This window comes from Oncorhynchus mykiss, chromosome 10, assembly GCF_057628025.1.
Source record: "Oncorhynchus mykiss isolate SJ-2025 chromosome 10, ASM5762802v1, whole genome shotgun sequence".
Lineage (NCBI taxonomy): Eukaryota > Metazoa > Chordata > Actinopteri > Salmoniformes > Salmonidae > Oncorhynchus > Oncorhynchus mykiss.
In genome coordinates this window covers 12,433,232-12,505,320 of record NC_143031.1, presented here as the reverse complement: position 1 = coordinate 12,505,320, position 72,089 = coordinate 12,433,232, and the positions used below count along the sequence as shown (strand labels likewise).

General features: G+C 43.7%; 1 protein-coding gene across 2 annotated transcripts; it reads right to left on the bottom strand.

Moving 5' to 3' along the window:
- Nucleotides 1-41,247: 41,247 nt before the first annotated feature.
- On the bottom strand, nucleotides 41,248-48,543 carry LOC110533351 (protein sprouty homolog 4). Of its 2 annotated transcripts, none has more exons than XM_021617462.3 (2): nucleotides 48,355-48,543; nucleotides 41,248-45,580 (listed from the first exon to the last, which is right to left on the bottom strand). In XM_021617462.3, exon 2 carries the CDS (start codon nucleotides 45,546-45,548, stop codon nucleotides 44,589-44,591), a length of 960 nt encoding a protein of 319 aa, XP_021473137.1. In that variant the 5' UTR covers nucleotides 45,549-45,580; nucleotides 48,355-48,543; the 3' UTR covers nucleotides 41,248-44,588. The 2 variants fall into 2 exon arrangements, with proteins under 2 accessions (XP_021473137.1, XP_090045100.1); XM_090188974.1 differs by lacking the exon at nucleotides 48,355-48,543 and adding an exon at nucleotides 47,470-47,586.
- Between the last annotated feature and the right edge of the window lie 23,546 nt (nucleotides 48,544-72,089).

Genomic DNA, 72,089 nt, shown 5'->3' with positions numbered 1-72,089 from the left:
TTTCAGACCCATCTCTTTGATGTTGTGGTTTAATACCTTAGACATGATAGGAAGAGGATATAGTTAAGTTGATGACCTGCATTCAGCACACAGTTAAAATATCCCCCCATATAATGTTCCCATTACATTGCTATAGTTTTAGTATAAGGTCATTAATGAACTCTGGGTTGTCTTCATTTGGTCATTAACATTTCAGTAAAATGACTTTTATTGTGCCAGGTTTCCTTTTCCCATTATAAAACTTACATTTGGGTCTTTAGTAATTTCTTTAGACTTAAATGGGACATTTTTTTAAATCAATGAGAATTGATACTCCTCTAGACATTCCATGTCACACATGTTAATGTATTCAAATCTTAAGCATTATCCACAACAAGTGATATTGAGTCCATATCAGTGGAAGCTGCTGAAGGGAGGACGGCTCATAGTAATGGCTGGAATGGAGTCAATGGAATGGTATCAAACACATCAATCACATGGTTTCCATACCATTCCATTGACTCCATTCCAGCCATTACTATGAGCCGTCCTCCCCTCAGCAGCCTCCACTGGTCCATACATTATGTATGGTGTTGATACAATACATAAACAGCTACAATGAAAATAGTGTTGATCAACCCTCAAGCTTCCTAGTTGTCATGTATTCACAAGACATAGAACACACAAAAATAAATCCCTCATGTTCCTCTTTCACCTCCCCTTTCCCCATTGATCTGGCCTGTATTGTTGCACAGGTGAGAGAGCAACCTTATTGGTCGCTCTGTAGTGGTCATTCCCTTTTATTTTATTTTTATTTGACCAGGTACTGTAGGCACTGAGAACACGTTCTTATTTACAGCAACAACCTGGGGAACAGTTACAAGGCAGAGGGTTATTTGTTTATCGGTCAGTGACTATGTCTCTATACAATACAAAGAAGAAGAAAATAAATAAGTCTTTGCCAGACTTAAATGCGCTTTAGTGAACCACAAATGTCCTATTTTAAGTAAGGTGCGCTACGATTATATATATATATATATATATATATATATATATATATATATATATATATATATATATATATATATATATATATATATATATATTTTTTTTTTTAACCCCTTTTCGTGGTATCCAATTGTTTTTAGTAGCTACTATCTTGTCTCATCGCTACAACTCCCATACGGGCTCGGGAGAGACGAAGGTTGAAAGTCATGCGTCCTCCGATACACAACCCAACCAAGCCGCACTGCTTCTTAACACAAGGAGGAAACCGTGCACCTGGCAACCTTGGTTAGTGCGCACTGCGCCCGGCCCGCCACAGGAGTCGCTGGTGCGAGATGAGACAAGGATATCCCTACCGGCCAAGCCCTCCCTAAGCCGGACAACGCTGGGCCAATTGTGCTTCGCCCCACGGACCTCCCGGTCGTGGCAGGTTAAGACAGAGCCTGGGCACAAACCCAGGCTCTCTGGCGCTGCAGTACAGCACCCTTAACCACTGCGCCACCCGGGAGGCCCTTATATTTTAATAATAAGAATAAGACTTACAGTATGATTAAATTGGTAAGTACATTGCCCAAGTAGGACAAAATGAGACACTTGTTTTTTTAAATGTCTTATTTTATTTTTATTTTTTTTGTCTGCGTTGCTGTGTGATCAGCTACCTTACACATTCCCAACCACTTCCGCGTGAGTGTCAGTACTAAGTCTCCATGCTATGTGCGGTGAATTAGTATAATTTGTTTTTTATGAAGTAAATATAGTGATTATTATTGAGGAGTCCTGTCTAGGGCTGGTTCTGCATTCTGAGATACAGTAGATGAGACACTTCTAAAGTACGCATTGATACTGTAGTGTAATTTGTCCAGGCCAGCGTGATAGGCCTGCCTCTGTTTTTAGTTTTAAGCCAAAGGAAAGGAATAGGTTATTCCTCTCAATGTCAATAACAATAGAAAAACACTTGCCAACACTAAAAAGTACTTGCCAACACTGTGTTAATTGAGATCATAATTAATTAGATTATTTAGGCATTAGGCATCACTATAGTATATTAAAGAGATCAATTATTTGGTGTAGCCTATAGTTCCGTTCTGTACTGCACAACCATGATGTGGGGTGCACTTGTTTTGGCCCACCGAGGGACAGAGCAGCGGATCACTAAGCACTGGGTGGTATAATGACTTGTAACATCAATGCAATATCTGTCCACTCTGGGAACCTGTAGAGCCAATGTATGGAGTCATATCCGATTCAAACGTTGAACTGGAACAAAATGGTCTATCCAATTCTAAATTCAGTCACTGCTTGACTGCTCTCTAACCAAAAGTTTAACCACAGAAGATGAAAGGGGATGTTGAAAGGTGAATGATGGCTGACAGTGAAGAGGGTGAATCGTTTTTCAGTAGAGAAGCTTACCAACCAACTAGCTAGCTAGCCAACTATGATCTCAATATTGAAATTGAAGTAGGCAGTTATTTAGCCTAGCAGGGTATTGATGAGGCAAGCTAGGTTAACGCCAGCAAGCTAGGAAGCTAACTAGTTAACGTTAGCTAACCAGCTAGCTTACTAACGTTTGACCCTGTGATTTAACCAAATGTGATTTTGTTCTTTACCATCTCTGGTTTAACAAAGAGCATTGTAGCTAAGTCGAAAAGGGATTTAGTAGAGGAGGAGGACTTGGAAGGTGTTAGGAAAGTGGAAGAGGCCGGGTGAGAACAGACAGGGAAGACCCTCACTTGGGAAGAGGGCTGTGATTGAGGAGGAAGAGGAGCCAAGAGCCAAGTAAGTAGCCAATATTGTAGCTAAACCGCTAACTGCATACTTTGAGATAGTCTGATTGAAATACACATTTGATCACTTTTACTCTATCAATTTTTGTGCAGTTACAATACATTAGAATGACCTCTGACCATAATTATATCCTCTTGATTCCTGCTTACAAGCTCAAATTAAAGTAGGAAGCACCAGTAACACTGAAACATGCATGAGAGCATCAGCTGTTCCGGACAACTGTGTGATCACACTCTCCGCAGGTGATGTGAGTAAGACCTTAAACAGGTCATCATTCACAAGGCCGCAGGGTCAGATGGATTACCAGGATGTGTACTCCGAGCATGCGCTGACCAACTGGCAAGTGTCTTCACTGATATTTTCAACCTCTCTCTGTCTGAGTCTGTAATACCAACATGTTTCAAGCAGACAACCATAGTCCCTGTGCCCAAGAACACTAAGGTAACCTGCCTAAATGACTACCGACCCGTAGCACTCACGTCCGTAGCCATGGAATGCTTTGAAAGTCTGGTCATGGCTCACATAAACACCATTATCCCAGAAACCCTAGACCCACTCCAATTTGCATACCGCCCCAACAGATCCACAGATGATGCAATCTCAATTGCACTCCACACTGCCCTTTCCCACCTGGAAAAAAGGAATACCTATGTGAGAATGCTATTCATTGACTACAGCTTAGCGTTCAACACTATAGGCCCTCAAAGCTCATCACTAAGCTAAGGACCCTGGGACTAAACACCTCCCTCTGCAACTGATTCCTGGACTACCTGACGGACTGCCCTCAGATGGTAAGGGTAGATAACAACACATCCGCCATGCTGATCCTCAACACAGGGGCCCTCTCAGGGGTGGGTGCTCAGCCCCCTCTTGTACTCTCTGTTCACTCATGATTGCACGGCCAGGCATGACTCCAACACCATCATGAAGTTTGCCGATGACACAACAGTGGTAGGCCTGATCACCGACAACGATGAGACAGCTGATAGGGAGGAGGTCAGAGACCTGACCGTATGGTGCAAGGACAACAACCTCTCCCTCAACGTGATCAAGACAAAGGAGATGATTGTGGACTACAGGAAAAGAAGGACCGAGCACACCCTCATTCTCACCGACGGGGCTGTAGTGGAGCAGGTTGAGAGTTTCAAGTTCCTTGGCGTCCACATCACCAACAAACCAACATGGTCCAAGCACACCAAGACAATCGTGAAGAGGGCACAACAAAACCTATTCCCTCTCAGGAGATTGAAAAGATTTAGCATGGGTCCTCAGATCCTCAAAAGGTTTTACAGTTGCACCATCGAGAGCATCCCGACAAGTTGCATAACTGCCTGGTATGGCAACTGCTTAGCCTCCGACAAGGCACTACAGAGGGTAGTGCGTACGGCCCAGAACATCACCGGCCAAGCTTCCTTCCATCCAGGTCCTCTATACCAGGCGGTGTCAGAGGATGGCACTAAAAATTGTTAAAGACTCCAGCCACCCTATTCATAGACTGTTTTTTCTGCTGCCGCACGGCAAGAGGTACCGGAACGCCAAGTCTAGGTCCAAGAGGCTCCTAAATAGCTTCTACCCCCAATCCATAAGACTCCTGAACAGCTAATCAAATGGCTACCCAGACTATTTCCATTTCTCTCCATCCCTTTTTCCATGCAAGTCCGCTGTCACTAATATGTGGTGGTGAAGTTGTCCTGTGCTCAGTTGACAGAGACAGGAGCAACAGGAGTCCATTCTGTTCCAAGTTGGATGTCTTGTCTCTCCTCTATGCACAGCACTCTGGGGACTTCCTGCGGGTAACCATGACATCCACCAATCACTCCCGTAACTTAACCATTAGTGGTACTGAGAGTTCCTCTAATTTATTTGACGCTGTATGAAGGCATTGTGCATAGGACATTTGTCACTTTGACAGGATGATGACCAGCTGCTGTCTATTACTGGTTAGGAAGATGATTCTCGACTGAATGCATGTGATAGTAATTTATTAAGCAATAAGGCTTGAGGGGGTGTGATAACTGCGTTGCGCCTAAGAACAGCCCTTAGCAGTGGTATATTGGCCATATACCACAAACCCCCAAGGTGCCTTATTGCTATTATAAACTGTAATTAGAGCCGTATAATTTTTTTTTTGTCATACCCCTGGTATACGATCTGATATACCATGGCTGTCAGCCAATCATCATTCAGGGCTCGAACCACCCAGTTTATAATGCTAAACAATATGACTAGTGTAGGTAATGGATGAAGTGAAAACCTATAGGAGGATGGCTCTCCACGAGGTCAGTTGGGCATTAGATGAAAGCAGGCTGTTCAATATTGAGCCATACTGACTGACATTTGGCATGGATTGGTACAAGGCAATTCCATGGTAACAGATTTTTCACTTTAAAATGTATTTCAAACAAAAACCAATGATTGCAAAGTTAAACAAGCCATACAACTTTATGCACAAGGACTAATTTGAACAATTTACACTTTTTTTACCGAAACACATTTACTTGAAGAACAGTGCAGATGCAAAGTTTGGTACAGAATGACTGTTTGTGCTGTTTGTACTGTCATTTGTTACCAAATTTTGCATCTGCACTGTCCTCAGATGGGCTCAGTCCCACATTGTGTGTTATCACTTATTTGGCTAAATTATTATCCATAGTTGCCTCTTTTGATACAGCCACAGCAGTCTTAAAATGGACTCTTACCTTCAATGCAACATTAAGATGTTAAAACATTGAAACTTTATTGAACTTTGTCTGTGACATTCCCTGACAGGAGACAGGTCAGTGTGTGTAGAGAGAGCAGGTTGGATCAGGTGGAGTCAAGCTTCTACATCATCGCCCTGGACCACTACACCAACGAGGCAGACGATGCCAAGTTTGGACCAGTGAGTCACCAACTCATCTTATGCCTTACACAACTCTGAACATATGTATCGCTCCACCTTCCTTAAACTCCAGTGGTGTACTTTTTACCTTTATTTGTACTTTTTTTTTATACCAATGTCTATGGATTGTACACTGATTCTATTCTATTGTACAACGACTCTATACTAAATCTAATTCCATCTCTTGTATAGGCCTGCCCTCTACGTAAATAATGCTGATGCCCCACTGTGAGAACCTAGAGATCTGGTTCTGAGGGAGGTGATGTGGCCACTAACAGTACCTGGGATACTTTCCAACGCTACCGCTGACTGGAGAACAGCCAGAGAGGGTGGTCAAGACATCTGACTGGAGAACAGCCAGAGAGGGTGGTCAAGACATCTGACTGGATGACAACCAGAGGGTGGTCAAGACATCTGACTGGAGAACAGCCAGAGAGGGTGGTCAAGACATCTGACTGGAGAACAGCCAGAGGGTGGTCAAGACATCTGACTGGATGACAACCAGAGGGTGGTCAAGACATCTGACTGGAGAACAGCCAGAGAGGGTGGTCAAGACATCTGACTGGAGAACAGCCAGAGGGTGGTCAAGACATCTGACTGGATGACAGCCAGAGGGTGGTCAAGACATCTGACTGGATGACAACCAGAGGGTGGTCAAGACATCTGACTGGAGAACAGCCAGAGGGTGGTCAAGACCTCTGATGCAACTCCCTCTTTAGAGTGTCAGCTCTGCTGCACCTGGGAGCTGAAGGTAAGGCACCGAACTCCCAACAGTCATATATGCTTAAACATACTTGTATTCTCATGTATGTGTTTCTTAAAGACTCAAAAAAGAAATATAACCACTCTCAAATTAATAGACAGAGCTATGGGTACAAGGACTGACCATCGCACCTCCTTCTAAAACCCCACTTGAGGAGACGACCCAATGTTCCTCACTTCAGACCTCCTCCAATGAGTTTTTCAGAAGGGATGCGAGTAGAGAGGAAGTGAGGAGTTGAGCAGAGATTAATTGGGACAGAGCTCATGTCATTGTTTTAGGTGGAATCTTATGTTGAATGTTTGCACATATCTTCGTTCTACTTGGGTTCTTTCCACAGATGGCTCTAGCTTGCTGAAAACATCTGATCTGATGAGACTCCCTATGCGATTTCACTCCTGTATAACTGACTGTATTACATAAAACTTCCAATGCCAAATTGAAATGTTTTGGGGTTCTGTAATTGATAAACAAGGCTAGTTCCCAATCCGACAATTACGATAAATCTAATTTTGTTATCCATAGCGCAATGTTTGGTGAATGTCTGTTGTTTTGCCTCAGTCCTCCTTTGAATACTTTATGTACTGATTCAGTTCTAAACGACCATTATCGAGTCCATTCTCACCTGCTCCATCAATGGAACTGATTGTCCAGTCTGCTGAGAGGGTCATTGGCTGCCAGCTGCCCTCTGTCCAGGTCCTGCAGGACTCCTGGGCCAGGAAGAGTGTAGGACAGATCATCGCCGACACCTTCCACCCCCTCTTCCACACTACCCTTTGGCAAATGGTTCAGGTCAGTCACAACCAAAACCTCACGCCACCTGAACAGTTTCTTCCCATGCTCCGTGGCCCTCACCAACCGACTACCTGGTCCACGGTGATCCTCTCATCCATGGACTTTGCACTCTGCACTATTTATCCACGGACTATGCACACTGCACTATTTATCCACAGACTATGCACACTGCACTATTTATCCACAGACTATGCACACTGCACTATTTATCCACAGACTATGCACACTGCACTATTTATCCACAGACTTATGCACACTGCACTATTTATCCACAGACTATGCACACTGCACTATTTATCCACAGACTATGCACACTGCACTATTTACCCACAGACTATGGACACTGCACTATTTATCCACAGACTATGCACACTGCACTATTTATCCACAGACTATGCACACTGCACTAACACAGAACTGCAAATGGCTCTTTTTGCCACATCTCTTACATGCATCATTAGTAATGTAGCTTACAGTGTTCATAGTGTACATATTGTATGTGGAAATTCTGCGTCTATATATTTTGTCTGTATATCCTGTTTATCGTCTGTCTGTATATTCTGTTTATGGTGGCAGAACCATTTCACAGAGTCAAATTCCTGTACATGCAAATGTATTTGGCTAATAAAGCTGATTCTGACATGTTAAACTGAGTTTAGCTGGTTTATCAGCTTCATGTCCGTTTATATTGTATTATATGGGACTGGTTATGTACTGGATGAACTGTAGCAGGTAGCAGGTTCTCCCTTTCCTCTTCATTTTATTCAAGATGCCCATGTGCTGTGTGTGTGTCCTTGCGTTTAATACCCTGAATATTGGATCCTGCCTGCAATTAGTGAACTCATTTTATGGTGTTTGCTAGAGCTGACTGTCTGCTTTTCGTTTTACATACTTATTTTGCTGTCTGACAAGTAATTAATTAGCTAACTTAAGCAAGTAGATTCCACTCGACTGAATGTATAGCCTATAGCTATATGAATTTAATTCCCAATTAATTTGGCTATCAATATTCTTGGTTTCCCAAGTCTTCTGGTGCTTACTGCTTAGCCAGCATGCTAGCTAAACAGACAGCTCTGCAGTGCACCTGTTTGAAGACACGCAAACAAGGGTTGTAATAGCCAATCACAACACTGAAATGGCCAAGTGCAGAAATTAGTTAGGTCACTTTCACTGGCGTGATGGATGAACTATCTGAGGTTTCTAGATGCACCAGCCTTTAAGCCCGCCCCCCATCCGCTTGAAATCAAACCCAAAGGTTCCGAGACTTGAAAGAGAGTGATTTAAGAAATTGAGAGTGAAAACTTGACAATGACAAGAGACTATTGCTGGTGGACAATTGAATGCATTACAATGTATTATTTTTTTTACACATTTGAATCACGTTTAATTGCTTACAGTTGTATGTTTATTTAAGAAATATTTATTTTTGATCTGTGACAATGACGTTCGCCTCACTCAAAGGCACACTTGCAAGTGCTGAAGTTTAATTTGCTCTCTCAACTGGCCTGTGCACTCGCTGGAGCTGTCCCCTGTTCGCTCGAGCCATAGACATTAAAACCAGTGGATTATGATAGTGCTCTCCTCATCCATGTATTCCTATGGAAAACCGCTGAGCTATAATAAGAACTAGAGGCAGCCTCCAAGATGGCCGACTGTTTTCAAAGTCATCTATTCGTGGGGGCTGACATCTTGCTAGTTCCAGTTTCAGGAGGCCCTTTAGTACATGCACACTAGTACTGGAGCACAGCCTGAGGCCCCCTGAGCCCTGCGCATGCAAGAGCGGGGACGTGCATTCCAGCACAAGCTAGAGCTGGGTCGTGAATCTTGATTAGTGGGGGAGGGGAAATCTGCAGGCATGATGCACCACCACACAACCCTGACACAACCACTGAAAACATGAAGAATATGTTGTGTATTCAAGTAAGTTATTCAGGACTTCTAACACTTAACACTTAAGTGTTAACACCAACACTTAACACTTAAGTGTTAACACTAACACTTAACGCAGCCATAGCTTGGTAACATCAGGTGTACTGTAGTCCTGTACTTTAGTTCTGTGCTGTAGTCCTGTGCTGTAGTTCTGTGCTCTAATCCTGTGCTCTAGTCCTGTACTGTAGTCCTGTACTGTAGTCCTGTACTGTAGTCCTGTACTGTAGTCCTCTACTGTAGTCCTGTACTGTAGTCCTGTCCCGTAGTCTTGTACTGTAGCCCTCTACCGTAGTCCTCTACCGTAGTCTTATACCGTAGTCTTGTACTGTAGTCTTGTACTGTAGTCTTGTACTATAGCCCTCTACTGTAGCCCTCTACTGTAGTCCTGTACCGTAGTCCTCTACTGTAGTCCTCTACTGTAGCCCTCTACTGTAGTCCTGTACCGTAGTCCTGTACTGTAGTCCTCTACTGTAGACCTCTACTGTAGCCCTCTACTGTTGTCCTCTACTGTAGTCCTGTACTGTAGTCCTGTACCGTAGTCCTGTACCGTAGTCGTCTTAATTCAGCAATTCACAAAGGTGTTTTGGATTTTGCAAAATGTTTTGTTGTTGTTGAAGATTGATCACACCAAGTCGACGGTTCATCAGACTTTGGTATCGGCTACAGTAGGTTCTGTTGGTCATAGCCCAAGATGTACTCTTAAGGAGCCTAACGTTGCTGTTACTCCTTAAGGTCCAAGGACCTTATGTTATTTTCAGAGGTAGACTGGCTCATGCAGCCAAAATAGCCAAATACTCCATCTAAACATGAATCGATTCTCAATTACGATATGGATCTAGAAACATAAAGCACTTTACTTTCATATCACATCAAAATAATTTCAAAAATTTCCGTGACAGCACGTTTCAGATGGACTTCTTCCATCACACACAGGTGTTCGGAGCATGCTAATTAGTATAGGTGGTCCCTCCATCTGCAGTCTGTCTTCTGTAAACAAGTGCTGTAACATGGAGATGTGGCCATGTGGGAACACCAACCCTAACACTATTAAAGGTGTGTATCCATTTAATGTTTTGTTTTAAGGTTTTTTTTTTTGCTGATATGAAAGATACGCTCCTTATGCTTCTGGAACCATATCGCAATTCAGAACCGATTCACGTTTAGATGGAATTTTTGTCTGTTTCGTGTTACTGTTCAGACCGAGCATAGGGGATCTTGACAAAACTCCCCTGTACAGAAGTCGCCTTCGTTCAATGACTCTTATGTGTAATGTAAATGGAACTGAGAAGCATGATCAAGGGCTAGGAAAGTCAATGCTGTCTCAGTCTGCCTTGCAAGATGGTCTGGGGTATTAATACACACATAATTGTGTTATTCAAAGGCTGTCACATTCCTAGGATATCCGGGCAGCAACGTTATCCAAACAATAGCATTACTTGTTGAGTCAGATGAGCATCAGCATAATTTTATTTAGATCTTTATTCTTATAAATATATGGGTTGATCACATCAGACCCAAAGCAAATTAGCAGTTACTGGAATTATCACTAGAAGATAAAGTGAATAACAAATATTAAACATGGGAGACATACAAGACATGAAATAATACATTTTCTTTCATTCACACCAAATGAAAAAAGGGTAACTCTTGTGATTGCCATAGCAACAGAGTTTATTGGGATTTGTTTCAATACAGCTCACGCAAACAAACAGTAAAAACAGTATCTCAAAATAAGAAACAAAACAACCATAAAAGCATTCATATTTGATCATTACTCTAGATCTCGAGGCCCATCTGCTAACCAGAATAGTATTGCTAACTGAAGTGCCTGTGAAAGGAAGCTACTAGACTTTGAGACACAGCCACAGTGTGTGTCTTCGATGTGAAGAGGTGTTTAAGGTGCCCCCCGGGGGTCGGCGGAAGGCAAAGTAATCCTTGCGGGCGTACATGATGATGTCGCTCGGTTTTCGTAGGAACTGCAAGATGCCAGCCATAATGGCGAGGAGATCCAGGTGCTGCCGCAGGTATGAGGCATGCTCCGCTTTCAACTCCTCCTGTAACACTACGTGTAACACACACAAGTCAGGTCACGTTGGAAACTTAGGGGTTAGTAGTTTGAGAGTAAGGGGCTAGGCCAGGGTGACAGTAGGGGGTAATGGGTAGGGTGTAGGGAAAGACAGGAAATTGGAATGCCTCTGCATGTCCTACTAACACACCAGACGGCTCTTATCAAAAACTGGCTTATCATCCCTCACCTCTGACACACATACGCCCAAACATGTAAACAGGGGAACACGCCTAATAGTGTGTGTGTGTGTGTACAGTGCCTTGCAAAAGTATTCATCCCCCTTGGCATTTTTCCTATTTTGTTGCATTACAACCTGTAATTTAAATTGATTTATTGGGGATTTCATGTAATGGACATACACAAAATAGTCCAAATTGGTGAAGTGAAATGAAAAAAAAAAAACAACAACTGAAAAGTGGTGTGTGCATATGTATTCACCCCCTTTGCTATGAAGCCCCTGAATAAGATCTGATGCAACCAATTACCTTCCGAAGTCACATGATTAGTTCAATAAAGTCCACCTGTGTGCAATCTAAGTGTCACACGATCTCAGTATATATATACACCTGTTCTGAAAGGCCCCAGAGTCTGCAACACCACTAAAAAAGGGGCACCACCAAGCAAGCGGCACCATGAAGACCGAGGAGCTCTCCAAACAGGTCAGGGACAAAGTTGTGGAGAAGTACAGATCACAGTTGGGTTATAAAAAAAATCTGAAACTTTGAACATCCCACGGAGCACCATTAAATCCATTATTAAAAAATGGAAAGAATATGGCACCACAACAAACCTGCCAAGAGAGGGCCGCCCACCAAAACTCATGGACCAGTTCAAGAAGGGCACTAATCAGAGAGAACCCTGAAGGAGTTGCTAAGCTCCACATTGGAGATTGGTGTATCTGTCCATAGGATCACTAAATCAAATCAAATCAAATGTATTTATATAGCCCTTCGTACATCAGCTGATATCTCAAAGTACTGTACAGAAACCCAGCCTAAAACACCAAACAAGCAAGCAATGCAGGTGTAGAAGCACGGTGGCTAGGAAAAACTACCTAGAAAGGCCAAAACTTAGGAAGAAACCTAGAGAGGAACCAGGCTATGAGGGGTGGCCAGTCCTCTTCTGGCTGTGCCGGGTGGAGATTATAACAGAACATGGCCAACATGTTCAAATGTTCATAAATGACCAGCATGGTCAAATAATAATAATCACAGTAGTGGTCGAGGGTGCAGCAAGTCAGCACCTCAGGAGTAAATGTCAGTTGGCTTTTCATAGCTGATCATTAAGAGTATCTCTACCACTCCTGCTGTCTCTAGAGAGTTGAAAACAGCAGGTTTGTGACAGGTAGCACGTCGGGTGAACAGGTCAGGATTCCATAGCCGCAGGCAGAACAGTTGAAACTGGAGCAGCAGCACGGCCAGGTGGACTGGGGACAGCAAGGAATCATCATGCCAGGTAGTCCTGAGGCATGGTCCTAGGGCTCAGGTCCTCCGAGAGAGAGAAAGAAAGAGAGAAAGAGAGAATTAGAGAGCATAGAGAGCATTTAATTCACACAGGACACCGGATAAGACAGGAGAAGTACTCCAGATATAACAAACTGACCCTAGCCCCCCGACACAAACTACTGCAGCATAAATACTGGAGGCTGAGACAGGAGGGGTCAGGAGACCATGTGGCCCCATCCAATGATTCCCCTGGACAGGGCCAAACAGGAAGGATATAACCCCACCCACTTTGCCGAAGCACAGCCCCCACACCACTAGAGGGATATCTTCAACCACCAACTTACCATCCTGAGGCAAGGCCGGGTATAGCCCACAAAGATCTCCGCCACGGCACAACCCAAGGGGGGGCGCCAACCCAAACAGGAAGATCACGTCAGTGACTCAACCCACTCAAGTGACGCACCCCTCCTAGGGACGGCATGAAAGAGTACGAGTAAGCCAGTGACTCAGCCCCTGTAATAGGGTTAGAGGCAGAGAATCCCAGTGGAAAGAGGGGAACCGGCCAGGCAGAGACAGCATGGGCGGTTCGTTGCTCAAGAGCCTTTCCGTTCACCTTCACACTCCTGGGCCAGACTACACTCAATCATATGAGTGGCCAGAAAAAAAGCCATTGCTTAAAGAAAAAAATAAGCAGACAGATTTGGTGTTCGTCAAAAGGCATGTGGGAGACTCCCCAAACATATGGAAGAAGGTACTCTGCTCAGATGAGACAAAAATATAGCTTTTTGGCCATCAAGGAAAACACTATGTCTGGGGAAAAACCAACACATCTAATCACCCCGAGAACACAATCCCGCAGCATCATGCTGTGGGGATGTCCATCGGCAGGGACTTGGAAACTGGTCAGAATTGAAGGAATGATGGATGGCGCTAAATACAGGGAAATTCCTGAGGGAAACCTGTGTCAGTCTTCCAGAGATTTGAGACTGGGACAGAGGTTCACCTTCCAGCAGGACAATGACCCTAAGCATACTGCTAAAGCAACACTTGAGTGGTTTAAAGGGAAAGGGTTAAATGTCTTGGAATGGCCTAGTCAAAGCCCAGACCTCAATCTAATTGAGAATCTGTGGTATGACTTAAAGATTGCTGTACACCAGCGGAACCCATCCAACTTGAAGGAGCTGGAACAGTTTTGCCTTGAAGAATGGGCAAGTATCCCAGAGGCTAGATGTGCCAAGTTTATAGAGACATACCCCAAGAGACTAGCAGCTGTAATTGCTGCAAAAGGTGGCTCTACAAAGTATTGGCTTTGGGGGGTGAATAGTTATGCATGCTCAAGTTTTCTGTTTTTTTTTTGTCTTATTTCTTGTTTGTTTCGCAATAAAAAAAATATTTTGCATCTTTAAAGTAGTAGGCATGTTGTGTAAATCAAATGATACAAACCCCCAAAAATCTATTTTTAATTCCAGGTTGTAAGGCAACAAAGTAGGAAAAATGTGAAGGGGGGTGAATACTTTCCAACGCCACTGTACCTGTGTGTATTTGGGGCGGGAGTATTTTGACAGAGAGACAGCAAGGGCGGTTCGTTGCTCCTGTGCCTTTGTGTTCAACTTCACACCCCTGGGCCAGACTACACTCAATCACATGACCTACTGAAGAGATGAGTCTTCAATAAAGACAAAGTTTGAGACCGAGTCAGCGTCTCTCACATCGATAGGCAGACCATTCCATAAAAATTGAGCTCTGTAGGAGATAGCCCTGCCTCCAGCTGTTTGCTTAGAAATTCTAGGGTCAATAAGGAGGCCTGCATCTTGTGAATCTGTTTAACACTTTTTTGGTTACTACATGATTCCATATGGGTTGTTTCATAGTTTTAATGTCGTCACTATTATTCTACAATGTAGAAAATTGTAAAAATAAAGAAAAACCTTTGCATGAGTAGGTGTCCAAACTTTTGACTCGTACTGAATATATATTTTTTAGCATGCTAGTGTCATAATTTTGCAGTTTGCATTGAATTGTGAGTCATATCAACCCCACAAGTGATCAAAGTTCTTCACTCGCTCCCTCAAGCTAAATCGATGGCCGAGGGGGCAACGTTTGTGAATTGGACCTCCACATAAGATGGCAATCAAACTGCATCCGGTTTTGACTGGGATTCCCCGGAGGGAAAGTGGCTAGTGCAAGGGCTGAGGGGGTAAAAATAACGTGTTTGGACTGCAGCCCATATTTCGTCTCTCTTAACTCAAGCCTCGTTCACATTACCCATAATCACTCCATTACATTGCGCCGGATGTTGTGCCACATTTCAATGGGGACGTCCACAACGTTGTGTCACATTTCAATAGGGACGTACATCCTGGAGTTGAATCTCAATGCCCCCTTGCGGATGAAGGCTCCATTTTCATCTTCTTCTGTGGCCAGTCTGTTGAAGAAAAGGAAGTTACCAAGCCACAGAAGAAGATGAAAATATGTGGTTTTCGTGATGGATTTACAATTACCCAGTCCTATAAGTGAGTACTATTTTAATAGTAATGTTAAATAATACACATTGCCTGTTAAGTTTGTTTTGATGATAATTATTAGGTGGAGGTCGATAGCTAGGTATCTTCAACCTAGCCTAGCTTTTAGCTAGCTAGCTAGCTGTTCTGCAGTGCAAGCTAACTTGACTTGCTATAAAGTTAGAAAGACAAATTGAAGAAAAAGTAACTTAACAAAACAGCCTCAATTCGTTGGGACATGGAATATACAAGGTGTCAAAAGTGTTCCACAGGAATGCTGGCCCATGTTGACTTCAATGCTTCCCACAGTTGTGTCAAGTTGGCTAGATGTCCCTTTGGGCGGCAGACCATTCTTGATACACACATGAAACTGTTTAGTGTGGAAAAACCCAGCTGCATTTCAGTTCTTGATGCAAACCGGTGGGCCTGGCACCTACTACCATACCCCGTTCAAAGGCTCTTAAATCCTTTGTTTTTCTCATTCACCCTCTGAATGGCACACCACAGGAGGCTGCTGAGGGGAGGATGGCTCATAATAATGTCCAGAACGGAGCAAATGGAATGGCATCAAACACCTGGAAACCATGGAAACCATGTGTTTGATGTATTTGATACCATTCCACTCATTCCGCTCCAGTCATTAACACAAACCCATCCTCCCCAATCAATGTGCCACCAACCTCCTGTGTGGCACACATACAGTAGTGTAAATACTTTAAAGTACTACTTAAGTCATTTTTTCGGGTATCTGTACTTTACTATTTATATATTTGACTACTTTTACTTTACTACATTCTTTAAGAAAATATTATATTTTTTACTCCATACATTTACCTTGACACCCAAAAGTACTCATTAAATTTTGATTGCTTAGCAGGATAGGAAAATGGTCCAATCCACGCACTTATCAACAGAACATCCATGGTCATCCCTACTGCCACTGATCTGGTGGACTCTCTTTTAGGTGGGCTTCTCCCACATAGCCTGCTAGTTTGTCACTCTCTTTCAGGTTGGCTTCTCCCACATAGCCTGCTAGTTTGTCACTCTCTTTCAGGTTGGCTTCTCCCACATAGCCTGCTAGTTTGTCACTCTCTTTCAGGTTGGCTTCTCCCACATAGCCTGCTAGTTTGTCACTCTCTTTCAGGTTGGCTTCTCCCACATAGCCTGCTAGTTTGTCACTCTCTTTCAGGTTGGCTTCTCCCACATAGCCTGCTAGTTTGTCACTCTCTTTCAGGTTGGCTTCTCCCACATAGCCTGCTAGTTTGTCACTCTCTTTTAGGTGGGCTTCTCCCACATAGCCTGCTAGTTTGTCACTCTCTTTCAGGTTGGCTTCTCCCACATAGCCTGCTAGTTTGTCACTCTCTTTTAGGTGGGCTTCTCCCACATAGCCTGCTAGTTTGTCACTCTCTTTCAGGTTGGCTTCTCCCACATAGCCTGCTAGTTTGTCACTCTCTTTTAGGTGGGCTTTTCCCACATAGCCTGCTAGTTTGTCACTCTCTTTCAGGTTGGCTTCTCCCACATAGCCTGCTAGTTTGTCACTCTCTTTCAGGTTGGCTTCTCCCACATAGCCTGCTAGTTTGTCACTCTCTTTTAGGTGGGCTTTTCCCACATAGGCTGCTAGTTTGTCACTCTCTTTCAGGTTGGCTTCTCCCACATAGCCTGCTAGTTTGTCACTCTCTTTCAGGTGGGCTTCTCCCACATAGCCTGCTAGGTTATCTCTCTCTTTTAGGTGGGCTTCTCCCACATAGCCTGCTACTTTATCTCTCTCTTTTATAAACTCAGCAGTTGCCCATATTTCTTCAACGTTCATTCAACCAATTCATTATTCATTGTAATTTCTATAGGAGGATAAAAAGAAAATGATAATTGACGCGTGATGATATCATGTTGCCCACATTGATAACACTTTTATAAACCTTCTGTTTTACCACAGACAATTGTGTGTTACTTTCACCCTGTGTTACTTTCATCCTGGCTCTCCCCTAATAGTCCATCGTTGACCTATTTTCCTTAGCCCACTTCAATAGCCCAGTGCCAAATCTGACGTACATCGTCTGTTGAGAGGCTGTCCTGTCCTGTGGTCTATAAAGTTCATTCATTGCAATTTCCATCGTTCTCCTTGTCCAGGATGTCCAGGAATCTGGTAGCTTCTTTTGCTGATTTCAGCGTGATATCTATTTCCTTCCGTTTGACCCGTAGTTGTGCTGGGTACACCAGAGAGAACGGGATTTGTTTTTTCCCAATTTCTTTGTCCCCTGCGATGATGCCTCTTGGTTTGTTGCTCGTGTCCCCCCTCGGGCCACCTGTTCGATGTGCTTGTTCAATTGTGGGAGCCCGTGTGCCGTTCTCCTGGCCCAGTAGTTGTGGTATTACCTTTTCCAGAAATTCTTCCATTCCGGTTGTTCCACAGCTTTCGAAGAAATTTCAAAACAAAAATTTGAACGCCGATTAAAGTCCTCCATCCTGCTTTAAACTTTCAGTAAGCCCCGTAATTATGTATTTAATGTTCAGCCACGGTTTTCTGGAGCTTTTCCCCTGCGATTATCTCCAAGGTTTAGCTGGTTTTGGCCTCCACACGTTTGCCCAGTTCGGTCATATCAGTTAAGATTTTTTGGGTATCATCAAATGTTTTCTTCAGCTGCTTACACAGTTTCTCATTGCCAGTGCAAATGTCTATTATTTGGATCTCCATACTCACTTTAGTCGAGTCAGCAGCTACTTGGTCCATGGTTTCGCTGTGTTTGTTTTTCTCTGTTTCTCGGTCTAGTATTTGCCATAACACGCAGTTGCCAACATTATGTTTTAGTTGTTTCTTTACTTTAGAGTCGAGTTCTTTTCTATTTAAGAAGCATATTTTAGTAAATAAAGAGAATGTGAAATGGACCAATTAACAAGATAGAGGATAGAAGGAGTTTAGTTGACACTGAGAACCAGTGGTGCCTAGAGTTGTGGGTAAACTCAGCCCGCACAGCAAAGGAAAGGCGCCCAGTGTACATAAAAATGTTTTTAAAAAAGAGAAACAGTGACATACACTCTGAAGGACCTACAATTATGAATCCAATATTGTTTTTTCACAGTCAGGTAAACCCAAGCTGTACTGTACATGTAGGCCTACAATTGAAACAGATATTTGAGGCTGTCAACTGAGTCAGAAATTCACAGGTTTTCGCTCTCAAAGTCACACGTTTTTTTGTAAAAAAAACCAATTGACTTGGATGTTCTAAGTCCACAAAAATGTTTAAACCACATCAGGAGACCACTTTTGAGTTTTGGGCAAAATCTAAGAAATTAGTGTAGTAATTCAAGTTTGCAGGTACCTAGCACTGTTGTTTGATTAGTGTTTTTTTATGTAGCACATAAGATGGAGTTTACAAAACAAATCTCCACTGGATTGATGCAAATAAATAATCATGATATCATTCTGCCAGGTAGGCATAGACTACTTAGTAGCTAGTTAACATTTATTTGACAACATTTTGAGAAAGCCTTTCCACCTACCAGAATATTGTTTCCTGTTCCTTAATAGCTTGAAATCTGGACATTTTACTTCATATTATGAGGCGTGTCTTACCTTGCCTCAAAGTTGCCTATAGCCAACATCCCACCATAGAAATGTGGAGGCAGTTCTTTTTTTACAGACTTCCTGAAATGCATTCTCTTGTTCTATTGGTTTTCTTTCTATTTCATCATTGTCTAGCAGCCAAAGGCATTATCCTAGTCATATTAGCAACCCATGATCATTACTGCATCTTTAGATCTCCCCTCTCTACATTTCTAACAGATATTTGTCCATGAAACCGCTCGCATGTGGGGTGCACATTTTGGAACTGTGTTGCACCATTCTAGGCCTACCGCCGTGTCCACATTGCTGCACTGAGCATTTGGAGGCAAACATTCTAATCTGTTCCATTAGCTTTATTAATTGATACAGTGTATCCCTCTACTACACTACTTTGATACACATCCTGGCTGTTAATAAGTGGGTATACAACATATTCCTGCATATACCATCCACTACACCACTGCTGAGAATGGAATGTAAATGTTTTTAAATAACATTCTTTAAACGTTACCAATGTTTTCTTTGTTTTTTTATGGAAACTTTTCTTAATGTTCTTGAGGACATGACTTCAAAGAAAACCATGAGGAAACCTGCAGAAAACGTTATTGTCACACCCTGACCATAGTTTACTTTGTATGTTTCTATGTTTTGGTTGGTCAGGGTGTGATCTGAGTGGGCATTCTATGTTACATGTCTAGTTTGTCCAGTTCTATGTTCGGCCTGATATGGTTCTCAATCAGAGGCAGGTGTTCGTCATTGTCTCTGATTGGGAACCATATTTAGGTAGCCTGGGTTTCACTGTGTGTTTGTGGGTGATTGTTCCTGTCTCTGTGTTTTCACCAGATAGGGCTGTTTAGGTTTTCGTTACGTTCTTTATTTTGTAGTGTTTGTATTGATTCGTGTTTTACGTTTGTTTATTAAAACATGGATCGCAATCTACACGCTGCATTTTGGTCCGACTCTCCTTCTCAACAAGAAAACCGTTACAGTTATGCCGAAGTACTGAAATTCCCACCTAAGAAACATGTGGTCCTCAGAGCGTTATATGCTAGCTGGGAAGTAAATGCTGTCTCCTCCTCCTTTCTCATCCTCCCCCTCATTCTCCCTCACCTCCTCCTCTGTAGGCATTGCTGAAAATGTGTCCATTTGAAATCAGTTTAATAGATCTAGTCTAGGGAATCACATTGTGACACTGTAAATCCATTACCTGAGGAAAATTATTTCTGATTGCCACATCACCCGTGAAACATGTTCCAATCCTTATCCCCAGGAAGAGAGAGACAGACCGTTGGTGCTTATCAGACCCACTCATGAGGATGTACAACTGACTTTAATGACTGAAGAACGGCTTGGCTCCAATCAGCACTGCATGGCCTCCTGGCTTTTATTTTCCAAAATCCATTTCAATCATATCTCTCACCCCAAAAAACATCATGATCTGAACTTTAGAATTCTGGACAGTGTTCTGCTGCATGTAAAATAAGATGATCTGCAGGGACCAGATTCTGACTGCGGAAATTATTCATTATCAAAGGTTTTATGGTCATGTTTTTCTCATATAAGCTGTGGGAGAGAGGGATTGCCAGAGGAAACGTCTTGGCTCTGCTTGTGTTCCCACTGAAAGGGTTGGATGGCTTAAAGAGGAGATGACCTGCTTAGACAGTTCTCTCTCTCCCTGTTTCTTTATCTATCTATCTATCTATCTATCTATCTATCTATCTATCTATCTATCTATCTGTCTCTGTCTCTGTCTCTGTCTCTCTGTCTCTCTGTAGCAGCAACAGGATAAGGTTAAAAAGGGAAAAGTACAAATTGCACAATGAAACATCTCTTTGTGTGTTGGAGTGGCTACATGGAGTTTATGCCTAGTGAGGGAGGCCTCTTCTCCGCTGCTCTGCTCTTGCCTGACCGTGTTTGTCCTGGTCCAGAACCCGCCCCTTCTGGGACCACAGCCATGTGCTTTGGAGGCCCTCAGTAAGGAAACCACACAAGAGAGACATAGCAGGGGGCAGAAGGTTCCCCCCCCAAAATCCCTGCTGCTCCCATCCAAGACACAAGCAAGTAAACCAAACTGGATGTGGTGAAAATGTCAAATTACTAAAGGAAACTAAAGGGAAACCTCAGGCAAGTGAAAAAATACGGACGTTTGTGTTTTACAACATACTGTTCAAAGCAATGGAGGAGAAGTAAGCAAGAGGGGGTGAGATTGACATGGGGAAAAATAAGATGGTATGATGGTATGGATAGAAATACAATTGCAATATGAGCTTGTATATTCATAGCATATTGAGTGTTTCAGTACTGAAGATGGAAGTGTTAAAAGAGGCTGGTGTTTGCTGGGTGTGTTTGAAGAAAACAGTGTCTGCCTCTGCACTGGGCTGTCTCCACAAAGGCTCCATCCCCAGCAGTTATGGAGGACAGAGACCACTAACAGCTTCCTGCTCAGTCCATAACAAACAGTGAGAGGCCAGGCCCCCGAGGCTTCCTGTGTCCCACACACAGCCCACAAATAAACACAATCACGTTATTTCACCGCTTGTCTCAACCCCCCCCCCCCCCCCCCCCACACACACACACACACACACACACACACACACACACACACACACACACACACACACACACACACACACACAACCCCTCGCTCCACGCTGCTGCACGGAAAAAGAACTAAGCCCAAATTGGTAAACACTATTTATTCTCTCGTTAAAAGGGAAACGTTACATGCTGACCCTCTAAGAAAACTCTAGGTGGACTCTCTACATGTCACAGTGTTTTATGTAGCTGCAAAGGCTTTAAATGTCTGCTAGTCGTATCAGGGAAGTAGTGTTTCTTTCTTCTTCCAAAGATAGAGAAAAGATAGAGAAAACAGTGATTATGTTCTGTGATTATGTTCTGTTTCATATACATATATACTGTATATAAAAAAAAAAATCTGTGAGAAGTAGGCTGTCACGCCCTGACCTTAGAGAGCCTTTTTTTTACCCCTTTTTCTCCCCAATTTCGTAGTGTCCAATTGTTTAGTAGCTACGATCTTGTCTCATCGCTACAACTCCCGTACGGGCTCGTGAGAGACGAAGGTTGAAAGTCATGCGTCCTCTGATATGATACAATTGTGCGTCGCCCCACGGACTATTTGATTTGGTCAGGGTGTGATTTGGGTGGGCATTCTATGTTCTTTATTTCTATGTTTTGTGTTTCTTTGTTTTGTGTTACTATGTTCTGGCCGGGTATGGTTCTCAATCAGGGTCAGCTGTCTATCGTTGTCTCTGATTGGGAATCATACTTAGGCAGCCTGTTTTGCCACCTTAAGTTGTGGGATGTTTTTTTTTTGTTAGCTCTGCGTAGCCTGCGGAACTTGATGGTTGTTTTGTTTGGTGTTTGGATTTAATAAATGATCATGAACACGTACCACGCTGCACCTTGGTCCACTTCTTCAGATGAGCGTTACATAGGCATTGGCCCATAGTCGAAAAATAAATTAAATTCACGAGCACAACAATGCCTACTCCACCCATGCTCTACCAAGGTTTTCCAGCACACAGCTTTGATCTACTACAGTAGCTATGTTGGTCTATTGTCCTTCAAACAATGTGCATGCAAGTCATACTCTTAGAGGAGTTACTCCCACAATAATGTGATTTGTACCGAATACAAGTTCATGTTTTGATACGTCACACACCACACTAGTCCCATTCCACTACCATTTAAAACTTGTTTTTGATTGTGTGAATGCAAGCTTTGCTTTTATACTTACAAGACCATCATGCTTGATTGAGCAAGTTGTTTTGTTTTGTGGTGCCTGCCTGTATTTCCTTAAACCTTTATTTTAGCAATACATGTCATTGAGAAAAACATGTTTTTTTTTGTCAGTATTTGCCCAACATAACAACAGGTGTTGGACACATTCACTCATATTTAGAGATCTTTAGAGCCTATCTGTATTCCTGATTTCTGTAACCATTAGTTTGCCTGTGTAATATTGACATAAGCTCAGAAACACTTGTTTTGCCAACATGGTCCTGTTTTATCATTTTTTGTGCTGATCAATGGGCAGTTTATTACCTCTGTCAAATAAATATGGCGCTTAAAGTTATGTTTTTATTTGTATTTATTTTTGCAATAAAGATGATGACGCTACAATAATACATTTACAATAGGCCTATATCTTAAAATACATATAGCCTAATGATATATACACTATATATAAATGTATGTAGACACCCCTTCAAATTAGGGGTTTTGACTATTTCAGCCACACCCGTTGCTGACAGGTGTATAAAATCAAGCACACAGCCATGCCATCTCCATAGACAAACATTGGCAGTAGAATGGGCTTACTGAAAATTTCAGTGACTTTCAACGTGGCACCGCCATAGGATGCCACCTTTCCAACAAATCAGTTTGTCAAATTGATGCCTTGCTAGAGCTGCCCCGGTCAACTGTAAGTGCTGTTATTGTGAAATGGAAACGTCTAGGGGCAACAACGGCTCAGCCGCAAAGTGCTAGGCCACACAAGCTCACATAAGCTTAAGGTCACCATGCACAATGCCAAGTGTCACCTGGAGGAGTGTAAAGCTCGCCGCCATTGGACTCTGGAGCAGTGGAAGCATGTTCTCTGGAGTGATGAATCATGCTTCACCATCTGGCAGTCCGAAGGATGAATCTGGGTTTGGCAGATGCCAGGAAAACACTACCTACCCGAATGCAACTATAAAGTTTGGTGGAGGAGGATAATGGTCTCGGGATGTTTTTAGTTAGTTCCAGAGAAGGGAAACTTTAATGCTACAGCGTACAATGATATTCTAGACGATTCTGTGCTTCCAACTTTGTGGCAGCAGTTTGGGGAAGGCCCTTTCTTGTTTCAGCATGACAATGCCCCAGTGCACAAAGTGAGGTCCATACAGAAATGGTTTGTTGAGATCAGTGTGGAAGAACTTAACTGTCCTGCACAGAGCCCTGACCTCAACCCCATCGAACACCTTTGTGATGAATTGGAATTCTGAATGTGAACCAGACCTAATCGCCCAACATCAGTGTCCGACCTCACTAATGCTCTTGTGGCATTCCTGGGTCAGATGAATGACACAGAGGCACCGGTGGAGGAAACCTGGCAAGCGCATAATTAGCAGACAAAATCAAACGCTGTTCACAATCACTCCCCCGATTAGCAATTGCAATGTATATACGCCTCTGCTAATTTAAGCCAATCATTTGGCATGTCCATGTTGTGTTCACTTCCTTGTATCCGTTCGCTATTCATTTCCAGCTGGCCCTCATCGGGGTGCCATTAGAGCAGGCAGGGGGAGAGTTTCACCCACCGCATGGGGAAAGCAGAGAGAGAGGCTAATAAGAAGTCATTAGGAAGACAATCTCTCTCTCTCTCTCTCTCTCAATGATGTGATATGCAGGTGTATGACATATGACTTCCTGCATGTGTTAGGTACATTACCCTTTTTAGTTCCATGTAGAACCCTTTTGGTTCCAGGTAGAACTCATTTTGGTTCCATGTAGAACCCTTTCCACAGAGGGTTCTACAAGGAACCCAAAAGGGTTCTACCTGGAAATAAAAAGTGTTCTCCTATGGGGACAGCCAAAGAACCCTTTTGGAACTAAAAAGTTCTTAAAACATTCGTATTAGGTCTTCCCTGTTTTCTGGGTGTATTTTGTGTAAGTGCTGCCCATCCTTTCCTCTATCTCAGTGGCCTATCCTAATAACACCTGTACATGTGTGTATGTCTTTATGCATGGCCAGTGCTGTTTGTCCTGCTGAATGTGTTTTTCATCTTGATCTGGTTAACCTGCGACCTGCCTCCTTTTACCCATTGAAAAAAACATCCTGTCTAAATATTTGAGCAGGCTCTCTGTGTGTGTGTGGGCATTTGTGTGTGTGTGGGCATTTGTGTGTGTGTGTGAGCGTGCATCCGGGCGTGTGTGCGTTTGTGTGTGTGTATGCTCGTGTGTGTGCATTCAGAGCTCTTCCTGGACCATGTCAGCTGAGATTAATGTAGATTCACTAATGCATAGAGTGGGAGGCATCCAGGCACACTTATGAAACCTTGAACAGGAGCTCCAGTGAGAGGCAGACCTCAGCTGAGTGGAAATTCCTTCATGCATTATTAGGAGTGCTGCTCAAGAAGTAGTTTCACCACCACTTCAAAACTAGAATCAGTGGCCAGAAATCTGTTCCCTGGGCTGCTTCTGCCCAGCAGAGTCTTTGAATCCAAACAAGGGGGGGCAGACATCGAGACAGAGGGGTCTGACAGAGAGACAGGGAGACGGAGAGACGGAGGTGTCAGACAGAGGGACGGAGGGGTCAGACAGAGACACAGAGGGGTCAGACAGAGACACAGAGGGGTCAGACAGAGAGCTAGACGGGTCAGACAGAGTGACAGATAGACAGAGGGGTCAGACAGAGAGACAGAGGGGTCAGACAGAGGGGTCAGACAGAGAGACAAACAGAGAAACAGAGAAACAGAAAGACAGAGGGGTCAGACAGAGAGCTAGACTGGTTAGACAGAGTGACAGATAGACAGAGGGGTCAGACAGAGAGACACAGAGAAACAGAGAGACAGAGGGGTCAGACAGAGAGACAAACAGAGAGACAGAGGGGTCAGACAGAGGGGTCAGACAGAGAGACAGACAGAGAAACAGAAAGACAGAGGGGTCAGACAGAGAGACAAACAGAGAGACAGAGGGGTCAGACAGAGGGGTCAGACAGAGAGACAAACAGAGAAACAGAGAGACACTCTCTGCCAGTCAATCAGACCATCAGCTCTCTCTCATGCCGGCCCCGGGCTCCAGCCAAACTGCGCGGGGTCACCACCAACCATTCACATGACAGTCTCCACCAGTAATAAGCCTTTTCTCTGCTATGAAGAAAGGGGGTTTTCGGGCCAAATATGGGGGACCCTGGGAACAACAGTCAGCCATTGTGTGGGAACTGTGGAGGGGAGTTTACACTCAGACTGTAAGGACAGCTTGCTGTGGGGCTGCCAGAGTAGGCAGGCAAGGGGAAAGGACCCTGGCCACCATTGTGCGGCCTGGACAGAGGTGTCTTTGTCTGGGGCATCGTCGCCTAGCAGGTGCTCTCCCCCCCCCCCCCTCCTCTCACTATGGGGAGCTCCTGTGTCCAGCACCCTGGGGGCAGGAAAGAGCCATGCGGGTGGGCGGATGAGTGCCCCCTCTCTCCCAGCTGGCCCCCCTCTCCCATGGGATAGAGCGAGAGATGGGGGAGGGGGGTAGAGAGAAAGATAAAATAAGATAGAAAGATGGAGTGAGCATGATAAAGAATATAGGAGATCGAAAGAGAGAGAGATGCTCTGACCGTCAGACAGGAAGGGCATTATTGATTGGCTCTCTTCCACAAAGGAAGGAAATCCTCCATGAACTAAACTTTATAAAACTGATCTCCCTTTGCACTCTATGAGAAAGGGAGGAGGGACAGGGATATGGAGTGAGGGAGAGAGAGACAGAGAGAGAGGGAGCGAAGGATGGGTTAAGGAGAGAGAAAGACACAGGAAATAGAACGTGAGAAAACTGTGAGGGAGAGATTAACACACTAATCCAATATCCGATGCTCCTGGACGACAGGGTGGGCGCTGAAGGATGTGTGTCGTAAGCATTTCACCGTGACCCACCACATCCTATACACGGCGCCACAGCAGCCCGGGCCAGGGAAGCATGCTGCCAGCCGGCCCTCCGGCCAGCTCCAGCTGCAGACCTGACCTGACCACCACTTGCTCATACACAACACCTCCCCTCCCCTACTCATGTCCTGGCTTTACAAACCTCTCTGTGTTCTCTGGAAACCAAGCATCTCTCTCTCTCTCTCTGTGTCTGAGCCATGGCCACTCCCACACTCAAACAGGGCTGAGGGTATTTTTAGACATGTTATGTTATGAGACTTCAGCAAGATTTGTCGTCACAAACCCAGTTATTTTAACAGTGGTGAGAAAGACAGACAATCACCACTATAACAGGGGGGATGAGGCCATAAGACAGGAGCGCTGGGAGTACATAGGAATCCACATTAAAGAGGCTCACGTCTAAAAGCAGACTTAGACCCATGGTGAGACATGCCAAGTTAGCCCTCTCCTAGGTGCCATAGCCCCACACGCTGTCGCTGCTGGCTGAGATCTCATGGATCTGAGGATGGAGAAGATGAAGTGTGGTATTATGCTCAGGGAACGTCTGGGAAGTCTTCTCGTGGTATAGTTGTGTTACCGAGGTGTGTTGGGTCTTAAAAGGGCTGTTGGCATGGCGATGATCATTGTAGCTTGTGATATTCTGCACCCTAACAATGTACCCACTCTTGTGCTTCATTCTATACCCATTCCATTACACTCCAATGTTGTGGGGTAAAACCAAAAGGAAGCATACTAACTAACCGATGATCATTCATCAGAGAGCACGTAGAGGTCCACTACGGGGAACTGTCCTGTGACCTGAAAACTATCCCACATGAACGGAAATTGACTAGGCAGATAGATGTGTGTTGTGTGTGTGTGTGTTCAGCTGCTCCATGAGTCCTCTTAAGTGGTGTTATCAAAAGCTAGGTTTACCTAACATACAGCCCTCATGCCAGGTTCTCCTTATTGTAGGGTAAATCCATTTCAATTCAATCATTTTTTGACCGAACCTCAAATCAAATTTTATTGGTCACATACACATGGTCAGCAGATGTTAATGCGAGTGTAGCGAAATGCTTGTGCATCTCTTTTGATTTGAATGAAATCTTTCTTACATATTTGGCAGGTTGACATTTATTGTCATGAGTATGGTCCTGGTTGCAGAACTGAGCAATTTCCTCTTAGGCCAGCTGCAAAGTCCAAATTGGCTACATTGTAAAACTTTATGAAAACAACAATGTGCTTTTTGGTCTTAATGTAGGGTTAGGTATTAGGGTTACGAGTGTGGTTAAGGGTTAAGGTCAGGGTTAGGTATTACGGTTACGAGTGTGGTTAAGGGTTAAGGTCAGGGTTAGGTTCAGTGGAGGCTGCTTAGGGGAGGACGGCTTATAATAATGTCTGCAACCGAGCAAATGGAATCATCAAACACATGGAAACCTTTCCACTCATTCCTCTCTAGCCATTGCCACGAGCCCCTTCTCCCTAATTAAAGCACCACCAACCTCCTGTGGTTGTAGAAGTGCTCAGAAAGGGAATTTTTAGACCTGAATGCCAAAACATTTAAGAGATAAAGGTGCTGAAAGTTAACCTATTTTGCAAACCCCACCATACCATGAGACATCCATGTCTTCATCACTGTAAAAGATAAACAGTTGAGATTGATATCATTTAAAAGCTTATGAACAGGGTTGTCAAACTCATTTCTTATTTATTTTTTAGTATACATTTTTTTTTAAAACTTTATACATCAATTATCTAAAAATGTGTGAAAACGTTTTACAAATCAGATTAGACTATTTAGACTATTTTACATTGACTGTAGTTTTTGTGTTGTGCCCACCATTGGTTGTGATTGTGGTAGTAATTGAATGTAGAAATGCCAATTCAACTGAAATGTAAATGGTGTACCAGCCTAATTTCAGTGGTCTGAAGGGTTGAGTTCATTCTATGAATTCTATTTCTATGATTGAAATAAGAGTTTGCATGCTGTGTCTCAACTGATGGTACAAACACCTCAGATGATTTCAATCATGGTCTAAGCTACAACATACGAGAATGTGAAAAAAAATCAGAGTTTACGCGTTAATGGTTTAAAAATGATGAAAAGGTTTAAAAATTGTTATTAAAAAACGTTTTAAATTAAATTATAGAATAGTTTGAGACAACCCTGTTCATCAGCTTTTAAATGATATCAATCTCAACCGTTTATCTGTTCTAGTAATTAAGACATGGATTGTGCCGGAAGAAATGGCAGCAGTTTTACAGGCGCCCAATCAGTTGTGCTATTTTGTGTTTTTTGTGTGTTATTTGTAACTTATTTTGTACATAATGTTTCTACCACCATATCTTACTGGAAAAGAGCTTCTGGATATCAGGACAACGATCACTCACCTCGGATAAGACAAAGATTTTTTCTTCAACAAGCAGAACGCACAGGACATACTCCGAACACCAGACAAGGCTAACATCCCAGTAATTGGATAAAGGAAGAGACGCAGGTACAGAAGACACAGAGCAGTGTGCCTCGTAAGGATCCGCAGAAGGTGGGTGGGAAAGCTGCCGTTACCGTCAATATTACTCGCCAACATGCAATCATTGGACAAAAAATTAGACGAGGTACGATCACAAATATCCTACCAACGGGACATCAAAAACTGTAACATCTTATGTTTCACAGAATCGTGGCTGAATGGTGACATGGATATTCAGCTAGCGGGATATACGCTGCACCGGCTAGATAGAACAGTACACTCCGGTAAGACAAGGGGGGGGGTGGTCTGTGCATGTTTGTAAACAACAGCTGGTGCACGAAATCTAAGGAAGTCTCTAGATTTTGCTCGCCTGAAGTAGAGTATGTTATGATAAACTGCAGACCACACTATTTGCCAAGAGAGTTTTCATCTATACTTTTCGTGGCTGTTTATTTACCACCACAGATGGATGCTGACACTAAGACCGCACTCAGTCAGCTATATAAGGAAATAAGCAAACAGGGAACCCAAAGGCAGCGCTCCTAGTGGCCGGAGACTTTAATGCAGGGAAACAAATCAGTTTTACCTCATTTCTATCAACATGTTAAACGTGCAACCAGAGGGGAAAAAATTCTAGATCACCTCCACACACAGAGACCCGTACAAAGCTTTCCCTCACCCTCCATTTGGTAAATGTGACCACAATTCTATCCTCCTGATTCCTGCTTACAACCAAAAATTAAAGCAGGAAGCACCAGTGACTCCAGTCTATAAAAAAGTGATCAGATGAAGCAGATGCTAAGCTACAGGACTGTTTTGCTATCGCAGACTGGAACATGTTCCGGGATTTTTCAGATGGCATTGAGGAGTACACCCCATCAGTCACTGGCTTTATCAATATGTGCATCGAGGACGTCGTCCCCACAGTGACTGTACGTACATACCCCAACCAGAAGCCATGGATTACAGGCAACATTTTCACTGAGCTAAAGAGTAGAGCATCTGCTTTCAAGGTGCGTGACTCTAACCCGGAAGCTTATAAGAAATCTTGCTATGCCCTTCGACGAACCATCAAACAGGCAAAGCATCAATACAGGGCTAAGATTGAATCGTACTACACCAGCTGCGACGTTCGTCTTATGTGGTAGGGCTTGCAAACTATTACAGACTACAAAGGGAAGCACAGCCGCAAGCTGCCCAGTCACACGAGCCTACAAGACAAGCTAAATTAATTCTATGCTCACTTTAAGGCAAGCAATACTAAGGCATGCATGAGAGCATCAGCTGTTCCGGACGACTGTGTGATCACGCTCTCAGTAGCCGACATGAGTAAGATGTTAAACAGGTCAACATTCACAAGGCTGCGGAGCCAGACGGATTACCAGAATGTGTGCTCTGGGCATGTGCTGACCAACTGGCAGGTGTCTTCACTGACATTTTCAACATGTCCCTGATATAGTCTGTAATAACAACATGTTTCAAGCAGGCCACCATAGTCCCTGTGCCCAAGAACACTAAGGCAACCTGCCTAAATGACTACCGACCCGTAGCACTCACATCCGTAGCCATGAAGTGCTTTGAAAGGCTGGTAATGGCTCACATTAACACCATTATCCACTATTCCCGCTCCAATTTGCATAACGTCCAAACAGATCCACAGATGATGCAATCTCTATCGCACTCCACACTGCCCTTTCCCACCTGGACAAAAGGAACACCTACGTGTGTCACGGCTGGCTGAAGGACTGGACCAAGGTGCAGCATGGTAAGCGTACATTTTCTCTTTATTAAAAATGACACCGACCAAACAAAGAACAAAACCAAACCGTGAGGCTTTGGGCTATGTGCCCTGAACAAAGTCGAGTTAACTTCCCACAAAACAGGTGGGGGAAAAGGGTACCTAAGTATGGTTCTCAATCAGAGACAGCGATGGACAGCTGCCTGTGATTGAGAACCACACCCGGCCAAACACATAGAAATAGAAAATCATAGAACATAGACTGCCCACCCAAATCACACCCTGACCAAACCAAAATAGAGACATAAAACGCTCTCTACGGTCAGGGCGTGACAACGTGAGAATGCTATTCATTGACTACAGCTCAGCGTTCAACACCATAGTACCCTCAAAGCTCATCACTAAGCTAAGGATCCTGGGACTAAACACTTCCCTCTGCAACTGGATCCTGGACTTCCTGATGGGCCCACCCCCAGTTGGTGAGGGTAGGTAGCAACACATCTGCCATGCTGATCCTCAACACTGGAGCCCCTTAGGGGTGCATGCTCAGTCCCCTCCTGTACTCCCTGTTCACCCATGACTGCGTGGTCAGGCACGACTCCAACACCATCATTAAGTTTGCAGATGACACAACAGTGGTAGGCCTGATCACCGACAACGGCGAGACAGCCTACAGGGATGGGCAAACATATATGGAAAGTTTGGTTCAGATCAAAAGGGATGCTGTCAAAAATGGATTTACCCTGTAGCCTAGGTTACAAATCCCCTCCAGCCAGAGTGGTCGCCTCCCCTCCCCAGCCTACCCCCTTCAGGTTGGGGGACACAAATCACCATCAGGCCCCCGGGTGAATCTCTGTCCTGTGTGGATCGACCCTGCTTTGGCCGTTTATCAGATGGGCCGTGTGCCCGCTGCTAGCCCACGCAAGGTAAACTAAGGGGACAAATGATACATGCGCTTGTCCCTTCTTTCCTGATCATGGCAACAAAGCGTCATTGTAACTCGGAGGCAGCAGACACACAGTGGATCTTTATCTGTGGGTCCTGTGCATCCGAGCCTTTGTTCCCCTGGCTTCCTGTGAAGTCATACCTGTTACATAAGGGTCCGCTTCCTGTTTCACTGAACTGATGCGTTTGTGTAGCCATTGTGTTGGCTCTTTAATAACTTACATAGACCGTTCCGAAGACGGAAGAAGGCACAGCAGCTGTGTTGTGATGAGGGGAGAAGGCACAGGGACAACTGATCCTGTTACGCATGTGCGCACACATACACACACTTAAAAAAAATTGGGAGTAAAAATGTTTAACGATAAAAAATCCTACTTTCCCTAACCCCTAACCTATTCCTACCCCTAATAACCCTAACCCTAATCCTAACCCTAACTCTACCCCTAACTCTTAACCTAACTCTACCCCTAACTCTTAACCTAACCCTACCCCTAACTCTTAACCTTACCCCTAACTCTTAACCTAATTCTACGCCTAACCTTCGCCCTAACCCTAACCCTAACCCCAAAACTAACCCTTAAGTTTAAAATAGCATTGAATAAATTTAGGACATGAAAATCCTTTTTTCTACCTTGTCAAGACATTCGGGTGAATTGTTGGACACTGGGGTCCTGATAAGGTAGGCAAACAAGTGCAAACACACACACACACACACACACACACACACACAGCAAAGCCTTTGATAAAATCACCACTGCAAACACATCCTTAGTACTAATCCCCCCAGCAGTACACATCTCAGCCAACAGCAGAGTTCTATCTATCTAGGACAGTCACACCAATGTGGAGCATACACCTCGGAAGTCCTCTCTCTTTTGTGTCCTTTTCACAATGCGATCGCAGCAGCCTGGTAACAGGTCCCCACACAGGTTTGGTAAAAAGAGGAAACACAATAGAGAGCAAGAGATATTAGTAGTGAAGACAATGTGGCTGAGGACCCATAGTGCAACTACTGGCTGGCTGAGGAGAGGAGCCACAGAGGGCTGTGGAAATAGCGGCTCATATTCTCTGACTGGTTGTCCTTCTGGGCCTCCTACAGATGTAGGATCTTCATTTGAGCCAGTTAGCTACAGCAGGAAAATAATTCTGCAGCAACAGGAAATGTGATTATGTGGATTATAATTAGTGGACATTTTTGTAGGTGTTGATAAAATCAAGTCTGAAATTGCAGTGGAAATTACAAAGTTCAGAAGCGTTTCAAACCTCAAATACACTGCAAGTTTTACATTTCCTGCATTGCAGAAAAGTTATCCTGCAACAGGTTGATCAAATTAAGACATACATATCTGTATACTATACTGTAATATACTATACTAGAAAACTACTCTTCCCATACTCCCTCAGGGCCTACAGGAAGCAGCTTCCTGAGTCTATAGCCTTGGAGTCTGGCCTACCGCTACTGTGGTAGAACTGCAGGGCAGCGGTACGAGAAGAAAGATCCCACTGGGCACAGACATCAGTTCAATGTCTAGTTTTGATTTACATTTGGTTGAGTTGTCAACTAAAGTGAATTCAAGGTGAAATCAACAAAACAATTTACCATGTCATTGAATTTAGGTTCAAAGTTGGGTGAATAAAAGACGAAATGCCCTGACATTGATTACTTTTTGAAAATTCGATCAGTTTTCCAAGTTGATTCAACTTCATCGTATAGATCTTTTTGGTTGAAATGACGTGGAAACAACGTTGATTCAACCAGTTTTTGCCCAGTGTGTAACGGCGTTCGTCTGTAGGAGGAAGAGAAGCGGACCAAAGCGCAGCGTGGTGGTTATTCATGTTTTAATAAATCACTACACATGAACAAACTAACAAAAACAAGAAATGTGAAAACGCAAAACAGTCCTATCCTGTGACAACAAACACAGTGACAGGAACAATCACCCACCAACACACAGTGAAACCCAGGCTACCTAAGTATGATTCTCAATCAGAGACAACTAATGACACCTGCCTCTGATTGAGAACCATACTAGGCCGAAAACATAGAACTGCCCCACAACATAGAAAAACAAACATAGACTGCCCACCCAACTCACGCCCTGACCATACTAAATAAATACAACACAAAGGAAATATAGGTCAGAACGTGACACAGTGGGATGAGATAATAAACTGATTTGCATAATTGAACCAGGTACCTACGTTGCTTTATAGGGAAGGTATACAGAAAGGAGAAGATACTGGCTGTCACTAGACTGATGTCATCACTTTCTATGTGCCTGAAAGTCAGAGTAAAAAGTCATTTTTCCATGTTCCCAAACATGGGTTCAGAGTAGCTACCATTTTAAAAGAGAATGGAGCTAACAACACCTGGAAACAACAGAAGAAGAAGTAAGTGAGAGTTGAACTGTGGGAGAGGAGAGGAGAGGAGAGGAGAGGAGAGGAGAGGAGAGGAGAGAGGGGAGGGGAGGGGAGGGCAGGAGAGGAGAGGAGAGGAGAGGGCAGGGCAGGGGAGGGGAGGGGAGGGGAGGGGAGGGGAGGGGAGGGGAGGGAATGTTTTGCAACAGTGTTCTCTGTGAGAGATAAATGTATAAAATGTTATTGCGGTTGTGTTGGCTGAGCTCCAGAGGAAGTGTTGGGCTTTGACAATGCGCTCACCAGGAATGCACTGCAGCTGAGTCCAAGTGGGTGTGTCAGCGCTGTGGGGTCGGAAGCCAAGTTTGGTAGGCTCTGGCCCCTCGGTGCCTCAGGGGACTGCTGTGCTGTTATTCACCCAGCACAGAGAGAGCATAAGCCGGAGAATTGTGTGTGTGTGTGTATGTCACAGGAATGCTCTTTCATATGTACTTAGGCATAAGACATTCAAGTTGAAAGATCCATCCACATGAAATATACAACAGCTGATCAGTCTCAAGTTTAAAAGTATCAAATTACACGGTCTGAATACTTATAATGGTGTTGAGTCGTGGAGCCTCATTAAAATTCCTGTCCCCTACCATTCACCTCAGTCCACTTTTGTTGCCATTCCTTGAGCCATTTAAAAATAAGGGAAAACAATCCAGTTTGCTGAGCTACATTTAAATTTTAGCAGACACTCTTATCCAGAGTGACTTACAGGAGCAAATAGGGTTACGTGCCTTGCTCAAGGGTACATTGACAGATTTTTCACCTAGTTGGCTCGGGGATTCAAACCAGCTGCCTTTCATAAACTGTCCCAATGCTCCTAACCGCTAGGCTACCTGCTGCCCCACAGCTATGACTGATCCACCAGTTTATAGGCTTTGTGTATGAATATGCTACATGTCTTAATGTGCCTTCTGCACAAAGTAGTGCATGGAAGAAAATCGGTGCCCCCACACATTGACCGGTACCGGTACCCCCTGTATATAGTCTCCACATTGACTCTGTACCGGTACCCCCCCCCCTGTATATAGTCTCCACATTGACTCTGTACCGGTAGTCTCCCTGTATATAGTCTCCACATTGACTCTGTACCGGTAGCCCCTGTATATAGTCTCCACATTGTCTCTGTACTGGTACCCTCCCTGTATATAGTCTCCACATTGACTCTGTACCGGTACCCCCTGTATATAGTCTCCACATTGTCTCTGTACTGGTACCCCCCCTGTATATAGTCTCCACATTGACTCTGTACCAGTACCCCTGCCCCTGTATATAGCCTCCACATTGACTCTGTACTGGTACCCCCCCTGTATATAGTCTCCACATTGACTCTGTACCGGTACCCCCTGTATATAGCCTCCACATTGTCTCTGTACTGGTACCCCCCCTGTATATCGTCTCCACATTGTCTCTGTACTGGTACCCCCCCTGTATATAGTCTCCACATTGACTCTGTACTGGTACCCCACCTGTATATAGTCTCCACATTGACTCTGTACCGGTACCCCCCCTGTATATAGTCTCCACATTGACTCTGTACTGGTACCCCACCTGTATATAGTCTCCACATTGACTCTGTACTGGTACCCCACCTGTATATAGTCTCCACATTGACTCTGTACCGGTACCCCCCCTGTATATACTAGTCTCGCTATTGTCATTTTACTGCTGCTCTTTAATTACTTGTTCCTTCTATTTCTTATTCTTATTCATATTTTTTAAACTGTATTGTTGGTTAGGGGCTTGTAAATAAGAATTTCACTGTTGCATTCGGCGCATGTGACTAATAAAATGTGATAAAAAATGTGATTTGAGATGACATAGTGTCACTAGTGAAAGTCTACATACTGTACCTCTTGCAGTCTTCACATTTTGCTACTTCAAATTTGATCTCAAAAGGGAATAAATCCTACCGATCTACACAACCTACTCCACATTTCCAAAGTCAAAGAAAAATGTATAGAAAATAGTCCAAATTAATAAAATAAAATAAATCAAGTGTTTTGATTGCGCATGTCTTCACACCCCAGAGTTAATACTTGGTGGAAGCACCTTTAGCAGCCGTTACAGCTGAAAACCATATTGAATAACATTCCATCAATTTCGCACAATTCTTAGGGCAACATATTTACATTGTTTTTGTCAAAATTGCTCAAGCTCAGTAAATTTGGTTTGGAGTCATTGATGGACAGCAATATTCAAAGCTGGTCTTTGCTTTTCAACGCAATTTAAGTCAGGACTGAGACTGGACCATTCAGGAGCACTCAACACATATTGGAAAGCCATTCTGGTGTGCCGTTGGCATTAACATCTGTGTAATTGTCTCTGTGAAAAATAAAACTCTATCCCACGGTTAGGTATTCAGAAGACTGTGTCAACGTTTCCTCAAACTTTTTATCTTGGCTTTGCTCCTTTCATTTTAATTGTGATCCTAACAGTCCCTGCCGGTGACAAGCATACCCATAACATGAGACTGCCACCACAGTACTTGACAACACAGAGGACCAACAACATTGCATTCACTCCACATTACTGGCCTGTATGACAGTGAAAAGATTTAAGCTTGTATAAAAAAAAATCCACTCCAAATCATCCATTTTGTTTTCAAAAAGGCTGTTTGGTAATACAGCAAGATAGCACGACAAAGAAATTAACTTTTTGACCTAAATTAAAAACGACAGGCTTCGGTCGTATCCAATAACACACAACACATTCTTTATTTTCAAGTATTGTGGTGGCAGCATCATGTTATTGGTATGCTTGTCACCGACAGGGACTGGGGAGTGTGTCAGGATCAAAAGAAATATGAATGGAACAAAGCCCAGGTAAAAAGTTAGAGGGAAACCGGCCTCAGTCCTCCAAAAACTTAACCCAAGGGTAGAGTTGTATTTTTCAGCAGGGCAATTACACATATTTTAATGCCAAAGACAAGTCAGAATTGCTTTCCAAGAGGTGTTGAGTGTTCCTGAGTGGTGCAGTCTCAGTTTAAATTGGCTTGAAAAATCAGTGACAAGGTTTTTGACTCCTAACCACATTTACTATGGTGTATATATAATATAAAATGCTCTTTCAAGACACCAGTGCTATACTTTTTACAGCTGTCTGAGCTTTGACCAGTGCAAATCCATTTGGCCTAGGTGTTAGCAGAGTCAAAGCGAGCAGCAGGCCTGAGTAGCCTCAGAAAGCGGAAATGATGCTGGTCGTGGCATTTGCGTCCCTTGCCTTTGCAACCATGAAAAGCACTTAGAAATGACAAATAGTCACACATCAAACATGTTTTTAAAAATATATTTAACTGTTTAATAAAACAGAATGCAAGTCTTTTGTACTGTAAAACTGGTTATGCACCATTTAAAGTGCTATGGGTAAAGAACATTGGCTTGACCCAGTAGTGATGTAGTTGTCCCAGAGTTCTAGTGACATGTTTTGGGGATTTAGATGTATATGTCTATCATTTTGAACGCTAAACGTTGAACAATACGATTTAATATATTGTATAGATCAATAAAAACAAAGAAGGCTATTAAAATAGTTTTTTTCTTATAGTATAGCTCTAATGTGTGTCCCCTTAGTTTTATGTCATTTAAAATTGTACCTTTATTTAACTAGGCATGTTAGAACAAATTCTTATTTTCAATGACAGCCTAGGAACGGTGGGTTAACTGCCTTGTTCAGGGGCAGAACGACAGATTTTTACCTTGTCAGCTCGGGGATTCAATCTTGCAAACTTTCGGTTACTAGTCCAACGCGCTAACCACTAGGCTACCTGCCACCCATTATAAAGATATACTTACTATACAAGGTCCTTGAGCATTCTCTTCAGGGGAAAACTGTTATCGGGGAAGGGGTCTGTATTAATGAAAAGTATTAGCTAATCACACCTTTTTAGTATGTCATAAATTTGAGGATTCCATTGATCATTCGGTGAGTCTGAATCCAAAGTGTCATTTAGTTTTAGTCAATTTAAATGAAGGGAAATTACGTTGTGAGCAAAATGATTAATTATATCACTTTAATGGATTGACGACCTTGGATCTGAGCATTTGTGGTCTCCATTTCAGAAAATCCTAATTTACAGTACCAAAAATGTCTCATCGGTGTTACCATCATTGGTGTAACTACTCCTACTGGTCGCACAATGTTATTATAAGGGTAAACATTTTTTATTAAAGCTACCATATTTAGAATGGAAAGATGTACCCAAATACAGTATATAAAAAATAAAATATAAAAAATCTTCCCAGAATGGCATGTCCAAATGTCACCGTAATTCAAGAACGACCCAGGCAAGACAGTAGCTCTTTGTTTAAAGTTGCTGCTTGGTCAGATGCCATGGAGTTCAGAGAACGAAGGAGTCTGGCTGGTGCACTCTGAAACTTTTGGCAAACTCTCAATTCCATCTCCCTTTCTCTCTATCTCCCCTGCTCTCACCCCACCTCCCTTTCTCTCTAATGCCTCCGCTCTCACCCCACCTCCCTTTTCTCTAACTTAAAGTGTTGAAGTGTGTGTTTCTCTTGCGTTGAAGTCTTCCTGTCACACTTGGTTCGCTGGGCCCTGAAATACCAGTGCAGGATGCCTTTCGCAATCTCCAGGTCTAAATGTCAGGGTCACATTTCCAAACAGCGTGTACTTGCCATTTCCGCCCATCTGAGCGTGCATTCCTGCAGACCTGCATATGTCCCGTAGGAAAACCCAGAATGATCTCTCTTCCAATTCCCTGACCTCACAAATCGTTGAGGCACTTTTGTTTGACTCTCTCTCTTCAGTCCATGTCATTTGTATGCACAACTAGTAGAGAGGGGAAGAGGGAGGGGGAGGGAGAGGGAGAGGGGGATGAGTACTGCACCAGATGTGGAAAGGACTTTTGCAATATGTCATCCATTCTGCAAGGGGACATTTACTTCGACCAAATCAACATGGATGAGTTTACTTGGGAAATGTGCAGACAGGTCTGTTCCAGTCACAGCATGGACTGACTGGCTGGACAAAATGGCTGCTGAACATGAGAAACACCAAGCAAAGAAAATATCAACAAAAAAATAGAAGGATCAACGGATGTTATGTCGAAGTTGGACAGGGTGATGGGTATCTGTTTGATGGTCCAACTGTGTGTCTGCTGTGGCTGTGACTCCCAGAATGGTGTGGCCTTACTTTGGCATGCACAGAACAATGTCTTCTATAGCTGGAGGGCTGGTAACACACTTCTGTTGAAAGAAGGGCTTTGCTATCACCAGCAGGCACCACCACATCATAGTAAGAACAGTTCAATTATAGACTTGTAACAATATAAACAAGATTACAGATAATTACAAGGACAATCATATTATTGTTGATGATAATATATTAGCTAGATAATAATACTAAGCAATAAGGCTTAGGGGAGGGGTGTGGAATATGGCCAACATACCACAGCTAAGTAAAAACAAAACTAGTATATTGGCCATATACCACAAACCCCTGAGGTACCTTGTTGCTATTATAAACTGGTTACCAACATAATTACAAGAGTAAAACATGTTTTGGGGGGTCATAACTGTATATACCACAGCTTTCAGCCAATCAGCATCCAGGAGCCAAAGTACCCAGTTTATAATAGAGTATATAGTATGAGAACGATACTACCAGAGTAAGGATAAACCTGAATCAAAGCTATAGGAACCGGTACTGTACACAATGAAGTCAGAGCCATAAGTGTGTTTTTCTTCTTCTTCGTTTCGTCATGTCACTTATACAGATATTTTCACAGCTTTGATCATAATGGGATTTAGGAAGTGCTGTACATGGGAGCTATCGGCAACAAAGCACAGCCATTCCAACCTGCAGAGTGAGAATATGCTGTTTGACGGAGTGTGACGACCTTACTCTCAACATTGTGCATTGACTGACACTTCCTAAGAACTCAGCCATGAAACAGTGTGGTTAGCTAAGATAATACGACACCTACCAGCGACAGCATTACCTTTTCCCATATCATATGTCTGTGAGAGGGGTGTTTTTTTCACTTGCTGCCATTTAAAATTCCTGAGCTGATGTGTAGTTTTGGGCCTGGCGGAGCGGAGGGGGGGGGAGGATGACAGCAGTGGTGTGGAATACACACATGGTGGTGGTGTGGGAGGGAGCGCAGTGCAGGGTGGGGAGATGACAAACAGGCAGGTTTGTCTCAGATCTCACCTACTCTAACAGACAGGCCCCAGTGCCACAGGCTGCAGCAGAAGCCCCAGCTCAGCCAGAAGTCAACTCAGCTTCTCACTCATCTCCCCCAGGTGCTTACAGGTAACACTCAGGACACAGGACACAGGGCCCTGCCTTGCCTGGAGGGGAAACGACACAGGTGGGCCTGGGGGGGTGCACAGCTTGACCACGTAGGTACGGTGGTGTTCTTCTTGGGAGAAACGGAATGTTACACATCTATATAAGACCACCCCTTAATCATGTAGGCAGTCAGTGTTCACTCACACAATTTACAAGGACAACAACCTCTCATGTTGCCTTTTTTTTCCAAATAGAGGAAAACATTTTCTCAGCATGGGTTTTTCTTACTTACAGTAACTCACTGATCCTTGGTTTTAATTGGTTGAGGATATTATTCATTGCATTTGACCAGGGCATGCTTCTGTCTAAGTAGATGAAGGAAATATCTGAATATTTATTTTATTTAACCTTTATTTAACTAGGCAATTCAGTTAAGAACAAATTCTTATTTACAATGATGACCTACCCCAGCCAAACCCAGACAACACTGGGCCAATTGGGTACTGCCCTATGGGACTCCCAATCACAGCCAGAATTGAACCAGCGTCCATAGTGACACATCTAGCATTGAGATACAGTGCCTTAGACCAATGCGCCACTCAGGAGCCCCAGTATTACTTACTGTAATATTTTATGTCAGTAAATATAGGGTCATGCTGCTTCTTCTGGCCTGAATTGGAGTGTGGCTTACCACTGTTCCATAGGAGAATAATACAATTTAAACTAAAAGGAAGGGAATTCAGGAAGCATTCAAATGACACAGTGAAAACCACTAAATGTCCTGATTTAACATGATTAACAGTTTTAATTTGGTCCTCTGCGAGTGAACGGGAAACAGGCTATTTCTGGCCCACTTTTTCATATATTTTTTTTTACTTTCAACCATAGCTCTCCCGCCCCAGATCAACTAAATGACAAACTAAGTCTTGTAACTATGGAAACAGAACTCTCATTGGTAGCTTTAACACTTAACCATGTTCCACCAATCTGAAAGGACATGACAGAGAATGTACTGATATGTTTTCTGTCTGTCTAAGAGTTTGGTTCGTGTATGATTCAAGTAGAGGACCCTCAGTAAAAAAAGACACCACAACATGTTTATATTTAACAATATATATTTCCAATGTCAATGTACATTCCATTTCGACATGAGCTTTCTTCACAAACACAGGTTGGAATCTAAATAAATACTATATAAAATAGAACTTCAAAATAAATATATCTATATAGGGAAACTTTTATATGGGAGATTTGTTCATTTTGTTATAGTTAAACAAAACAAAAGCACAGAGCTAATTTTTCCGCAACATTGACATTGCAAAGGCAAAGACATTGAATAGCAGGAGCCAGCAGTTTTGAAGGTTATTTTGATTGAGTTGAAGATAATTCTAGTGGCCACAAGTGTACCACAAAATGGAGTTTAAGTCACAGCATTCTAACAAAATAAAAGGCTTCGTTATTGAGTTGTCATGGTTGGTGATTATTCAATACCTTAACAGGCCACCAAACACATGACGCTAAGGATTTTACCCAAGCCACAGTGTGAGAGAGACAGAGAGAAAAAAGGTAGAGAAGCAAAAGAGATCCACTATTAAACAAGATGGACTGGAACATAGCTTTACAGTTCTCTTTTCCTCATGGTGCTTTTGACACGTTTATGGACAGCAGCTGTATTTGTAAATCAAGACCAGGGTATTTGTTAATTAAGGCCAGGGTATTTGTCAATCAAGGCCAGGGTATTTGTTAATTAAGGCCAGGGTATTTGTCAATCAAGGCCAGGGTATTTGTCAATCAAGGCCAGGGTATTTGTCAATCAAGGCCAGGGTATTTGTCAATCGAGGCCAGGGTATTTGTCAATCAAGGCCAGGGTATTTGTCAATCAAGGCCAGGGTATTTGTCAATCAAGGCCAGGGTATTTGTCAATCAAGGCCAGGGTATTTGTCAATCAAGGACAGGGTATTTGTCGGCCAAATTGGGGAGGGAAAAAAAGTTGCGACACTGTAAGTACAAACAGGGGGAAATGGGTTGATCCGGATAGGCCAAAATTGTATTCCTTCAGTGGATTCAATGATTCCACAGTTGCAGGGGCACTGAAGAACTGGGAATTAGCTTCGCCTCTATCCGCTAAAGAGGCATGAATAGCATAAACAGAGGTATTTTTACTGCGGGGCACACTTTTCTAAATCAAGTGCTTATGATAGTAAGACCTGTCTTCCCCCCTCCCTCTTCCCCTCAACCTCAAATCTTTACCCTCAAAATATATATATATCTATATATCTATCTATGTTTTGTATTGTAGTTATAATGTACCATGCAGTTTTTCAAGGACATTTAAAACTATTTACAACAACATATCACCTGCATAGGTCTATTTCTATAAAATAGGTATATTTCTATAACATAGGTCTATTTCTATAACATATTGTCACCACATCAACAAATATTCCCTGGCTTTGCCAGTCAGAACATAATTCCCCATTTTGGCACCTTCCCTTGGATTGAATTGCAAACATTTGAAAATAATATTGCCTTATACATTCAAGACTAAGAACAGTGTTTTTTTTCCTGTGTGTTTTCTGCTTTGTGCAACAAGAAGAAAAAAATGTACAAAAATGTAAAAGAGGCAGGCCCTAATGTTAGTGGGGGACCTTAGAACCGACGTGACAGAAATGTGTAGATTCCCTTTATGCCAAACTGAAGCATAAAAAAAGGACACAGCACCTTTAAGAGCAATTGCCCTCTGACAATTTGGCGAGTGCATAACAAATATGATCCCTAAGACAGCTAAACAAGCTATACTAAACTCCTTTGGCAAAGTCATTGGTACTCCATGCAAGCCGCAAAAATAGATTGAGAAAATAAAGATAAATAATATTTCTAACAGACAAAAAACTCAACACTGCAGCAAAAATTATGAGAATTTCTTAATTCCATTATTTTACTTTTAGATTTGTGTGTACTGTTAGATATTGCTGCACTGTTGGAGCTAGGAACACAAGCATTTTGCTAAACCCGCAATAACATCTGCTAGATATGTGTATGCGACCAATAAAATTTGATTTGATACAATGTGGACTCAAAGTAGTTCACAGAGTAATGTAAAATACATTAAGCATTGATACTTAATACTGTGCTTCAGTACATCATAAGGGGTTTGCGTCATCTAAAAAGGTTGTTCAAGTGGCAGGTTTGATTTAACTAAGGCTGGCTAGATATGCTACAGCTTCACTTGACCTCTTTCTGAAAACGCTACACTCCAGAAAATGTTCAAAAAGGTTTTTCAGCTATCCCCATAAGATAACTACTATTGGTCCCAGGGAGAACCCTTTTGGTTCCACGTAAAACCCTTTGGTTCCATGTAGAACCCACTGTGGAAAGGGTCCTACATGGAACCCAACATGTTTCTACCTTGAACCAAAAAGGGTTCTCCTTTGGGGACAGCCAAAAAAAAACTTTTAGGTTCTGGATAGCACCTTTTTTTCTAAGACTGTATTTTCCCTCCATTTCCTCTCTTAACTTACTCTTCCTAAATAATTCACAATTGCCCTTTTGCCCTTTTGAAACTGTTCTTTGCCTATTGTGCAAAGTGAAGTCAACTAGGCTAGTGGCAGTTTTTACGTGCTAGACCAAATTCTACTGATGAGGAACGATCCCTGAGGAGGTTTTTCTACAACACATCCACGTCGAGCACTGGAGTTAACCACTACGTCACATCATGCAGGGCATGACGTGCAATTATTCTGAAGTGATTGGTAAAAGCTAGGTTTTAAAAAATCCCCTCAAAGAAATGGAAAGTGATCAAGTCAGGCAATCCTAAACACTATTTTTCTCTCAGTTGTGGTATGACCTTACATATCAGACGGGCAAAGCCACACGACTTTACCTCTCACTTTTCCACCTTGACAGAACGAGCTCAACATCAAGCTAGCAACAGGAAGGCTTGTATGGGACTGAAACGTTTCATATATGGGGGAGAGTGGGTGGCTGTTTCAGTTGAAGTATCCTTTACTACCCAAAAGGAAATCAACAGTTTGCATAAACAGAGAGAAACTGCTTTGGAGCAGGCTTCTTTTTTGTGTGTTTTTTCTTGGAGAACAACAACTGGGGTCCATTGTGTCATAGAGTAGCTAGCTATGATGAAGCTGGAAATTCAGAGCAGTATAGAGGGATAATGAATTGTGCCTTCAGCCATTTTAGAAACAAAATCTGCCAGTCTGTTATACCTATAAAGATGTGTTCTGAGGCAAGCAGTTGTCCAGGACAACCAATTGAGCAGACAGACCTATTCTGACTTGTGTGGAATAACATCACTCAAACCAAGAAGGACAAGTGTAAACCCTTTTGTAAGTACCATGGTTTTCTGGAAGCCATCCAGCGGTTAGGGGTTGGTGGGATTGTTCTATCTAGAGGGTATTGATAAGGCAACAGCCAATGACTATCATGAGGCCTGTTTCTCCTGGCCTGCAACCTTGGCCTCCATGCTCTTACAGGCCTGCTGGAAGTTCTTGCAGCGGCAGCCCGGGCGGCTGGTTTTGTCATAGCACTTCTGCGACAGTTTGACACAGCCCATGGTGGGCAGGTAGCACACCAGACAGGGCAGCACCAGGGACATGGCTGCCATGAAGGACCAGCGCGCACAGCAGTTAGACTGGTGGCAGGAGCACGGGCGGTCGGCGCAAGATCCCTCATCATCCTCGTCCTCTGTGCAGTGGTAGAAAATGGCCTTGACCAGGCACATGCAGGTGGCTGAGTCCACCAGGCTCTGCACTGAGCACAGGCACTCCTGGTTACACACCCAGCACGAGGGCAGGGTCCGGGGCAGGGTGCACTCCGTGCAGCGGCACTTCCCACAAATCTCACACAGCAGCATGTGCTTCTTGTCAACCGTTGCAGCCCCCAGGGCAGCAGTTTTTAGATCCAGGGGCTTTGAGGTGAGCGCCTTGGGCCCGCAGCAGGGGGTCCTGGTGGTGACTACGGTGGAGTTGTGGTCCACCACGGGGGTGGGGGCTGCGTGGTCCAGCAGCCTCTGGTCTGACGAGGTGCTGCTGCTGCTGCTGATGGAGCTGGGCCGCCCGCTGAAGGTTATCCAGGGGTGTGTGGTGGCGTTGTGAGGGTTGCAGCGCGCCAGTTGGGGGAGGTGGGGAGCCCCTAGCAGTGCCTCGTGGGGCCCCCTGTTGACAGCCTTCTGGTTGAGGGGTTGCTGGGAGACCACAGCGGGACTGTCAATATAGTCATTTTCCACATGAGAGGACTTCATCTGGTCGATTGGGAAGATGGTGAGCGGGTGCTGTAGCCTTCCATACGGAACCATACGCAACGGCTGGGATATAATGGAGGAAGACACTCCAGGGATGTGGTGGGGAACCCTCGACTCCATCTGTGTGGTGGTGTCCCTCATACAGAAAACAGAGAGCTCAACATCTAGCAGTCCTGCAGAAACATAGAGACAACAGTCAGCCTCCTGGAATGGCTACCCTACTTACAGATGTAGGATCTTAATTTGAGCCAGTTTGCTACAGCATGAAAATAATCCTGCAGCAACAGGAAATGTGAATTATTATGTGGATTATAATTGATGGACATTTTTGTAGGTGTTGATAGATGTGTTGTTAGGGCAAATCAAGTGGAAATTACAAACTTTAGATGTATTTTTACATGTTTGCATTTCCTGCTTTGCAGGCAAATTCTCAGCAACAAAAAAGGGATCAAATGATGAACCTACATCTGTACACAAACCCATCTAACACAAGGCTCTTAGTCAGTGGTTGTCCAAGACGTGAGTCAGCATAGAGTATATATTCTCAACAATGACTCATAGCAACCGATTGTACTGATGACAGTTACATTCAGAGAACGTCCTGTATCAGTTTATAATGAATATTAACAAGCACATTATTTATATATTTATATATAAACATTCTAATAATACCTGGTATTCAAATGCAATAAAATCCACATTATGTTGCGCATTAATATGTAATTTACCCAATTCATGTTCAACACTTTCTCAAGAGACAAAATACCACAACGTCAACATTAATTGCAAAACATGAATGCAATAACAAATAAAGCCTATGCCAAATGATATTCAGAAGAAGGGGGCCCTATAGACCAGAATGAGACTATAACACATTACTTCCAAGTGCTATAAACACATTCACCAAAAGGACCATTGATGAAATAGATATAGCTTTTTTATGTTTGGTGACTAGACAAAAGTATAATGAATCGCATTGTTGATTTAATTGCATTTGGTCGGTGTTAATTTCTCCTTAAAGGTTGTAGGGCACGGTTCCTCAATAGGCGGCATGCGGACCAAATTCAGCTTTCTGTTGATTTTATTTGCCTCCCCAAGTTTACTGAGCAAAATATATGTACTTTTTTTGATGGGCATAAAAGACTGTAAAATCACCAGGAAATTTCCTCAAAGTGATTTCAATTTAGAAAATCTGTTTCCAAGTATTCCTACGTATAAATAGAGACATGTGTGATCGTGTCCTAATGTAATCAATGTTTGAAAGCATTCTGTTTTTGTCAAATGCTATATCTGTTTGGAATTCTTGTGGTCCATTTGCAGCGTAAAAATGATTCATAACTGTGATGCTGTGAGTAGAAAACTAACAAGTATTCTCCATAGTGCCAAATAACATGTTCCTCTTTACCCATCTTATCTTTACAAGAATCAGACACTAGTTTTTGGATATTACTCTGCATGCGCCAAAAGAGACATAGTTCCATGCCCCATCATCACTCTTAAAAAGGAAGAAACCCAGAATTAGTAGGTAGACTGTAATGGCACCTATGTAAGCAGGCTGACGTTTCTTGGGATGAATCCTGTCCTGGAGGCAGAGATGAGCGGATTGAGCCAGGTGCGAAGTCAAAATTGGCTATTTCGTTTTTAAAAAATCATGAAAACAAAAGTGAGCTTGTCGGTCTTAATTTAATTTAAGGTTAAACATAAAGTCAGCAGTGTGGTTAAGTTTATGTTTAAAATTATGACTTCGTGGCTGTGCCAGCTAGTGACCACGCTGCAGAGCTGCTTCCAGGACAAGATTCGTCCCAATAAATGCCAACGTGCCCTATTTAATGACCCAATAGTCGTACAGGGCACAACAGTTACTACTTAGTAGTTACTTTATAGTAGACACTATAATGTAGTGTGGTAGACTACATACCTACCACTCTAGCTGGCAGACATGATAAATTATAAAGAAATTAATGACATTTTTAGTTAAATATTGATACGATTGTCAGGTAATTTGCCACAGCAATAATCACGGAACCTGAAAATAGTGAGCAAAATGCTGCGTCTCTCCGACCTGCAAATACTCCTGATCATCAGAACCAGTGAATCCAGAGACGGTAGGTAGGTAGGTTACAGTGTCTCCCTCCTCCCTCCCCTCAGCGTCTGTGAATTAAGTGAATATAACCGGAGGCGACACGTCATTGGAAATAGAAAATAAACGTAAAATCTGACTAAATATTTATCGAGACATGATGATAACATTTCATTCGACAAGTGATTCACAATAGCAAAATCTCCAGAACATATAGGCTATGGCGTCTTAAAATTATATATTTTTTACGCGCAAGTGGCTATAGTGTTGGCTATTGGTTTATGAAAGGAGGGTGGCAGTTTAGACCAAAACGCTACTTATTTTTATTGGACAAACGGTTTCTTTTAAAACGGAGAGTTATTTAAAGGAACAGATGACAAAACCACCTGACATATGCATATGATGTGCCAGCTCAAACGCTGCAGAGAAGCGTCACGCAACCAGCCCCGATAATGCGAATGATCACCAGCAAGAGGCAAAGACACGAGTCCGTAACTAATAGCCTACGTAAGGCTGTTGTTTTTAACCGCAACATAGATGTGTATAAACGGCTTATAACGCTTTAAAAATGAACGAGGTAAAACAAAAGTCAGCATTTAGGTTATCTTATTTCATCTGCTCTCATTATTACTTCTCTCTTGTCCACAACCTTGCTATAGTAGCATCCATGGTTAAATATTGACACAAAGTACAAATACGGGAACAGCTTGTTGCAAGAGAGAAAAATAAATGTTCAGCGCACCCAAGCAATCCACAAAATTGATGTACACACCAGTATTCGAAATTGTTTAACCAAAAATGTGATAGGCTGCTAGGGTTTATGTATCCCATGTCGAAAATTATTATAAATCCGATAGAATAACTTACTTTTCCAGACTAGCAGCGCATTCCTCTGTTGAGCTCGAAGACTGCATGTATATTCCAAATATATTTCTCCCAAGTAAAGAAAAAACACTAAGTCCAAAAATTATTGAACACTATCCACTCGATGCTTACTGCAGTGAGGACACGGTCTTTTTGATACGATGTTGCAACTACATGGGGAAACTGTTTTTTATGAATGGGAGGGAAAAGAAGGTACTGCGCAGATGCCTTGGCATGTTTTTTTTGTGAATGGGAGGGCACAACGTCTCAGAGCTCAAATGCGGGGGTTACGTTTTTATGAATGGGAGGACTCCGAATTTCATTGCGCAAGCGTGATACCAAGAGTTCATGAATGGAAGAATTGGGAGGTTTTTGTCACAAGGGAGGATTACATGAATGAGCTGGCTATGGGCCTCACACCATGCTGCTTCTTTATTCAACGATTCACTCATTCATGATTCCGACCTGAAAATGAATGCTAATTTCCGAATATGTAAACCTCATGTCAGGGGCATCTTGACCATTTTGAATTGTGCAATGGGAAATAATAACAATAAGACCATAAATATTTGATGTAGGTATATGCCTCGTCTTTATATGGTAAACTATTGTTGTGTAAAGAAGGTAAAGCTAAATGAAATAACTATTAGCATTTGGAGAGCCGCCTGGCCTAAAATGTTAGTAAAATGCTATGTAGAATCAAAGCTTTGCTCCAAACTGAAAACATGTAGGCTAAATGACTGTTTGCTCAACCTAGATCGTGGCATATCGGCTACTATTATTACACACTCCTATATTGTGGATCACGATTCAAAGAAGATCGAAACGGTGGCATTTGCTGTTGTTTTACCTCTTGTGTTTATATGTATTTGCATTACAAATAATAGGGTCTTGCTTTCTCCATTTGCTGCAGTTTGAGTCGAGTCCTTGCACAGTAAAATGCAGTTTTGATTTGAGTTTATGACACCAAACTGTGAAACACAACCAGCGTGATGGCAGGCATGATTCACAAAAGAGTAGGATGTTGTTGATTTGTACCGAAACCACAAGAAGGAAAATGAGTGTGAATTTCCCTTTTAACAACCCACTGTCTGCCCTTCCCCCACGGATAGCGTTCAGCTCCCAACTTGTGTATTTAATGCTGTCAAAGGTTAAACGTCTCCACTACATTAGCACAGATTTCGATGACAACCTCACCTTCACTTTAACACTACCAAATTGTAATTGTTTGTAAGGACGTGTTCAAGGGCACATAATTAGGCAATGGTTTGTATTTCTTTAATGCAACTGAGACCATGCGGCATTTGGGAAATAGCTGCAGTTTCTGTAAGATGTGAATACACATTTAGGTAAATCTCCTGCCCAGTCTGCAATCTTTTCTATTCAGTGCTGATGACCACACATTGCAACAAGGATGAACACTTAGGAAATAAGGGATGGCGGTAAGCTTGGCCCCGGGGATGTACAGAGGGTAGTGCGTACGGCCCAGTACATCACCGGGGACAAGCTTCCTGGCATCCAGGACCTCTGTACCAGGCGGTGTCAGAGGAAGCCCCTAAAAAGTGTCAATGACTCCAGCCACCCCAGTCATAGACTGTTCTCTCTGCTAACGCACGGCAAGCGGTACCAGAGCTCCAAGTCTAGGACCAAGAGGCTTCTAAACAGCTTCTACCCTCAAGCCATAAGACTCCTGAACATCTAATCTAATGGCTACCCAGACTACTTCCGTTGCTGCCCCCCCCCCCCCCCACACACACTGCTGCTATTCTCTGTTATTTTCTATGCATTACCACTTTAATAACTACCTACATGTACATAATTACATCAACACCGGTGTCCCTGCACATTGACACATTGACTCTGTACCAGTACCCCCTGTATATAGCCCCGCTATTGTTATTTACTGCTGCTCTTTAATTATTTGTTATTCTTATCTCTTACTTCCTTAGGTATTTTCTTAAAACTGCATTGTTGGTTAAGGGTTTGTAAGTAAGCATGTCACTGTAAGGTCTACACCTGTTGTATTCGGCACATGCGACTAATACAATTTGATTTGATTTGAGTTCATGACACCAAACTGTGAAACACAACCAGCGTGATGGCACGCATGATTCACAAAAGAACAGGATGTTGTTGATTTGTACCGAAACCACAAGAAGGAAAATGAGTGTGAATTTCCCTTTTAACAACCCACTGTCTGCCCTTCCCCCACGGATAGCGTTCAGCTCCCAACTTGTGTATTTAATGCTGTCAAAGGTTAAACGTCTCCACTACATTAGCACAGACTTCGATGACAACCTCACCTTCACTTTAACACTACCAAATTGTAATTGTTTGTAAGGACGTGTTCAAGGGCACATAATTAGGCAATGGTTTGTATTTCTTTAATGCAACTGAGACCATGCAGCATTTGGGAAATAGCTGCAGTTTCTGTAAGATGTGAATACACATTTAGGTAAATCTCCTGCCCAGTCTGCAATCTTTTCTATTCAGTGCTGATGACCACACATTGCAACAAGGATGAACACTTAGGAAATAAGGGTCCTTCAGAGCCTCAATTGTTTCTTTGGGCAGCAGTGGTCACAATCACACATATGGAAATCCCGTCCTGCCTGGTGGCACCCACAGAGCTCTCTCTCTCTCTCTCTCTCTCTCTCTCTCTCTCTCTCTGCAGCTTTGTGGTTTGCAGGCATGGGTTGCAAAAGCTGCCTGTCCAATTGCAGATTTTTTTTTGCAGCATAATCGTCAAGGCAGTACATGCACAAAATCATATTTCTCTCCTGTTCTTTATGGTCCCTCCCACATCCACATGGTACCTCTGTGGATGTGAGGCCAACATCTGTTGTACAGAATAAATTATTTTAATTCATAAACAATGTCAGGGTGTTCCAGTTCGGACCCAATGACAACATGAGAGTAATGATGAATTCCGCAATAGGTTTCTAGAGTAAGGCAGATCTCAAACATGGAGCCAGGTAGTTTCAACTTCTCAAATATTGACATCCTGAATCTGCAGAAACATGGTTTTTAGAAGGTGTGTTTGTGTGCTTTGGAGTGGAGAAAGGTCTGTGGTGAGAAGTAGGAAGGGGAGGAGCATGTGTATGTATTTTTGGGTTGTGTGTTGTGTGTGTGTGTCTGTTGTGTGTACCTGCCTTTCTGCCTCTGTGTGTGTAGCCATCATAATTGTGTCTCACTTGAGATTGATTACTTTGGCCAATATTAATTTGTTATAAATCTGAATTCAACAAATATAAATATTCCCATTTTGAATGTAAAGCTGAATATATTACCTTATGGTAGTATGGAGAATGATGTATTATCTTTACTTCAATATCTTTAATCATAGAGCACTGGATGGCTCTTGTAAAACACTGTGGTCTACACACATTTTAGAGACAGTTGTACTCTCTACCCTAGAAATCGCTCAAAATGTAATCGTAATTTTCCATCTAGATGTGAACATAGGTAATTAGCGAAGGAAAATATAATGAGAATGGTCTCGTGTAAATATGGGTTTTGACCAAAGCCCAAGTCATTAGACTGGAATTACCATGTAAAAAGTAAGGTATGTTTATTAGTTTTATAATTAGAACACACAGCTGACAAACTATCGTCTCTCACTTAAAATTTAACACATCTTTGGCCATCAACAGAAAGCAAATCCATTATAAATTGAACACATCTTAGTCCACCTGCAGAAACCTAAGAACTAGGTATTTCTGAGGGCTTCTGTGGTCATGGACATAGCCCACAGGAAGAGGGACTGTTATTACGGACAACTAATGTGAGGAATGTGGGCCTTTGGTGAGCTGTGGGCGATGTGGGAAGACTGGAGGCAGCATCCCTCAACCCCCTTGCCTTGACAGAGGGGAAAACCAAGCCCCTGGTGGAAGCCGACCCCTAACCTCTCTTGAGAAGGGTGACAGGACCCTGCCTGAACCCTCACCCAGGGGACCAACCAGCGCTGAAGTGTGACCTTCTGCTAGGGGTGTGGTGTAGCGCCCTTCACACCACTCACATTCTGGGCATTCCACGTGTCGCTCCGTGCACATAACATCCTTGTCTCCTGAGACCCCACACCACTACCCCCTCATCTACAACACAAAGATACCCTGGCACAGGGGTCCCTTCTCTCACCCTAGAAGAGGGACGTCTCACACAGCATTCTCCACTGAATGGGACTCCTGATTCATACCGGCACATCCTACTGAGAGAGGAATAGAAACCTATGAACTTTGATCTTCCCTATATCAGGGCCTACATGGACATGGTGGATGCTTTCCCTCTTTGACATACACATCCAGACTGTTTCTTCACTGCTTCAGACAGCTTGGTTTGTGTGAGGGCTGTACTTGCCTGTGGTTGTCTGGTAAAGCCTGTTGGCCTGTTTCTGTGCGGTGTGTGTGGTTTATATGTATCCTCCATGTGTGGCTCAGCCCACTCGGCCCAGCCCAACGTGGTCCTCTTCACTTTCCATCTTGTGGCGCTGGATAGACAGTCCAACAATTGGCAGGCCCACCTAACAGCCCAGACCAGGCAGTAATCACATGACTGGAGTTATACGTCATATCGAACAGTCATTATACTGTGGAAAATGGCCAGCCCAATCAGGGCAGTATGGCTGTCCTAATGCCTGGTTAATGCAATGAGGATTATGTTTGTTTTATCAGACAAGAGAAGTAAGACTGCTTTCAGTGCTCACATTTAAAGGATTGGTTCACTATTTTTGAACCAAGTCTCTATTTGCTCGCTCTGCAATATGGGGGCTGACGGAAACCATGAACAAAGGATCCCAAAACACCCACATTTATCCGTTTAGAAACATCAAAATACTCAGTATAGTGATGCAGGTCTTTTGTGTAATTCCAAACTTTATCCTCAACATTCTATTATATTCCATTATGTTGGACTCGAGTGATACATTTCCATGTGTGCGCATGTGTGTGCTTTCTCGTTCCAATTGTGGTGACTTGCCTAGTTAAATAAAGGTGAATTTTCTTTTTTAAATAAACAAAAGATACGAGAAACAAGAACGTGTATAGTTCAAGTCAGCGCGTTCAACTAGGAAGTCCTCCTGAAACCTCATTCACTCCAAACCTGTTGGATGACTATATCAAGGCAAAGGGTCTCTGAGTTTGTCCATCCTGTGACTCATCCCTGTTGTCAGCCATTTAAATGTTTGGAGTGTCCACGTTAGACTTGGTAGAGTATGTGTGATTATAGTACCCTGTGTCTCACAGAGGAAGGGAAGTGGAGGAGGGTTCTAGAGCTTGGGCAGAGTTTGGGAGGGGGAAGGTGAGGTAGAGCTGGGTGTGGGAGGGGGAAGGTGAGATAGAGCTGGGTGTGGGTAGGAAGTGTGGGAAGGTGAGGTAGGGCTGGGTGTGGGTAGGGGGTGTGGGAGGGGGAAGGTGAGGTAGAGCTGGGTGTGGGTAGGAGGTGTGGGAGGGGGAAGGTGAGGTAGAGCTGGGTGTGGGTAGAGTGTGTAAGGGGGCAAGGTGAGGTAGAGCTGCGTGTGGGTAGGAGGTGTGGGAGGGGGAAGGTGTGGTAGGGCTGGGTGTGGGTAGGGGGTGTTGGAGGGGGTGGGTAGGAAGTGTGGGAGGGAGAAGGTGAGGTAGGGAAAGGTGTGTGTGGGTAGAAGGCAGGCAGTCAGAAGACAGGAAGTGACAGTTCAGTGCGCACCTCAGCAGTCAGTCAGTGAGTAGAGCTGGGTGTGGGTAGGAGGTGTGGGAGGGGGAAGGTGATGTAGAGCTGGGTGTGGGTAGGAGGGTGTAAGGGGGCAAGGTGAGGTAGAGCTGGGTGTGGGAGGGGGAAGGTGAGGTAGAGCTGGGTGTGGGTAGGAAGTGTGGGAGGGGGAAGGTGAGGTAGAGCTGGGTGTGGGTAGGGCTGGGTGTGGGAGGGGGAAGGTGAGGTAGGGCTGGGTGTGGGTAGGAATGGGTGTGGGTAGGAGATGTGGGAGGGGGAAGGTGAGGTAGGGATGGGTGTGGGTAGGAAGTGTGGTAGGGAGAAGGTGAGGTATGGCTGGGTGTGGGTAGGAGGTGTGGGAGGGGGAAGGTGAGGTAGAGCTGGGTGTGGGTAGGAGGTGTGGGAGGGGGAAGGTGAGGTAGAGCTGGGTGTGGGTAGGAGGTGTAAGGGGGCAAGGTGAGGTAGAGCTGGGTGTGGGTAGGAAGTGTGGGAGGGGGAAGGTGAGGTAGAGCTGGGTGTGGGTAGGAGGTGTGGGAGGGGGTAGGGGGTGTGGGAGGGGGTGGGTAGGAAGTGTGGGAGGGAGAAGGTGAGGTAGGGCAAGGTGTGTGTGGGTAGAATGCAGGCAGTCAGAAGACAGGAAGTGACAGTTCAGTGCGCACCTCAGCAGTCAGTCAGTGAGTCAGTCAGTCAGACAGTTTCCGAGACATGATACGTGCTGACCTTCATTAAGCCCAACAGCAGGAACAGTATCATGGAATCACCACCACCAGCTAGGCTATATTTAAGGGGCTAGGCTATATTTAAGACCTGATTCAGCAGCGCAGGCCTGGCTCACGTACAAAGCATCAGCTCTATCCATCCTCTGAGCGCATCTGTTGACAGGCTAATGGCTAAAATAAGCTCCAGCTGGGAAGAGTACACTTCAACATCCGCAACTAGCCCACTTTCTGTGAGGCAGTCGATTGAGGATGGTGAGGGGGCGAGGTTTTCCACTCTCGGATGTGACAGGCTACTCTCTTCATCTGTGGCTAATTCACAATAAATAAAAACAGATCATGTGTTTCTGAATGGTAATAAAGAGTTTGAGAGGGGACCATATATTATGAGGAATGGATGGACTGACTCAGAGTTATTTTGTTAATACGTGTTCTGTTCTGTATCATCTTTGGTACGTTGTTCATTAAAACCCCATTGCCTGTATATCAATCAGATGGTCTGGGTGAGGAAGGTAAAGGGCAATGTGTGGGAGCTGGTTTACCCAGGGAGAAGTGGCCCCTTTGATCTGGGCTAATGAGCTGCCAATATTGCCTCCGAGACCACTTCCTGGGGCCAGCTAGGGGACTGTGAGTTTGGCCACCTGAAACAACAAGTGTCACCCCCCCCCCCCCCCCCCTCCCCCCCCCCCCCACCTAGGCCCATTCTTCCCTGCCTGCCTGCTTTTGCCACCCGCCCCCACCCCACCCGCTGTGACACTGTGTCATTATGGGTGGTGACAGTCGGAGATGTGCTACTGTGAGGAGTGCAGTCAGCCGGTGACCATTTGTCCTCCTCTGTGGACAGTGGCTGTGTGACCCAGTGACCTGAAACTTGATTTCTCAATGAAATCCTGCTAGGGGAATGTCAATCCAGTCATGTGCTTTGTCTGTGCATTTATTCAAAAAAGGTAAACTCATAACTTCCGGTTATAATGGAAAAGGGTTGTCATGGAAAAGGGTTGTCATGGAAAAAGGCTGAGAGGTGATGTTGTTTTTTACCTTCATATTGTGATCTCAGATATGTTTGGATTAATATTTTCTATATCTGTAAGTAATGTGTTTTATGACGTACAGTATTATTAAATGAGAAGTAGGCTAACTTCGTGAACCACATGCATCAGGAGCTGAAGTGAGTTTCTAATGTCCTTACTTGTGTTTTGCTGTAAGGCAATAGTCTCCACTCAGTCACAACTAACTCAACTGTTCATTTCCCCCTGGTCTAGAAATACACAGATGACATTGTGGACATCAGGGCGAGATGGCCATCTCAGGATTTTTTTCTGAATGTGGCTGTGTGATTGACTGTCATCTGAGACTGACGATGCCTCACAGCCTTCATATGGAGAAGACATAGACAAAGCAGCAAAGAAAAGGAATCCACCCACCCAGCAAAAAGATGGGTTGCTCATCAAAATGTAGTTTATGAAAGTTCCATCAGGAAGGCTGGTCTGAATGTTTGTTTATCTTCATCCAGTAAGCATAACATAATTCATTTTGTTTCCTATTCTAGGGGCATAGTGGGAGTGAATAGTAACGTGTCATTATCAGCATAGCGTCCTGTTTCTTCTCCTCTTTCCTATTAGCCATGTGTCATTCACCTATTTACCTTATAGCCTATAACCACAGCAACAATAATACACATTCCTCACGTTTGCTCTTTAACCCATTTGTATTTATTATGGATCCCCATTAGCTTCTGCTAAGGCAGCAGCTACTCTTCCTGGGGTTTATTATGGATCCCCATTAGCTTCTGCTAAGGCAGCAGCTACTCTTCCTGGTGTTTATTATGGATCCCCATTAGCTTCTGCTAAGGCAGCAGCTACTCTTCCTGGGGTTTATTATGGATCCCCATTAGCTTCTGCTAAGGCAGCAGCTACTCTTCGTGGGGTTTATTATGGATCCCCATTAGCTTCTGCTAAGGCAGCAGCTACTCTTCCTGGGGTTTATTATGGATCCCCATTAGCTTCTGCTAAGGCAGCAGCTACTCTTCCTGGGGTTTATTATGGATCCCCATTAGCTTCTGCTAAGGCAGCAGCTACTCTTCCTGGTGTTTATTATGGATCCCCATTAGCTTCTGCTAAGGCAGCAGCTACTCTTCCTGGGGTTTATTATGGATCCCCATTAGCTTCTGCTAAGGCAGCAGCTACTCTTCCTGGGGTTTATTATGGATCCCCATTAGCTTCTGCTAAGGCAGCAGCTACTCTTCCTGGGGTTTATTATGGATCCCCATTAGCTTCTGCTAAGGCAGCAGCTACTCTTCCTGGGGTTTATTATGGATCCCCATTAGCTTCTGCTAAGGCAGCAGCTACTCTTCCTGGGGTTTATTATGGATCCCCATTAGCTTCTGCTAAGGCAGCAGCTACTCTTCCTGGGGTTTATTATGGATCCCCATTAGCTTCTGCTAAGGCAGCAGCTACTCTTCCTGGGGTTTATTATGGATCCCCATTAGCTTCTGCTAAGGCAGCAGCTACTCTTCCTGGTGTTTATTATGGATCCCCATTAGCTTCTGCTAAGGCAGCAGCTACTCTTCCTGGGGTTTATTATGGATCCCCATTAGCTTCTGCTAAGGCAGCAGCTACTCTTCCTGGGGTTTATTATGGATCCCCATTAGCTTCTGCTAAGGCAGCAGCTACTCTTCCTGGGGTTTATTATGGATCCCCATTAGCTTCTGCTAAGGCAGCAGCTACTCTTCCTGGGGTTTATTATGGATCCCCATTAGCTTCTGCTAAGGCAGCAGCTACTCTTCCTGGGGTTTATTATGGATCCCCATTAGCTTCTGCTAAGGCAGCAGCTACTCTTCCTGGGGTTTATTATGGATCCCCATTAGCTTCTGCTAAGGCAGCAGCTACTCTTCCTGGGGTTTATTATGGATCCCCATTAGCTTCTGCTAAGGCAGCAGCTACTCTTCCTGGGGTTTATTATGGATCCCCATTAGCTTCTGCTAAGGCAGCAGCTACTCTTCCTGGGGTTTATTATGGATCCCCATTAGTTCCTGCCAAGGCAGCAGCTACTCTTCGTGGGGTTTATTATGGATCCCCATTAGCTTCTGCTAAGGCAGCAGCTACTCTTCCTGGGGTTTATTATGGATCCCCATTAGCTTCTGCTAAGGCAGCAGCTACTCTTCCTGGGGTTTATTATGGATCCCCATTAGCTTCTGCTAAGGCAGCAGCTACTCTTCCTGGGGTTTATTATGGATCCCCATTAGCTTCTGCTAAGGCAGCAGCTACTCTTCCTGGGGTTTATTATGGATCCCCATTAGCTTCTGCTAAGGCAGCAGCTACTCTTCCTGGGGTTTATTATGGATCCCCATTAGCTTCTGCTAAGGCAGCAGCTACTCTTCCTGGGGTTTATTATGGATCCCCATTAGCTTCTGCTAAGGCAGCAGCTACTCTTCCTGGTGTTTATTATGGATCCCCATTAGCTTCTGCTAAGGCAGCAGCTACTCTTCCTGGTGTTTATTATGGATCCCCATTAGCTTCTGCTAAGGCAGCAGCTACTCTTCCTGGGGTTTATTATGGATCCCCATTAGCTTCTGCTAAGGCAGCAGCTACTCTTCCTGGGATCGAGCAAAATTAAGGCAGTTATATATTTTAAAAACATTACAATACATTAATAACAGATGTCACAACATATTAAGTGTGTGCTTCTACTCTACTACCACGTATCTCTAACACAAAATCCATGTGTACATGAGTGTGTAGTGCATATGTTATTGTGTGTTTGTATGCATGTCTCTGTGGGGTGAATCTGGCAATTATCACCTACTTCTTTCTTAACCAATGGACGTAAATCTGGGATGGACCTGGGATGGAATGGGATGGGATGGAATGTTTTTATATGTCAACTTACCCAAGTTCTCTCACTTGTTGTTTTTCAGCAACAGTTTTCAACAACCATCCGCCTCCCCATCACCACCAGCTACTATGAGAACTGTAAGGTCCGACATTGGAAGTCCTTTCCCCCAGTGGGGGGGGGGGGGGGTTCGATGCCAGCTGTCCCGCATAGGGTTACCTGCCATCACATCACATCTGGCTCCAGGGATCTTCACTCAGAGATGATGCCATTTCCCAAACTATTTAATAAAATGTCATGTTACCTTCCATCTTTGTTGTTCATTTAACAGAGAAATCAGCAGTACCTTTTTTTTTTTTTACCAATCTGTTTAGCATACTCTTGGAGTCCTGATACCTCCTGAGTGTCCCTCTGTCTGAACTAGAGGTCGACTGATTAATCGGAATGGCCGATTAATTAGGGCCGATTTCAAGTTTTCAGAACAATCGGAAATCGTTTTTTTTGGGAGCCAATTTTTATTTTATTTTTATACCTTTATTTAACTAGGCAAGTCAGTTAAGAACACATTCTTATTTTCAATGACGGCCTACGAACGGTGGGTTAACTGACTTGTTCAGGGGCAGAACGACAGATTTTCACCTTGTCAGCTCGGGGGATTCGTTCTTGCAACCTTACAGTTAACTAGTTCAATGCAGTAACGACCTGCCTCTCTCTCGTTGCACTCCACAAGGAGACTGACTGCCTGTTACGCGAATGCAGTAAGCCAAGGTAAGTTGCTAGCTAGCATTAAACTTATCTTATAAAAAACAATCAATCATAATCACTAGTTTCCTACACATGGTTGATGACATTATCTAGCGTGTCCTGCATTGCATATAATCTGACTGAGCATACAAGTATCTAAGTATCTGACTGAGCGGTGGTAGGCAGAAGCAGGGGCGTAAACATTCATTCAAACAGCACTTTCGTGCGTTTTGCCAGCAGCTCTTCATTGTGCGTCAAGCATTGCGCTGTTTATGACTTCAAGCCTATCAACTCACGAGATGAGGCTGGTGTAACCGAAGTAAAATGGCTAGCTAGTTAGCGCGCTAACTAGAGGGACGGAAGCCATACTGTTACGCTGGCAATACTAAAGTGCCTATAAGAACATCCAATAGTCAAAGGTTAATGAAATACAAATGGTATAGAGGGAAATAGTCCTATAATTCCTATAATAACTACAACCTAAAACTTCTTAGCTGGGAATATTGAAGATTCCCTCATGTAAAAGGAACCACCAGCTTTCATATGTTCTCATGTTCTGAGCAAGGAACTGAAACGTTAGCTTTCTTACATAGCACATATTGCACTTTTACCTTCTGTCACGAATCCCGTTTCCTGAGTCTGTTTTTTGCCTATGTTCTGTCCTGGAGAGTTTTTTCCGGCATCCTGGAACGCACCCTGTCTGGTTGCCGGGCAATGTAGCCAGTTGGGGTTTCTGATTACCCGCACCTGTATCCCATCAGCTATCTGCACACCTGGTCCTGATCATCATCTCTCCTCTTCATAAGCCCGGACATGACATCCATTCCCTGCCGGATCGTTAGCCATGAACAGTATGTTGTGCCAGAGTATCAGCCTCAAGTTGGATAGAATTTGTTTTGTTGTTTGTTACGTATTGCTTGCCTTAAACTTACCTCCGTTTGTTTTGTCTTCAGTTACTCACCCGGATCATTTACCCCATTCCCGCCTGGTCGTCGGAGGATTCCGCTTCCCCATTGGATCCTCCTATTTACTCCCATCAACTCACCACCGCTGCCCGCTACGCCACCTGGATATATCTAACCATTCACTTTCACTTGTAAATAAATACTCACCTTCTTCCTACTCTCCTTGTCCTGGTCTGCTTCTGGGTTCGATTTTGAAGAAACCTGACACCTTCTTCTCCAACACTTTGTTTTTGCATTATTTAAACCAAATTGAACATGTTTCATTATTTACTTGAGGCTAAATTGATTTTATTGATGTATCATATTAAGTTAAAATTAGTGTTCATTCAGTATTGTTGTAATTGTCATTATTACAAATATATTTTTTTAAATCGTCCGATTAATCGGTATCTGCTTTTTTGGTCCGCCAATAATCGGTATCGGTATTGGCGTTAAAATCATAATCGGTCGACCTCTAGTCTGAACATGAAAGTAATGTGATTTTCAGCAGTGAAGATGTATCTTTCAAGCATTGATACTTTTCTCTTTAGGGACCAGCTTTGTTTTTATGCCAAATCTGTTTTGAAACCCACTCAGAGAGCTGGTCTGAGAGTCAATGTTCAGGACATCTTCTCTGTCTCTATGCTTTGGCTGTAAGTTACACCATCAGAAACCAACGTGTCCAACTGAGAGGAGTTTGTCCAACCATTGATGAAAATTTGTCTTGAATAACAAAATATCTTAAAAGGACCTTGTTCAAACCAAATCCTGGTGTAACACAGTCCTCCGGAAATTATTTTCAAGAGACGTTATTTCTTGTCATCCATTTCCTTCCTCTCCGGAGGACAGAACAGGACAGGACAGGACAGAACAGGAGCCTGGGAACAAGCTAATGGCAGCAGGTAATGGCCCTCTCTCGGCGGGCCTGCCTGTGGGCCCCTGTCTGGCCTGGGCAGATGGAGAGTACACAGCAGACCCTTTGATGGGCCAGGGGACAGTGGGACATGGGACACTTCCTGGGCTGAATGGCGCCCCGTAACCCTACACCTGGGTCGGCGGGCTCCACCGCTGGCCCTGTGCCAGCTCAGCCTGCCACCTTTGTGTGGCAGGGACTCAGGGAGAGGAGAACCATCCGGACAGGTCCATACCTGGAGGTTCCCAGGCCTCCCTCCAAACCCCCATTCCACACCACCTTTGTTTTCTCTCTGACCCGTTCCAGTTCTCTCACTTTACCAAGTCCGCACTTTTTCTTCCCTGCCCAATTTCTAATTTCAAATATAACCCACCAACAGACTGTTTACAACAGGGCATTGAGCCAGTAACTAAAAGGTCACCGATTCGATTGTCTGAGCTGACAAGCTGAAACATCTGTACTACTATGGTTGCCCCTGTAAAACACATTTCACCTCACCTATCCAGTGTATGTCACCAAAAAAAGAACCCAAATACATTTTTTAAAATCCAAATCCAACCTTTTCCAACCTTTTTCACTCTGAGGCTACCTCTGGAGTAGCACACAGATGCAATGAAGACACACTTTCATAAAAATGGTTTTCATGTATGATTTCAACGCTATCTTTTTTTCATTCTCCTTCCTCCTGTCTTTGTTAATTTGTTAGTACTTTTATTTTATGACGTGAAGCAATTTGTAACTTGCTATACCAATGAAGTTATTATTATTATTAATGATCATTTCCTGTCACTGTTCCTTTACATTTTGAGGTAATTGATGCTGTAATGACAGATCATGTGCAAAAAACCCACTTCAGAGCATAAAAAACAAACAACAGATGTGAGAATTCAGACTGAGGTCGCATATTGAGCTTCAGAATTGTATTATGATTGTGATCCACATATGGATGTGCTGTAAATCTGAACTCAAAAGATCAGATTCCATTCTTTTTTTTTTGCTGTTTACACATTAGAGAAAATGTGAGAAAGGTATCGGATATGCCAAATAATGACTGGCCGTTCTAAATTGGGCTGCCTATGTAAAAGCAGCCTTAGTGAATACTATTGGGTTTCATTGTTGATTAGATGATTTTTTCATTAATTAGGACGTTTTCTATTGAACCATCTGGTCTATCCACTAGCTAGAAACCTATGGAAATATGGACACAGATATAAAGATGAAGCATTTAAAAAATATTTTATATGAATATATTGAAATTATTTAAGTATAAATCACCACAGTTTCCATAGATTGACAAAAATGACCTGTTAAAGGGATAGTTCACCAAACTTCCAAAATGACATATTGGTCTCTCTGTAAGCAAGGCATGACAGCAATCCATGCTTTGGTTTTGTTTACCTGGCTACTGTTCCAAATGTTAACTTATTAGCATTTGTGGCACGAATCCAATGCAAGTCAATGGTACCAATATTGGTATTTTCGCACCTGATGTCCTAATCATCCTAAACTATATAAAAATGTATTGTTTAACTCAATGAAGTTACTTATAGATGATTTGGACATGAAGCTTGAAAATGCTAATATAGGTACAATTGACTTGCATTGGATTTGAAACGGTGGCCAGGTAAACGAAACCAAATCAAATCAAAGTTTATTTGTCATGTTCGCCAAATTCAACAGGTGTAGACCTTACAGTGAAATGCTTACTTACAGGCTCTAACTAACAGTGCAAAAAAGGTATTATGTGAACAATAGGTAAGTAAAGAAAGAAAAACATCAGTAAAAAAGTAAGTGAAAAATAACAGTAGCGAGGCTATATACAGGCACCGGTTAGTTGGGCTGATTGAGGTAGTATGTACATGTAGATATGGGTAAGTGACTATGCATATATGATGAACAGAGAGTAGCAGTAGTGTAAAAGAGGGGTTGGCGGGTGGTGGGTGGCGGGACACAGTGCAGATAGCCCGGTTAGCCAATGTGCGGGGGCACTGGTTGGTCGGGCTAATTGAGGTAGTATGTACATGAATGTATAGATAAAGTGACTATGCATATACGATAAACCGAGAGTAGCAGCACAGGGTAGGGGTGGGGGGGTCAATGCAAATAGTCCGGGTAGCCATTTGATTAGCTGTTCAGCAGTCTTATGGTGTGGGGGTAGAAGCTGTTAAGAAGCCTTTTGGACCTAGACTTGGTGCTCCGGTACCGCTTGCCGTGCGGTACCAGAGAGAACAGTTTATGACTAGGGTGGCTGGAGTCTTTGGCAATGTTTAGTCCCTTCCTCTGCCTGGTATAGAAGTCCTGGATGGCAGGAAGCTTTGCCCCAGGGATGTACTGGGCCGTACGCACTACCCTTTGTAGCGCCTTGCGGTCGGAGGTCAAGGAGTTGCCATACCAGGCGGTGATGCAACCAGTCAGGATGCTCTCGATGGTGCAGCTGTAGAACTTTTGAGACCCATGCCAAATGTTCTCAATCTCCTGAGGCATTGTCGTGCCCTCTTCACATCTGTCTTGGTGTGTTTCGACCATGATAGTTTGTTGGTGATGTGGACACCAAGGAGCTTGAAACTCTCAACCTGATCCACTACAGCCCTGTTGATGAGAATGAGGGCATGCTCTGTGTCTAAAACTGTTTGAACGATGTCTGTGAGTATAACAGAACTCATATGGCAGGCAAAAACCTGAGAAGAAATCCAAACAGGAAGTGAGAAATCGAGTCTATTCAAATCCCTGATAGGGCTTCCACTTTATGTCACCGTCTTTAGATCCTAGTTTTAGGATTCTACTATAAAGGAGGTGCTCATAGGAGCTCTTTTAGTGAGTGGTCTGGCAGAGAGCCTCGGTCTCATGACACGCGCTCCCGACAGAGTATGCTCTCGTTCCAGTGCTTTTCTTCAGACAATGAAATTCTCCGGTTGGAACCTTATTGATGATTTAAGTTAAAAACATCCCAAAGATTGATTGCAAACGTCATTTGACTTGTTTCTACGACCTGTAACAGAACTTTTGGAGTTTTTTTCTGGAGGAAGTGCTCGCTCCTCATGAAGATGGATTACTGGCGGCTATTTCTTTGGCTGAATTGGGTACTGAGCGCAGTTCTCAGATTATGCTTTTTCCGTAAAGTTTTTTGGAAATCTGACACAGCGGTTGCATAGAGGATTCTGTGAATAACACTTGCATCTTATAACAATGTTATTTATGAGTATTTCTGCAAAATCACCAGATGTTTTGGAATGAAAACATCACTGCACGTAACGCGCCAATGTAAACTGAGATTTTTGGATATAAATATGCACATTATCGAACAAAACATTCATGTATTGTGTAACATGATGTCCTATGAGTGTCATCTGATGAAGATCATCAAAGGTTAGTGATTCATATTCATATCTATATTTCTGCTTTTTGTGACTCCTATCTTTGGCTGGAAAAATGGCTGTGTTTTTTTGACTCTGCTATGACCTAACATAATCATATGTTGTGCTTTCGCTGTAAATACATTTTGAAATCGGACACCATGGGTAGATTAACAAGATGTATATCTTTCATTTGCTATATTTTTGTGTGAAAAAAATATTTTTGAATTTTGCGCGCTGCCTTTTCAGCGGAATGTTGTCGAGGGGTTCCATTGCGGAAAGCCTGTGCTAGAAAGGTTAAAGGTCTTACTCACATCAGCTATGGCGAGCGTGATCACAAAGTCGTCCAGAACAGCTGATCCTCTCATGCATATTTCAATGTTGCTCTCCTCGAAGCGTGCATAGAAGTCATTTAGCTTGTCTGGTAGGTTTGTGTCACTTGGCAACTCATGGCTGGGCTTCCCTTTGTAGTCCGTAATAGTTTACAAGCCCTGCCACATCCAACGAGCATTGGAGCCGGTGTAGTAGTCCTGTATTTACGCATTGCCTGTTTGATGGTTCGTCTGAGGGAATAGCAGGATTTCTTATAAGCGTCCGGTTAAAGTCCCACTCCTTGAATGCGGCTGCCCTACCCTTTAGCTCAGTGCAGATGTTACCTGTTGTCACGCTGGTGTAAAGGATTTGGAGACAGGTGCAGGAATACGTCATCTGGGTTTTGAATACACCCAAAACAAACACATATACAAAACACTGGGATGTACCCAAACAAAAGAGCGAGGGTAAACCTCGTAGAATGACAGGGAACGAGATCCGTACTACATAAAGCACAAAACACGCAGCACAGGCTGAGACAACGCATAGGTACTCATACGACCAACGTACATGGGAACAATAATGGGCAGCCCAATGGGGAATCAAAGGGCACATTTATACATGCCACATCTGCTCCTGCTATGCCCTCTGGTGGTCATCTGGTGTATTCTTGACCTGCAGTTACCCCTGTACACTCCCTCTCCCTCTCCCTCTCCCTCTCCCTCTCCCTCTCCCTCTCCCTCTCCCTCTCCCTCACTGTGTGATTGTGTGGTTGGAGACTGGTGTGCTGGAGTCAAAGCAGATCCCTACCAGCTGCAACTTGTTCCATAATCAAGACCTCTACAAATACTCAGTCCTGCCACTTCCACTCTGCCAGATCCCAATCTCTGCTCAGTCAGTTTATGATTCTATGAGATTTATGATTAGTCAAGATCCTGCTACTCTGATGTGCCTGTTTCCCTGCCTGACACCATTTATCCTCTCATTGCAGTTACCGCTCTGTCTCTGGCTCCTGTCTCCTGTTCCACATCTCACCACCCAACTACCTTGCTCTGGATTTTACTCACCACCACTACCTTGGATTCCCCTCAGGACCTGTTTACCCTGTTCTACTCAGAAAACTCCAACCTCAGTCTCCACATCTGGTTTTTCTGCAACTCATCCGAGCTTCCCTGGATCTGCACTCCATATCTCTCTGTGTAACAATAGATGTTTTGGTTCATTCATCCCAGTTTCCTCGTCTGAGTCTGCTCTTGGGTTCCCCTGTGTCGCTCCGCTTAACAATACAAACACAATCAGTGAGGAATTGGAACCAGGTGTGTAATGACACAGGTCTGTGCAGGCTTGAAGGCCGGTGACGTCGACTTCCGGAACTGGTGAACAGAATGAGCAGCAGTACTGTGGGATCCGTCACACTGTAATCCATGGCTTCTGGTTGGGGTATGTACACACAATCACTTTGGGGACAACGTCATCGATGCACTTATTGATGAAGCCGGTGACCCATGTGGTATACTCCTCAATGCCACAGGATGAGTCACAGAACATATTCCAGTCTGTGCTAGCAAAACAGTCCTGTAGCTTAGCATCTGCCTCATCTGATCACTTCCGTACTGAGTGAGTCACTGGTACTTCCTGCTTAAGTTTTTGTTTGTAAGCAGGAATCAGGAGGAGAGAATTATGGTCAGATTGGCCAAATGGAGGGAAAGGGAGAGCTTTGCATGCATCTCTGTGTGTGGAGTAAAGGTGGTCTAGAGTTTTTTTCCCCTCTGGTTGCAAATGTAATATGCTGGTAGAAATGAGGTCAAACGAATGTAAGTTTCCCTGCATTAAAAACCCCGGCCACTAGGAGCGCCACTTCTGGATGAGCATTTTCTTGTTTGATTACGGCTTTATACAGCTTGTTGAGTGCCAGCATCAGTTTGAGTTGGTATATAGACAGAAAAATATAGATGAAAACTCTTGGTAAATAGTGTGGACTAAGGCTTATCATGAGATACTTTACCTCAGGCGAGCAAAACCTCAAGACTTCCTTAATATTTGATTTCGTACACCAGCTGTTATTGACAAATAGACACAGATCGCAACCCCTTGTCTTACCGGAGGCAGTTGTTCTGTCTTGCGGATGCACGGAAAAACCAGTTAACTGTACATTTTCCATGTCATCATTCAGCCATTTTTTATGTCCCGTTGGTAGAATAGTTTTGAACGGAGCTCATCCAGTTTATTCTCCAATGATTGCACGTTGGCCAATATGACAGATGGTAGAGACGGGTTACCCCCTCGCCTATGAATTCTCACAAGGCACCAGGACCTGCGTCCCCTGTATCAGCGTGTTTTCTTCATACGAATGACGGGGATTTGGGCATGGTCTGGTATCTGGAGTAAATCCTTTGCGTCCGACTTGTTAAAGAAAGAAATCTTTGTCCAGTTCGAGGTGAGTAAACAATGTTCTGATATCCAGAAGCTCTTTTCGGTCATAAGAGACGATGGCAGAAACATTATGTACAAAATAAGTTACAAACAACGCAAAAAACACACAAAATGGAACAATTGGTTAGGATTCTGTAAAACGGCAGCCATTCCATAGGAGTGCACTAAAATGCACTTCTAACATCTTTATGTCCCAGAACAGACTGGTCAGCTGACAAGATGTGGGGAGAATTTGAATCATTCTGTTCCAGAAATGTCAACAGGTGCATAGTATTAGAGGTTCATTCAGGAAAAATCTATTCCTCCAACTCAGTCTACTCTAGACTGAGAAAAGATAAGAGAGAATAAAAACAAGAGTATAAAAATGAGTGAAAATTAATAGCAAGCAGGTGAAGAGAGACACATGAGGTATAATTTACAGTGAGCAACCACAACACAGGGTTCAATGGTAAGCATGTGTGCTGGTGGAGGGTGGTGCTGTCTCTTGCCTCTAACCCAGGATGGGCTGTCATTTCCTGGGTTTGGCTGGCTGTGCCTCTGGGGCCTGGGTTGGTTGATTGGTCCCACTCCGAACCCATCGGCCTGTCTGGTCTGCTGTGCCAGACACAGAGGCCTGTCTTTCCCTGCATGTGAAAGAAGGTTCAGAGCATTGTACAAAGTGGCAAACCCATCAAAGAGGCTGGGCCTGAATAAAAGGGCTTTTTATGACTTTCCTTCAAAGAGCAGTTCAAAGCACACACAGAGAGCGAGTGGATGGAAAGTTCAGAATCAGAGCGAGAGAGTCAGAGAGAGACAGAGAGAGAGGGAGAGAGGAGGGACCCTCAAAGGGTATTCAATATCTCTCATGAAAGGCTTGGCCTAACCTGCCACACTTTGTCTTCACATCTACCATACCGATGTACAGATTTTACGAACATGGCACACCACCTTATGGCCATATACAAAGCACCATAGACAGTAGAAAGGAAATATCCGCTTTGATTTACAATAATAGACAACAAATTCAAACTAGAAAGGATCATTTTTCAGAATAAATATTGTGTGTGTGTGTGCTTCAGCTGTCCAAAAGCATTATACATTGTCAAACAAGAATGCTAATTATGCAGGCTAATTAAGAATCAGATGGGGGCCGTATCTTTCCACTATATACAGTATATGGAAAGGAGAAGAATGCAGCCAGTGCTGCAGAAAAACTAGTGCAGATGTTCAACAACAACACTCCAGATAACAAAGCAGACCCTCAAGACGTTGTCTAATGTCCAAAGAATTCAACAACACAGAATATGGCTGCAGGACCACCTCCTATACAACTCAGGTCTCTGTGTAGCTATAGTACTCGTAATTACTTTTATTTACAGTATTTTATTTCATCATAATCCCTCTCCATCTTGACAAAAAGTTAAATATATTTTTGGATTCCTAAAGTGCTGTAGTGCAGAGCTGCTCAGTTCCCAGGGGATAGAATCAACTGATTGCTGGATGAATCAGCGTAGAGAGAGAGAAGAGAGAACTGGCTGAACTTTAGAAAAAGTGCAAATATAATGCACTGAAATTATTACAACAGTTTGTATTATAAGGATGACAAATCCTATCTGTTGGACTCAAACTGGTACGCCAGTGTGCTATTGTCAGATAGTGTCACGCTCAGAGAACAAAACAACAACTCTCCCAAGTATTCTTTACTTTGTTGACAGCTTACTGATAATGACAGATCTATTTAATATTTAGATCCACATTAAAATAATTGTTCAATCTGATCTATTATTTTACATGATGAGGTCATTTGACCGTAGCGTTGGAGAAACCAGAGTGTACGCATGCATCCTATTAATCACAAATCAGTGTATGTTTACAATGGGTGAACAGGGATGCAGATGACAGCCTGATCCATTAGCCAGCTGAAGACATGGGCTGTGTCCCAAATCACATTCACATTTTAGTCATTTAGCAGAGCGAATTACATTAGTGAGTGCATACATTTTTCATACTATTTTGTACTGGTCCCCCATGGGAATCGAGCCCACAACTATGGCGCCATAGAAGCGCCGTGCTCTACCAACTGAGCCAAATGGCACATTATTCACTATGTAGTGTGAGCGCGAGTGGATGGAATGTTCAGAAACAGAGCGAGAGAGTCCGAGTGAGAGAGAAAGAGAGAGAGAAAGAGAGACAGAGAGAGAGACCGAGAGGGAGCGAGGAGGGACCCTCAAATGGTATTCAATATCTCTCATGAAAGGCTTGGCATGCTCTACCAACTGAGCCAAACGGCACATTATTCACTGAATGGTGCACTACTTTTGAGCAGGTCCAATAGGGAATAGGCCCCATAGGTCTTGGTCAAAAGTGTTGCACTATGAATGGAATAGAGTGCCAATTGGGATGCATTAATGGACATGCATCCCAGTGTTTTGGCTTGGGTGTCACCAGTCTCAAAAAACCTGACCTTAGGCAATAGTGACTAGGGTCTGGCTTCAATAATGGTGTGTTTTGGCCTAGAGGAAATATTACACTGCCTACGTCACGACCTTATCCGCTTGAAAAAAATACAAAATAATAGCTAGCAAGATGGAGATCACCGGATTATGTTTAATGGGTGCATTTCTCAAGTGGCTAGTTTGCATCGACTACCTTCACGCACACCACTTCAAAGGTTTTCCTGCAAACTTCGGTTTTGAATCATGATGTTCTGGCCTCGTGATTTGTTGGGAGAGTTCTCTGTCTGAAGACGACCTGCCCCGGAACAATTTCCCCCTCCTAATCGAAGTTGCAAAAAGAGTCCATCATTGAAACCAGACCCTAGTCACTGTTGCCTAGGGTTGGGTGTTCAAGACTAGGCTGTCACTGGGTCCACGTTACCCCTGCCACTGTATCAATAGGAAGGTATGATTTCTGCTCAGAAATGCATATATTATGCAAGTATCTCTTTAAAAAGACTCCACTTCAGGCAGGCTGAATGCCTTTCTTCGCTCACAGAACGAAATCCCTCAACCGCCTCACAAACTTGTGTATGCCTTGGCCCGTATAGGCCAAAAGCCTCCTGTTTACAATTTCCCTATTCCTGTTCTTAATGTTGCTCTAACAGCAGCCACAAAGAGACAGTTTTGTCCAGCAGGAAGAAGGGAGCTATTAGAGGAGAGATGGAGGAAGGAAGGAATGGAGATTCAGGGAGGGAGGGGGAGGCCTAGGGAGGATTAGATAACCCAGCAAGCTGTTCCCCCAGGGTCAGGACATTTTATACTGGGAGGGATGAAGAACTTTGAACGTAGGATGGATACTGCACTGGGAAAACACTGGTCACTTCTCCCTCCAGACGAAGGGCATGTTATATCACTTTGGTTCGGCCTGTCAATCATTCCACTATATTGAGATCAAATTTATAAATTTAACCTGTTGCTGGGAGGAGATATGGGACACAGCTGGTCAATAAACATCCATTACACTGTAGTAACACGTCAGGGTATCCTTCCTGTGTGGCATGCAGGGTGGTGAATTTAACATGGCTGACTGCAGGGAGCCACCATTAGGAGACATGAGGAGTTGATACAGGGCCTTTTGGAAGGGCTCAGGTCCTTGAGAGAATTCCACAACCAAGGGTTAAAGGCTATTATGGGGGCCTCCCGGGTGGCGCAGTGGTTAAGGGCGCTGTACTACAGCGCCAGCTGTGCCATCAGAGTCCCTGGGTTTGCGCCCAGGCTCTGTCGTAACCGGCCGTGACCGGGAGGTCCGTGGGGCGACGCACAATTGGCCTAGCGTCGTCCGGGTTAGGGAGGGATTGGTCGGTAGGGATCTCCTGGTCTCACCCACTCCTGTGGTGGGCCGGGCGCAGTGCGCGCTAGCCAAGGTTGCCAGGTGCACGGTGTAGCCTCCGACACATTGGTGCGGCTGGCTTCCGGGTTGGATGAGCGCTGTGTTAAGAAGCAGTATGGCTGGTTGGGTTGTGTATCGGAGGACGCATGACATTCAACCTTCGTCTCTCCCGAGCCCGTACGGGAGTTGTAGCAATGAGACAAGATAGTAGCTACTACAACAATTGGATACCATGAAATTGGGGAGAAAAGGGGGTAAAAAAATACTATTATGGAGCAAATCAGGGAGTTAGCTCAGAGGGTGCCTGCCACCTCTGGAAAACCCCAATCACCCAGTAATTTCCCCCCTGTCTGTGGTGAGTTTGTACAGCCTTTCCCGGTTCCCTGAGAACCAAGCTTACCTCCTCCGGAGCAATATTCGGGGAATCCTGGTACCTGCCGGGGTTTCTTTCTCAGTGCTCACTTATTTTTGAGCTACAGCCATCTTCGTTTCCTTTAGACAGATCGAAGATAGCGTATATTATTACACTAATGTCGGGAAGGGTGCTCTCCTGGGCTACGGCAGGTTGGGAGCAACAATCTGCCACTTGTGGTCATCTGGAGGAATTCATGGCAGAAGTGAGAAAGGTATTTGAATCTCGGTTTCCGGGAGAAAGGCGGCCAGTAAACTGCTTGACTTAAGTCAAAACTCCCGTACTGTCGCAGACTACGCGGTTTATTTTCGCAGGTTGGCCACCGAGAGTGCCTGGAATCCGGAGGCTCTTTTAGATACTTTTTTGCACGGATTATCTGAGGAGGTAAAGGATGAGCTAGCTGCTCTGGAATTGCCTTAGGTTCTCGATTCCCTTATCGCCCTAACCATTAAAATTGACGGACGCCTAAGGGAACGCAAGAGTGAGAGGTGGTCTGGTCTTGGGCAAACTCGAGCACCCGATATAGCATGTTCACCTCCAAGGGAATCCTGAAGTATCCGAAGGCAGCTCTTCCAAAAGGATTCGAAGCTA

What these genes read in the sequence shown, in the direction of transcription:
- LOC110533351 (XM_021617462.3), bottom strand. Translation starts at nt 45,548, where the DNA reads ATGAGGGACACCACCACACAGATGGAGTCGAGGGTTCCCCACCACATC.